The sequence below is a fragment of the Ctenocephalides felis genome, unplaced genomic scaffold (assembly GCF_003426905.1).
Source record: "Ctenocephalides felis isolate EL2017-DRISC unplaced genomic scaffold, ASM342690v1 CF-g0.4_SCAFFOLD_00845, whole genome shotgun sequence".
Lineage (NCBI taxonomy): Eukaryota > Metazoa > Arthropoda > Insecta > Siphonaptera > Pulicidae > Ctenocephalides > Ctenocephalides felis.
This window is the reverse complement of record NW_020536999.1, coordinates 88,517,122-88,589,210: the sequence shown is the minus strand read 5'-3', so window position 1 is coordinate 88,589,210 and position 72,089 is coordinate 88,517,122. Positions and strand designations below refer to the sequence as shown.

The window sequence follows — 72,089 nt, the reverse complement described above, 5'->3', positions numbered from 1 at the left end:
TCAATTTAATTTGTGTTAAAAGCCCTTTCACTTAGATTCTATACACTTTTAAATGAAGAATTAGTTAGTTATTATTTATACTAAACACTTTCTAAAAATGTCTGTTATGCCTACTGACTGTTTGCCGGGTCAGCAAGTATATGTATATATATATATATATATATATATATATGTATATATATATATATGTATATATGTATATATATATATATATATATGTATATATATATATATATATATATATATATATATATATATTATCCCTCAAAAACGGAGTTACCATTTTTGGCACAATTTGCCCCATATCTTCGGAACGGCTAGACCTGCCTTCGCCAAAAACTAATTCACACGTTCCTTATCAATACGAATCGAATGTTTTTTGAATTATTCAAATCGGTTGATCGGTGTTCCCGAAATCGTCGACGAAAATTTGTATCCGCACACACATACACACACGCGCACACACACATACATCCATTTTTTCTAAAGTATGCCAAAATGTTCAGAAACTTCTAAAACGTAAAGATACATAAATATTTTCATTTTCGATTTTTTGCGATTACTATAACTTACCCTACTATCATATTTTGAATAATTAATAATTAAATGATAAATATAAATTATATACAAAACAACATCAAATATTATTTTTTAAATTATTGGCTAATTTAATAAATATTTTTACTTCCCACGCAAAAATAAAAATAATCTACGATAACTTGCAAATTGCAAAAAAATGCAAAAATCTACGCAATAAAAGTCGTTATCATAATTCAAATTGTTTTCAAACTAACTTATAAATTATAAACAATGAATGAATTATTCTAATTTATATAATTTATTTAAACAATTAATAATTATATGTTAATTTCAATTCTCACGACGAGTTGAAGATCGCAAGTGAGGTTATGTAACACGAGTTCAAGTTCAGATAAATGAACGATGTGGAATCTCATGACTTATACCAGATGTAACTAGTTAAGTTTTATTTTAAATTAAAAATTTAAACAAAAAAGCCAAAACTTGTTGCATCTAGTCTACCAGTTTTCTTGTCTTCCAGTCTACATGTCTCTATTTGTCTACCTCTCTACCTATTCACCAGTTTACCTGGCAACCAATTTACCAGTCAACCAACTTACCAGTCCATAAATTTACCAGTCCACCAGTGTACCAATTTAATTATCTAGTTCCCATACAACTTGCCAATAAGCAATAAAAAACAATACTATGGCCCAGATTTTTTTATTATCTTTCATATGCAATTCCAACAAATCATTCCTATCATAACAAGGCCGCCTGTAAGGCTCAACCGATGTCTGGTTTCTGCATATGTTTTCCTCTGTCTCCTATTATTATGGCCCAATTTTATTTTGTTTTATTTCATATGCAATTCCAACAAATCATCCCTGTCATAATATGGCCGCCTGTAAGGCCCAGCAGATGTCTGCCTATGATTCCCTCTGTCCCCGTGCCTCAAATGGGGCACCACAGGCCGATTGTAGTCTTGGCGCTTACAACAAGGCTTCACAATTGACCTGTGGTACGCCACTTTGTTGGTGAGGTTCTTTTTAACAGCAGATTTGTCGTAAGGTCTTTTGAGCTGTGGCGGATTTTTCCAGTAACGCATAGAGCCCCTCAAACTGGCACCAGGAGGCTGCCGGCTAAGGTAGTTGGTTTTGGGATCGGATTTGGGTTTGCAGCAAGGTACCGAAGTTGAAGAGATAGCTTGGCATGAAGCCTCTGACATGTCTGGTGGATCATGTTTTTTGTGGGAGGTTTTGCATGTGTGTTTGCAGCTAGGAGTATCTTGGTCGCAGTTGCTATAAACAAAGTAGCCTGTAGGTTTCCTCAGGACTGTCCCGAAGTTCGTGCAGTATCCATCATAAGGAACGTAAGACGTTTGAGCAAAATTTGTGCCTCTGTTCGTATAAACGCTGCTGAAATTTTGGTTGAGGCCCCCGCCAAAATTATAGGCGTAGTATTGTCTATAAGGCGTATTCCATGAGGGCATCATAGGATAAATGATCGGTTGTTTCAGTTCCCACGATCTATTATAATTATTCTTAAACTCATCACTTTTCAACGGTTCCACAACATTCATTAAGCGTTCCTTGTTAATGCAAGTTTCAAAAGAAGGTTCATACTGGGTTCCAAATTCTCTGATTTGTCCACCTCCACTACATCCAGGATACGAACGCAATCTTGAAGAATCCACGCGCCAAATAGGACTACTTTGAGCCCCTTGCGCGCGATCCGTGTACTTCTTTCTGTGCCCTGAGTATCTCATAGGCTTATTATACCAGCTTGAGTAGTTTTTAGGCTTTCCTTTTAATTTATCTCCACTGATTTTTTTTAAAACAACTATATTGTACTTATTTCCATCATCATGAGGTTTTGGAGACTGTTTCTTAGGCGACCAGTCTGTCCTTTGGGTCAATTTCTTAATTTTATCAGAAACATCCTGCAAAGCTTTCAAAGTAGCTGCATGTCCCTCTTTTAAATCAGTATCAGATACTTGATCAGCCCAATCAGTACCGCCACTTAAATTCCTCCTTAAACTCCTCTTGCACTTTGGCACGGCAGTTTTAGATGGTTCCAAATAATTGGAAATAATCTTACACGTATCACTAACAGGATTGGTGTCTTGATTTTTCTTTTTATCATACCAAGGTTCAATTTTGGCTTGAGATTTTGTTGAGCTGCAAGTTTGGAGATCAGTCATGATTGCAGAATGTGTATTGGTCGTCTCTTGGTTTTCGAATTTTGTTTCTGCACCTTGACGAAAAGGGTTAATATTACTGTTGGGTGTTGAATTATTACAAATATTGACGTCTACGCCGTTATTGTTATACATAAAATGCATTTCACTCTGTAACTGAGTTGCTGTTTTGCTTGGCGGAAAGTGAACATCACACTTTTTTCTCGTTTGATGGAAGTCTGAATGTCTAAAGGTTTTGCTGGTTTGTGGTTGGTCCAAACCAGAATAGTCTATATCGTTGTGCATTTGGTTACATGTTGAAGATCTAGGTTGTGACGTGTTATTGGTCTTCGATGGAAGGTGTTCGCAACCGTACTTATTACGAGGAAGCTCGCTCGAATACTTCTTGTACCTAAGACAAAATAAGTAGTAAAGTGAGCATAATCTATTAGAATACCAGGATACCTACCAATTCTCTTTGATCAAATTCGCACACCCATCACATGCTGAAGTTTTTCTATCAAATTCATCTTGGATGCAATGCACCTTTCTTTGATAAATCCCACCATGCATCTGTTTACCATGAGGACAATACTCCTCATTTCCCTCGTTAATTACACCCAAACGATTAATACTAGCAGGACCATCTAGATCTCTTCTGACCACATCCGAATCAAAATAATTTCCATTACCACGACGACACGTGTCAACATAATTGGCATCATGGATGCAGGTGTCATGGTTCTTAAAAGACACTCGTTTAGAAGACCTTGGTCTCTTGCGGTGATTGCAACATTTATGATTTTTGGCGAAATCTTCTTCAATATTTCGCTGCATGTCGGCGCTTAGTTGGGACACTCTGGAGGAATTAGAAATGGTGTCCTGGTTGGGCTGGAGAGTTGAAAAGTTGTGTCTGTCCATGATTGAGTCTGGGTAAATATCTGGATATTTGCGTAAGGGATCGAGCATTAGATCCACAGGCATGGGCATGGGTTGTGGGATTTGATTAGGGTTGCGGTAATGATGATGATTCTGCATAATTTTCGATACTTTGCGTAATGTTCATAAAAATAGATACGATTTCTCTAGGGGTTCCGTTTTACACTTTTTATAAATTTTTCCCTTTTACTATTTTTATAGTTTTTTATTTAATCATCGTATTTTTTCACATCACGCATAACCTATAAACACGACAAAAAATTATAATGGCTGCCTGTTTGGACAGTTACGTTGCAATGACGAAACATTAACGTTAACGTAACATATAAATAATGTTACAACGGTGAAACATTGTTCTCAACACGATTTTGATTGGTTTATATCGTGTATAGTTACAAATAAGAAACATTTAATTCACATCATTGCGTAACATTGTTTTTAAGGAATTTAGAAAAAGTAAAACATAACTCTGTGCTTCACTTTTAACAATTTAATAAAAACGTTGTTGACGTTTAAAAACGTTAAAAAAATCTAATAATTATTATTACTATATATGCTACTATTAGTAAACAAATTATTCATTCACAAAACTCACTTCTTCTGGACCATAATTTATTATTAATCATTTTTTCATACTTAAATTAATTTTGAATTTTTTAGTACATTTTTAATTTATTCATAAAAACTGTCAGATCGTCATCATTCAACTATTTTTATACCCATTTGGATGAAACAAGTTTTGATTAAAAATAAAATAATAACTAGTGGTGTATGGCATCGTGCCTCAAGGCAAATTGCTGGAACTTCCAGTACCGTAACGAAGTGTTCGAGAAATACTGAATGTTTTCAAATAGATTATTATAAATATTGTAACCATATCTAATATTTATAAGAATTATATAAACTGAATTGCAAAGTTGAAATTATTTGTTTAAAGTATATTAGTCAGAATTAAAAATAAAATTTTATTATATAGTTTAAAGTTATTATAGTCAGAATTAAAAATAAAATCTGAATCATTTTTGATATACAAAAAATTTTTTTCTTGAAAAAAAAAAGTTGAAACAAAATTTTTTTTCCAAAGTCAATAATTTTGTTAAGACAAGCAGAAAGTTCTTTGAATCATTTAAATCAAACGTTTAGTACCCTCAAAAACTGCCATTTTTCACATATTTAGCTCCGTAACTTTGAAATCGCTGAACCTGCCTTTGCCAAAAACTAATAAACACTTCTCCCAATCATTACTAATTGAATGTTTTTTAGATCATTCAAATCGGATACTTCGTTCTCTCAAAAAGACGATTTCTATTTTCTGCACTGTTTGCTCCGTATCTCCGAAACGACCCGACCTGCCTTTGCCAAAAACTAATCAGCCCTTCTCCCTATCAATAGGAATCGAATGTTTTTTGAACCATTCAAATCCGTTGATCCGTGCGCCCGAAAACGTGACTGGAAATTTGTATCCATACATACATACACACACACATCCATTTTTTCTGAGGTATGCTAAATGTTCAGAAACCTTCAAAACGTCGAGAAATGTAAAAATTTTCAATTTCGATTTTCGGCCCATTACAATAGCTTACCCTACGGGAAGTTAATAATAATAAAGATATTTATATTTAAATTTAATATTCTAACGAAGTTGTAGAAGATAGAGATTGAAGAGATATTAACCCTTTTCACTCGCGAGTTGCGAAATTCATATGAATTTTGCCGCAAGAGCGGCAGCATCCGAGTAGAAAAGGTTAAAGATATTTAAATATAAGGCTTATAAATGTAGAATGAAATAGATATAAAATATATATGAAAATTGTTTCATAATTTCTTTTACCTGGCATCCCTGCCTGACTGAGATATGAAAATAATATGACAATAAAAAAAAGTAATCAGGTGAAAATTAAGGGCTGCATGTGCTCTTTAGCTACAAAATATAAAAAAATTAAAGAAAAGCCTTAAAGGCTACTACTTAAGGCTATGAAAAATAATTGTAGTTGGAGTTTATAAAGATCAGTTAAGCTGCAAGGAAGTATTAGTTTCGAAGGAGTATTGTCACAAACATCATGACACGAAATTTTTTATTATATATATATATATATATATATATATATATATATAATAAATGTTAATTTTATAGAACTGACCTTGTGTATGAAGAAGATCAGTTTATATGATTCATAATAAAATGGAATTGGTACAGAACTTAAAGAACCGGTTCTAGTCTGAAAGATCGTGAGAAAATCGTTGAATAGAAAATTATTTGTAATTTATTTAAATAAATCGATATATATATATATATATATTATGTAATTACATTATGATCTTGAAAAGTACATTAATCAAAGCCACCTACACAATAAAGAAATGCTACTGGCAAACAAATTGAATCACAATTTGATGAAAAAATGGACCTGTAGTGATAAACTCATTTTTTTTAAAAAAAAAAAGAACTTCACTGACAAGCAAAATCTATTTAAATTAGAAAAATAAACTCTGCGTACTATATACTACGTACTAATTTGCCTTAAGGCACGATGCCATGTACCACTAGTTTAACTTTTTTGTCTGGATCACCGAAACCTAGGACAGCATTTTCAAAACTTCAAATAAATCTTCATTACATAAATACAAATAAAATATTTTTTGAATCTTTAAATATGACACTCAGAATGTGAATATAAATTTTGCTTCATATCTTTGGAACGGCTAGACCTGCCTTTGCCTAATACTCTAATACTAACCAGCACATCTTCCTATCAGTAGAAATCGCGAAAATTGTAGACAAAAATTTTTATCCGAAAAAAGAAAAATAAATTGTATATACTACAAACACATACATAATTTTTTTGTGAAGAATCCCAAAATATTCAAGAGATTTTAAAACGTAAATGTTCATTTTCAATTTTTTTGCGTAGTTGAAAATAGAACAAATAATAATTACCGATATCTATAAATATGTATGCGTCTTTATTAATCTCTATTCTTCTCTATCTATTTCTATTTATTTCTATCCGTCTCTGCTCTTCTCTATCCGTCTCTATCTTTCTCTATCTATTTCTATTTATTTATATCCGTTTCTGCTCTTCTCTATCCGTCTCTATCCTTCTCTTCCTATTTCTATTTATTTCTATCCGTCTCTGCCCTTTTTGTATCCTTCTCTATTTATTGCTATTTCACTCTACCCGTCTCTGCCCTTCTCTATCTGTCTCTATCCTTTTCTATCTATTTCTATATTCTTCTCTATCCGTCTCTATCCTTGTCTATCCGTCTCTATCCAGTTTCGATAAATCTCAACATGATCTCAACGTCGGTGTGACCCATGTGTGACCTAAAGGCACTCGCTGACCTTTGATACGAGTCAATCTTCATTCTTCGCGATTCAAACGTTCACCGCAGCCGTCGCTGCGGGCGTGGGTGGTCATCGGAAAAGCAGGGACGTACTTAGATTTAAAAAAAGAGCGTAAGGTTCACACGCGATTGAAGTAAAACTTATTTGCTATTGTACAAGATGGCATTTAAATAAAAGTAAATACATCATATAAAAATTTTGAATAATGTTTATCAGTAATATGGTAACACTCGTAATGCACACATTTATTAGTGTCAACCTTTATACACATTTATATAATGATAAATTATAAATTGTATATTTATAATAGCAATAAAAATATGTATAATATTTAAAAACAATAATGTAATTAAAGTCATACTTCATCAAATATGATATGATCGGTTTGTCATTGTAATTAGCATTTAAAAATGAACCTTTATTAGAGAAATGAAGTAATTGCTGATTAATAAATTCTATAATATTCATTCACACAATGGATTATGTTAAACAACACCTAAACAAATATTATTTTCGCAACTTCACTCATAATGTAATTGTGTTTGAAGAACTTCACGTAATTACAATTAGCATACATTCATTGACTGCTTGTATTTTTTTACTTTTTCTCTATATAATAATCTCATTCTTTGACGGCTGTAATATTTAAAGTATTTTCCATTTCAATAACTTCAAAGATTTATAGAAACTACGAATAATATAGAAATAATTTCTAATCAATATACTTACGTTTAATACACGGCCCAAAAGTTTCATTTGTTTTATTATTTTCAGGGAACTACGTAAAATATTCTTCTAATTCAGGCATTTTTCATTAAATCAAGATTTGTACTTGTAACTTCAAAATGTTTATCTATGCCGATTTCCTTGTTGATATCGGTACGCATACAACGTTGACGCCGGTAAGCATACAACGACAAATCTCTATTCACATACACGACGTCTAATCACAATCGACTCGTATGGAGATGATTTAATCGACTCGGCCGTAACGCACTTCCGTTGCATTTGTACGAATTTACACCCTAGTAGCGATTAAAGAAGTTTTACTTCAAAAACTACTAGTGTACTAGTAACAGTAATAACTAGTGTACTAGTTATTATTATTATTGTATAGTTTATTGTGTTGATGTTATAAGAATCAAAAATCTTATAAGAAAAATATAGTAGATAAAACAGAAAATTGATATCACTGCTAAAATATTTGTTTAGTTATGACTTTTGTATAAATAAATGATGGATTTTTTAACAAATTACTGCACCTAGTGCATTGTATTAGATTAAGTCCATATGGTTTGAGTATAAATCGGTTTTGATTCAAATTTTTGTACAATCATAACCTTAAAATTTCAAAAAAACAACTCGTTTTAAACTGAATATAAATACGATTAACTATAAAAATAACAGAATAAAATAAAAGTATTGTACTGAAAAAATTTATTTCTTAATCATCAATTGCCTAAAGCGCTTCAATTGCCTGATGTAGCCTTCAATTCAATTTATAATTTATAAAGATTAAATTGTATTATTTTAATTATCTATAAATTTTGTATTTTTATAATCATCTGTCTGAATTAAGAGTTCACTAAAATATTCCCTTAAAACTGTCATAAAATATTTTTATTTGAGGTTATGCATGAAACCATATCTGAAATTCTTCTCTTGTCCTTCCATTGTCAACACTGCCTTCATCCCAATGCTCCAACAGTATTTCCTTTTGAATAAAAAATTTAAATAAATCTATAAAATTTAGAATTTCTTCATCATCCTCTTTTTTCCCTCTCCAGCTTTGCACTTTTCTCCATTATCATCAATCCAGGATATTCAGAAAATTCCTTTACAGATTTAGGAAAATTCCTCACAAATTTCAGAAATTTCCTGACAGATTCGAGAAATTTTCTCACAGATTCTGTTGGGAGCACAGCTGGAGGACCCTTGGCATCCTGGGGCTCCTTGGGTCGCTTCTGTTGCTGTTTCTGGAGCGGTTGTCGAACAACACTGTGTTTTGTAGAAATTTATGCCCTAGTAGGTAAAATTGAATCAGTTTTAGAAGGAAAATTATAATTATAAACATTTTTTCCTTCAATTTTTTAGCACTAATTGGTTAGATTAGGTTTTCTATATAATATACAATTTGCAACATATAGGGGGAAGTCCCGTAACGCCGGACGGCACCAAAAACCGGACACTCTATTTAAAACGTATTATTTAAGCGAGTATAAATCATTTCAAAATATAAGTGAAAAGGGCATGGGGGTGACACAGGTACAGGATCACGCATCAGCAACCCTTTGCTGCTTTAGGCGCAAAATCACGGCGTCACCTAAATATCAATGGGAGTAATTCTAGCATATTTATGCATTTACATTTGAGTGGTATGCAAAGATAAAAGTTGTACTTGATTGTCATCCGTAAAATGGTAGAATATTATTAGATCTTTTAACCAATTTTAGTAAGTGCCACCAAATGAACGAAAATGTCTGTCCCTTAGCACCGGACACTAAGTCGTCCCTTAGTGCCGGACAGTAAACATATTGATATTGCTTGTGAGAATTTACGTAATTTGTCCCAATTATTTAATTTTGTTCTGTATGAGTGCTAACGGTCACTACATACCTCCATTCTTCGTATTTCCTAGCCAAAAGAATGAAAATCTTATGATGAATGCTCCAGCTGAGAGCATCGGTGTGGCCAGGTCAAAAGGGTAGATAAATAGTGATTTTTTTGCAATATCTAAGAATATTCGTCAAAGACAGGTGCAGACATTCCAGAGTGTGGAGATGGCTACATATGTGATCAATGCAGGTTATTTTGAAATGTCCGGTACTAGGAGCCACTGTTTCAAATCATATTTTTTTATACCAAAGTTGAATTGATAGTATTAATTATTTTTTAGCAAAGATTGCGGTTTTGTTAATTTAGTTTGATTTCTAACTTTGTTATCTAACATAAATCATAATTTAATAAACATTTCGTAAAATATTTTTTGATTTATTTATAAATAACCTTAGGTGTCTGCCACTAAGGGACTTCCCCGTAGTTGTCCTTGGAAAAAAATTCTTTTCATATTTGAACTACAAATGGGCAATGTATGAGAATTATTTATTGTGAGAATACGTGAGAACAGGACCACTTTCGTCAAAATAATTTATTTTTTTGCAAACAAAAACCTTATTCCTACATATTTACACTTTTTTGCTTTGAATCTGTACAACACTCGAATCCGCTCGGACGAGGACAAAATGTTTTATCAGATTTAGACCAGTTGTCGAGGCAGAATTCGTCTGCGCCGTCGTAGTCACAAAGAAAAATGCATGTCACGTGTCTGCTCCATAGGACTTGGTTTCCGGCATTCTGATAGGCGAGCATCACTCTTAATTTTCTTAATTTGCTGGAAACTTGCATTTCTAAAGGCATTGTTAGGTTGTGCTTCTTCCCAAACAGCATAGTTGTCTAAGCCGTTGTGCAACTGGTTGCATGTAAAGCATCTCGGTTGCTCTATGGTATCGGTTTTAGATATACAACAGCGAGGACTCTTGCGTGAAAACTTCTTCTGCCTAAAACAAAATAAGATGGATGTAGCAGGATATGCTTGGTATATATACAACACCAAATTACCTACCAATTCCCTTTACCAAAACCTGCACATCCACCATAATCTGAAGTTGGTCTTGCATACTCATCCTGGTTGCAATTCATCTTTCTTGGACGAACGCCACCATACATCGGTCGGCCATGGGGACAAAAATGATTTTCCTCGTTAATTGCACCCAAATGATTACAACCAGAAGCACCATCTAAATCATGTCGAAAATAATTGGTATTTCGTGCGCATGTGTCATGTTTGTTCTCGAAAGACACATGTCTAGGAGTCGGCATCGGCTTCTGGCAGCAATTCCAGGAGCAATTGTTGTTGGCGAAGTTTTGTTCGAAGTTGTGTTGCATGTCGTCTCTAATTTGGGAAACTCTTGAGCAATCCGAGATTGTATCCTGGTTTTGTCGGAGATTTGAAAAATTGCGTCTTTCTTGAATTGGGTCTGAGCAGATGTCTGGATATTTGCATGGATAATCGGGCATGGGTGGTGGGATTTGATTAAGATTGCAGATACGATGACAATTCTGCATTTTTTTTATTTTTTACGTATTATTCATGCAAGAAATCAGTACATCTAATTTCTTGCAAAATTTTAAATTAATATCTCAAGGTTTCCTTAGATTTTTAATCGTCCTTTAATTTTTTACTATTTTTATAGTTTATTTAATCATCTTATTTTTTCTGTCGTTTCATACATAACCTAAAAACACAACAAAACAATAAAATGGCTGCCTGTTCGTATAGTTACGTTACAATGGCGGAACATTAAGGTCAATGTTACACATAAAAAATGTTACGTTGATGCAACATTAACTCAACATTGTTCTTAACACAATTTTGATTGGTTTAGGTCATGTATAGTCACAAATAAGAAACAATTAAGTCACATCGTTACGTAACATTGTTTTCAAGTGATTTAAAAAAGCAAAACATAACTCTCTCGATGAAGAAATGGAACTCAACTAAATTTATTTAATATTACATCATATCATATTATATTTAATATTACTTCATTAAATTAATGTGTTTATTAAAAACATATTTGGCATTTGGCAAAAAAAATCCGTTTAAAAAAACATCAAATTTTTAACATTTAATTATTATTACTAAATATATTACTATTAATAAATAAATTATTCATCTACAAACCTCAATTTTTCTAATCCGCAAATCATTATAAATCGATGCTTTTAACTATTAATTAATTCAGAATTTTTCAGTACATTTTTTCATTTTTTTATAGAAAATTGACAAATAGTCGTCAGTCAATTATTTTTATAACCCCATTTGGACGGAAAAACTTTTGTTTGAAAAAAAAATAATAAACTAATGGTGTATGACATCGTGCCTTGAGACAACTTTCCGGAACTTTCCGTACCGAATTAAAATCTAGTAGATCTGAATTATTTTCGATATTCAGAAAAAAGTGTTGGAAATTAAAAAAAAATTAATATTTTTCTTTTCTTTTCCCAAAAACAATCGTTTCGTCAACCCAAGCAGAATGTTTTTTGAATCATTCAAATCGAATGCTTAGTTTACTCAAAAACTGCCATTTTTTTGCATAGTTTGCTTCGTATCTCCGAAACGGCTAGACCTGTCTTTGCAAAAAACTAATCACCAATCAAACTTCTCCCAATAATTACAAATTTAAAGTTTTTTAGATCATTCAAATCGGATACTCCGTTCTCTCAAAAATTTGATATTTATTTTCTGCACTCTTTGCTCTGTAACGGCTGGACCTGTCTTCGCCAAAAAACGAATCAGCACATCTCCTTATCAATAGAAATCGAATGTTTTTGAACCATCAAATCGGTTGATCCGCGCGCTTGAAAACGTGGACGAAAAATTTTATCCACACATTCATACACACACACACCCATCCATTTTTTCTGAGGTATGCCAGAATGTTCAGAAACCTCTGAAACGTAAAGATATACAAAAAATTACATTTTCGACTAACTCGTATAGCCAGAATGTGCAAAACATTCTGCAAAAATGCTTTAGAGCTAAGTAATAATCAAAAATGATTATTTTATATCATGTATATAATTTTTTGAAACAATTTTATATTTTTTACGATTATAAAAATTCAAAAAAGTTAAAATTTTGCTTTTACAGTTTGAGCCACTCTAATCAGAATATATGCCGAAGCATCTGTACGTTCCGTGGTGTCTCGTATGTAGCTACTGATTACAGTTGACGTCCACACTTCATAAAATAAATTTTTAGAACCAGAAATAGATTAAATGAAATGTGTTGAAGATATTAATTTAATTTAAATAATTACTGGTATTTTAAGCATGTTTAAAAGACATCAATTGGAAATTGCAGTGATTAATTTTTACTGAAAGCAAATAAACAGTGGAATATTTTATCTAAATAGCTGAATTGCAATTGTTATTAATTATTTATGTATATCTATCGGGAAGTTAATGCAACTACTTACTTACTACTTACAACTAGTTATTTTTTTAAATTGCAAAAATTATTTTGAAACTTTTAATGTTGGTACGCGTCGGCGCCATGTTGAACAGTTCTGACCAAAGATAATAATTTTGCCCGCCAAATTTTGTCCATTGATATCTGTTTTAAAAGCTGTTGATGTTTATTATTAAAAATATTGATTTAATATTAATAAATATATATTGCACAATAAATAAACGCAATACATTCAGCAGTTTTTCAGAACTTTTTTTATCAATTATTAAATAGTTATAAAAAGCGCGCCAAATGGTGTGAATTTTGCTGAAGTGATTATGGTTGCAATGGTGGAAACAAAAAAGTTATGAAAAGAAGAGTAACTACGTAGTGTTTGTAGATTAAATGAATATGTAAAGAATTATAAGATATTATTTGTATTTTTTGTTAAAAGGTTTGTGGAAAGTGCTATTACATTAAAGTGAACTAAAAAAAAGTCAGTGAAGGAAAAATCTAAACAAACAGTTAATTGTTTGTACTGATTCTTGTAGAGGTGGCAAGATTATAATAAATCCTGATTTATAAAACTATCCCTACATCTTACAAGGAGCCTTCTAGAAAAGTATCAAATTGTTTCTATTATATATAAAAGTCAGTATATAAAATAGACTTAAAAAACCAAAGTTGAAAATATATCGATGAGCCATTGGATGTTATAAATCATTCTGTAAAGCAAGAATTTGATATTTTACCTAAAGTTAAACCAGAATCTTGTCAACAGTAGCTGTGTCTTACAAGGAGAATCTTAAAAAGGTATAAACTCGATTTTATTATCTAGAAGTCATCTGAAATACATCTGAAGAACCAAAGTTATTGTCGAATGAGATAGAATATATCGATGAGCCATTAGATGTTATAAATCGTTCTATAAAGCAAAAATTTGGTATCTCAGCTAACATTAAATCATAATCTTATCTAGAGTAGCTGTGTCTTACAAGGAGCACCTTAAAAAGGTATAAAGTCGATTCTATTATATAAAATACATCTGAAGAACCTCCGAAGTTGTTATCGAATGATATAGAATATATTGATTAGCCATTGGATGTTACAAATCATTCTATAAAGCAAGAATTTGATATTTCAGCTGATGTTAAACCAGAATTTTGTCTAGAGTAGCTGTGTCTTACCAGGAGCACCTTAAAAAGGTATAAAGTTGATATTATTATATAGAAGTCTGTATATAAAATACATTTGAAGAACCTCTGAAATAGTTATTGAATGATATAGAATATATCAATGAGCCATTAGATGTTATAAATCATTCTGTAAAGCAAGAATTTATTATTTCAGCTGATGTTAAACCAGAATCTTGTCCAGATTAGCTGTGTCTTACAAGGAGCACTTTAAAAAGGTATAAAATCAATTCTATTATATGAAATAAAATACATCTGAAGAACCAAAGTTGTTATCGAATGATATAGAATATATCGATAAGCCATTAGATGTTATAAATCATTCTATAAAGCAAAAATTTGGTATTTCAGCTAACATTAAACCAGAATCTTGACTGGATTATCTGTGTCTTACAAGAAGCATCTTAAAAAGGTATAAAGTCGATTTTATTTTATAGAAGTCTGTATATAAAATACATCTAAAGTTGCTATTGAATTATGTAGAATATATCGATAAGCCATTAGGTATTATAAATCATTCTATGAATTTGATATTTCAGCTGATTCTAAACTAGAATCTTATCTAGAGTAGCTGTTTCTTACAAGGAGCACCTTAAAAAGGTATAAAGATAATTTTATTATAAAGAAGTCAGTATTTAAAATACATTTGAAGAACCTCTGAAATTGTAATTGAATGATATAGAATATATTGATGAGCCATTAGATGTTCTAAATCATTCTATAAAGCAAGATTTTGGTATTTCAGCTAACTTCAAACCAGAATCTTGTCTAGAGTAGCTGTGTCTTACAAGGAGCACCTTAAAAGGTGTAAAATCAATTCTATTATATGAAATAAAATACATCTGAAGAACCAAAGTTGTTATCTAATGATATAGAATATATCGATAAGCCATTAGATGTTATAAATTATTCTATAAAGCAAAAATTTGGTATTTCAGCTAACAGAAACCAGAATCTTGTCTAGAGTAGCTGTGTCTTACAAGGAGCACCTTAAAAAAGTTTAAATTCAATAAAGTGAATGCATAAAATATGTCTGAGAAAACACAGTTTGAATATTCAATCAATGTTGCAAATCATTCTACAAACCAAGAATCCAATACTTCATCTGACAAGAAACAAGTATCTTCTCCAAAAGATAATACAACATGCTTAAAACTCTTTATGGAGTCTGGTGTAGCATTAAAAAAAGGAACTAAACATGATTATACATGTAAAATATGCAAAAAGTCTTTCGATAGTCTTTTTACATTAGTCCAGCATTTAACAACGCATTCTGAGGAGGCATTAAAAAACAAAAATGCTCATAAGGTACCTATAAGACCTTTAAATAAAATCCAAAATCAAAAAAACAAAACATTCGGTCAACCAGCAAAAACAAACACCGGTATGCCTCTTTTCACATGTGAATTATGCTCTAAATCCTTCTCCTACTTGACCAGTTTAAAAAGACATGTAGCTGGTCACACCAGACCACGTCCTCCCCCTTACAAGACATATCAGAAACTCTTAATAATATCTGCACAATATTCTGAAACAAGATGGTATACATGTGAAACATGTGGTAAACAATTTAGATTTTTGCAAGATTTAGAAAAACATCAGCTTTTCCAAACCACACCCTTTAAATGCTACGTATGCAATAAAACTTTTTCTCATATAAGTGACTTCAAGCAACATATGTTTCTTCATTCCTATACACGTCCTTTTAAATGTGATACTTGCGGTAGGGGCTTCAGAAAGTCAGAAGGACTAAGAAAGCATTCGAAGGTGCATGCTGGGGTCCATATTTTCAAATGTGAGACTTGCGGTAGGGGCTATGGAACATCAAAGGGGCTGAAAGAGCATTTGAAGATGCATGCTGAGAACCTTCCTTTCAAATGTGAGACTTGCGGTAAAGGCTTTGAACAAACAGAAGGTCTAAATAATCATATAAAGAGGCATGCTAAGTACCGTCGTTTTATTTGTGAGACTTGTGGTAAGACTTTTATACAAAAGAAGACTCTCATAAGGCACCAGGAGATACATAAGAAAGAAAATGTTCTTTGAGATATTATGTATCGTTGAAAACATACTGGTTTTGTTTTAATTAATAAAATGTAATCTAATCTTGATGAATTGAAATGATAATTAGTAGTAACTGTAAATATTTTTTAGTAAATAAACATTTTTTTATTATTACATTATATTCAAGAGTTGTTTTTATTATTATATTATTTTTTATTATTACATTATATTCAAGAGTTGTTTTGTTATTATTAAGATCGAGCTGCTAATTTGTTGTTTTCTAGACAACTAAAGTTACAAGTCATTCTAAATCTTCTTGCACATAGACTCTCAGTTATAAAACAAACATTATTTTAATATTAAAATGAAACTAGTAGTGTATGGCATTGTGTTTTAACCATAATAAAATATTCGATAAATAAAAATTAGTAAAAAAAATTTTTTTTGAAAATCAATTGTTTTTTTCCCAAAACAGGTTAGCCCAAGTAGAAAGTTTTTTGAATCATTCAAATCGAATGCTTAATTCTCTCAAAAACTGCCATTTTAGCACAATGTGCTCGGTATCTCCAAAACGGTTGGGCCTGCCTTTGCTAAAATCTAATCACCACTTCTCCCTACCAATACAAATTGAATATTTTTTGAATCAATCAAATTCTATACTCCGTTCTCTCAAAAACACAATTTCTATTTTCTGTACTCTTTGTTCTGTATCTCCGAAACGGCTAGACCCGCCTTTGCCAAAAACTAATCACCGCTTTTCCCCATCAATAGGAATCGAATGTTTTTTGAAGCATCCAAATCGGTTGATCCGTGCGCCCGAAAACGTGGACGAAAAAATGCGGACACACAAAACACACACACACACATAATTTTTTTCTGAGGCATGCCAAAATGTTCAGAAACCTCTGAAACGTGAAGATATGCTTAAATTTTCATTTTACTTCATACCATTACTACAACTTACCCTATGGAAAGTTAAAAAATTCAAAATTTCCAAAATAGTTCAAAGTATAAAAAAATCAAATTTTTCAAAAAGGTCAATTCTGTCAAAAAAAATTAAAATCTCAAAAAACGTTTTTTCTCAGAGCTCTATAAGAGAATGGAATCTTTTTTAAAAATCTTAATTTTTAGTACAGGAAGTTCCAACAATTTGCCTTAAAAGGCACAATGCCATGCACCACTAGTTTATTATTAAAATAGAATAAATAAAAAAAGACTTTCAGAGGTATAGTATAGCATTCAATTAAATTTTTCAAAAAGGTCAATCCTTTCAAAAAATTAAAAAATCTCAAAATTAGTTTTTTTTTTTCAAAAGAAAATTTAATCGATTCAATAATTATTATGGAAAGTTCCTGCAATTTGCCTTAAGGCACGATGCCATGCACCACTAGTTTTAATATTGAAATAGAATAAATAAAAAAAAGACTTTCAGAGGTATAGTATAGTATTCAATCGCCTTAGCATAGATATGAACCATCGTAACTGACCTGAACATTTGATATTATTAGGTTAGATTTGCTAATTTGTTGTTTTTTAGAAGTCGTTCTGAATCTTATTGCACATAGACTCATAGTTATAAAAACAAACATTATTTTAATAATAAAATGAAACTAGTGGTGTATAACATCGTGCCTTAAGGCAAATTGCTGGAACTTCTATAATGAAATATTCGAATTGCTTAAAGCGTTCAATCGCCTTAGCATAGATATGAACCATAAAAGCTGTCATTGTAACCAACCTGAACATAGCCTTCATTTTAATTAATAATTTAAAATTATTATATTATATTATTGTAATTTATAATTTATCAATTTATGGTTTTTGTTATTATTAAGTTTGAGTTTGCTAACTTGTTGTTTTCTATATGTTTCAAGTCATAATGAATCTTATTGCACAAACTCATAGTTATAAAACAAACAGTATTTTAATATTAAAATGAAACTAGTGGTGCATGGAACTTCCATAATGAAATATTTGAATCGTTTAAAGCGCTCAATAGCCTTAGCAAAGATATGAACCATAAAAGCTGTAAACATAACCGACCAGAAAATAGCCTTCAATTTAATTTATGATTTATGATTATTATATTATATTATAATAATTTAAAATATCTCAATTTATAGTTTTTGTTATTATTAAGTTTGATTTGCTAATTTGTTGTTTTCTATACGTTTCAAGTCATAATGAATCTAATTGCACATAGACTCAAAGTTATAAAACAAACATTATTTTAATATTAAAATGGAACTAGTGGTGTATGGAACTTCCATAATAAAATAATCGAATCGTTTAAAGCATTAAATCGCCTTAGCAAAGATATGAACCATAAAAGTTGTCATCGTAACCGATCTGAACATAGCCTTCAATTTAATTCATAATTTATAATTATTATATTATATTATTATAATTTATAATTTCTCAGTTTATAGTTTTTGTTATTATTAAGTTTGATTTGCTAATTTGTAGTTTTCTATACTTTTTAAGTCATAATGAATCTTATTGGACATAGACTCATAGTTATAAAACAAACATTAATTTAATATTAAAATGGAACTAGTGGTGTATCGCATCGTGCCCTTAAAGCAAATTGCTGGAACTTCCAGTATCATAATGAAATATTTGAATTATTTAAAGAGTTCAATCACCTTAGCATAGATATGAACCATAAAAGTTGTCATCATAACCGACCTCAACATAGCCATCAATTTAATTTATAATTTATAATTATTATATATTATTATAATTTATAATTTCTCAATTTAAAAGTTTTTGTTATTATTAAGTTCAATTTGCTAATTTAATGTTTTCTGAATGTTTCAAGTCATAATGAATCTTATTGCACATAGATTCATAGTTATTTAGTAAAACAAACAGTATTTTAATATTAAAATGGACTAGTGGTGTATGGCATCGTGCCTTAAGGCAAATCGCTGGAACTTCCTTGATGAAATATTCGAATTGTTTAAAGCGTTCAATAGCCTTAGCAAAGATATGAACCATAAAAGCTGTAAACATATCCGACCAGAAAATAGCCTTCAATTTAATTTATGATTTATAATTATTATATTATATTATTATAATTTATAATTTCTCAATTTATAGTTTTTGTTATTATTAAGTTTTATTTGCTAATTTGTTGTTTTCTATAAGTTTCAAGTCATAATGAATCTTATTGCACATAGACTCATAGTTATAAAACAAACAGTATTTTAATATTAAAATGGAACTAGTGGTATATGGAACTTCCATAATGAAATATTCAAATCGTTTAGAGCATTCAATAGCCTTAGCAAAGATATGAACCATAAAAGCTGTAAGCATAACCAACCAGAACATAGCCTTCAATTTAATTTATAATTTATAAATATTATATTATATTATTATTATTTACAATTTCTCTCCATCTGTCTGAATTTGATAGTATACTCAAATATAATCCTAAAATTCCTTTCTCGTCCTTCAATTGGCAAAACGGCTTCTATGCAAATGCTCGAACACCATTTTCGCTCTTCAAGAAAAAAAACTTAAATAAATCTTCTATTGTTTTAAATTTATTATATAAATAAATAATATTTACTTCTTCCTCAGCCTGTAACGCCGCATACGTTCCGCAGCACTCTTATCCTTCTTCCTCGGGACCCCATTTAAGGCTGTTCTTTTCTCTCTCAGTGTTGCCTGAGCAGATTTTACTTTTTTTCCCATAATCGCTAACTCGGAAGATTCTGGAATTAACATGACAGATTCAGGAAATTTCCTAACAAATTCAGGCAATTTCCTGAATCTGATTCCTGATTTCTGAATACCTGACTCTGGAACATCGAACTCCTGAATAACAAAGTCCTGAATTACTGACTCCTGAATAACTGATTCCTGGATAACTGATTCTTGGATAACTGATTCCTGGATAACTGATTCCTGTTTTACTGATTCCTGTTCTACTGATTCCTGTTCTAGTGATTTCTGTTCTAGTGATTTCTGTTTTACTGATTTCTGTTTTACTGATTCCTGTTTTACTGATTTCTGTTTTACTGATTTTGCTGGAACCTCTGCTGGATGTCCTTCCCTCTGCTGTTTTTTCTGGAGAGCCCGTCGTGCCCTGAGTTCTCGAGATCGTTCTGTAGAAGTTTTCGCCCTAAATGGTGAAAGTATAGGATCAGTTTTAGGAGAAACTAGTGGTCTATGGAGGAATAGTGTTGTTTAAATAAGTTTTGTTGGAAATCTTTATAAATCAGCTAGTTTGTCAATTTATCGCGTTGCTGTAGCAAGGTTCTTATCATTAAGAAAGACGGTTACCTAAAGTCTGATATAAGAATCCACTAAATTTGGATTTGATGCTAAAGGACAGTCAAGCAATTTGCCGACATATTTTTATATCCATAGCTTCAACCCTGTTCTAATTGATCATGCATCCAACTAGAAAGGAAAGACACCCTCTTGACCATTGACGGACTTATTATACGGGTCATCCTTTTAGCATCTGCTGATGTTGCAGATTTAGCAGTCTTTTTATTTTGCTACCATCTCAATCTCTGATGATTCTAACAGTTGTTGCAGCCTAACCAAAACTATTTGTAATCGCTACAAGCCTTCTCACCATTTTTAAAACGTTGCAGGATATCGAATATTGTCTCAAGGGTGATGGATTTGTTAAAATTTGTAGTAAATCTACTAGCGGCAGTGGTCTTTCCATTTAATTGGGTAAAAATTAAATTTCTCTTCAAAAGAAGAAACAATGCACTGATAAGCAATTCATGAATCACTAATTGGAACAGAAAAGAAACCGCTTAGAAAGACGAAATCAATTCAAAAAACGAGCCAAGAATTGAACTCAAAACATCATAACATCTAACAACGCACGGTAAAAATTAATACAAATAGGTAATATCCTTCTAGTTTCTTTCAAAAAATACCAAAAGATCAAACCTAGTCTATAAGCAAATCCAAAAACTAATAATAAAATATTTACATTCATTTTTATTTTTTGTGGTTGGTTGTTGACCTTTCGTTGATTGTATTTGAACCGTCAGAATTGGTTCAGCATTTCTTCGCTCTAGTACAAGGAGAAATTATCTAGTATTCCAAAATGATTAGGAGGTCCGGAACCTTAACGAAAATTCTCTCTATCAATACAAATCAAATGGTTTTAGTGATGACTTACCTTCGGCGTCCATTACTCATCTGCAATAAACTTTTTAGCAGCACACTATCGCTATATCCAAGTCCGGCGGCATGTTTATCATACTCCGAGGTATCATAGACACTACCTGTAGAAGTTTTATGAAGTTAGCTAAAATGAAATGACATTATAAAATAACCAAGGAAAAATATTCTCACACTTCTAACTTTGTTGGTTTCTTTCTCTTAAGTTGGACAATAAACCTATTTATTATATATAACTATTGGTTACAAGAAAATGATTTAAACTCAATAAATACCAAATCTACCTAGATAACTTAATACACACCTAGTTCATATATTTACCTTTATCTATTACTCCTTTAGAATGCAGTAAATAAGACTAGTGAATAATATAATTCAATTTTAACGTTCAATGTCAGGTGTGTCATTAAGAAGCTGTCACTTCGTCGATTGTTGTTCGAGATGATTAATTGTTTAAATAATTTATAGACTTTGGTGATTGTTATAAATAATTGAGATGTTTATTTATAAATGAACAAATGGGTCTCACTTAGTTTAATAAAGTTACAATCCACTTTCGAAATAAAATCTTATAAAATTTCAAAAATAATCTTCGACTAATTTTATTAGACCAAAGTTATGGAAAATATGTGTTATGGTTAAAATTATTTATATGGTCTGTAATCATAGTTTTAAATTGATTATTTTTTTTAATTGTTTATGTGATCAGATTTTGGCTTATTTCGCCTATGTAAATAAGTTCGCAGTCTGAACAATTTATTTGATAAACTAAGTTTCTGAAGCGGTCTAAATAGATATATAATTATAATATTTCCAGTTCCAGTTTTCATACAAAATACTACTAAATACTGTCAAAATGCCATGTATTTGCTGTGCAATCAGGCGTTTACACCTAAAATGCAACTTCACTCATATGTTGTTAAATCACATCACAATGATTAAGTTATGATAACATAAATTTTTAGCACGATGTCGTCGAAGGCAAAATAGAAGGACTGCAATAATCGGGGGAAGAAGAATGCAGATGGTTGATGACTTACGCAAGAAGAGAAAATACAGGGAACTGAAGTCGAAGCACAAGAGCAGGGAGCATGGAAGCAGAAGTTTGGAGAGGAAAATTCATAAAAAAGAATATGAAGTGATTGATGGTGTATAAGTTTTCATACAAAATACTACTAATTACTGTCAAAATGCCATGTATTTGCTGTGCAATCAGGCGTTTACACCTAAAATGCAACTTCACTCATATGTTATTAAATCACATCACAATGATCAAGTTATGATAACATAAAATTTTAGCACGATGTCGTCGAAGGCAAAATAGAAGGACCGCAAGGATTGGGGGAAGAAGAATGCAGATGGTTGATGAAAGCCGAAGCACAAGACCAGGGAGCATGGAAGCAGAAGTTTGGAGAGGAAAATTCATAAAAACTAATATAAAGTGATTAATGGTAATAAAATGTTAATGGGAATTAGAAGCAAGGGAGGGGAAGAAAATCATTTACTTCCATGGACCTGCCTTCGGCCAGACTACTATTTATTATTATTATTATTTGCCAATAGACGTCATCGATTCAATTTGAATTGAATTCAAAAGAAGGAATGTCGTAACGCAATTCGATGAATGTGAATGGTGCGTTGGTGTTGGTGGTGTCATGTCGGACGACGGATGCCGTTGATCCAGCAAAGGTCAATTGTGTAACAGCATGTTGCTGTTGTTGTTGGTAATTTAATGTATTCCTTATTGTTTTGTTTTTATGAATAATAAAAGACCGGCATACGTAAAATTGATGTGCAGTATAACAATTTAAAACAATCATGGTTAATACAATTTCTCGCATAATACGCCACTTAACACCGGTTGTTATGGCTACGATATGTTACAGTCTGATCTTCATATAAACTAGTGGTGTATGGCATCGTGGCTTGAGTCAGGAACTTCACGTACCGAATTAAAATTAAAAAAAAACCTAATTGTTTTCCATATTAAAAAAAAAATTTTTTAAAAATTGAGAAAAAAACTTTTTTTTCGCTAAAAACAATCGTTTCGTCAACACAAGCTGCATAGTTTTTAAATCATTCAAATCGGATACTTAGTTTCCTCAAAAACTGCCCTTTCTATATTTAGCTCCGTATCTCCGAAACGACAAGTCCTGCCTTTGCCTAAAACTAATCACCACTTCTCCCCATAATTTCGAATTGAATGTTTTTTGGATCATTCAAATCGGTTGCTCCGTTCTCTCAAAAACTTGATTTCTATTTTCTGCACTCTTTGCTCCGTAACTCCGAAACGGCTGGACCTGCCTTTGCCAAAAACTAATCAACACATCTCCCTATCAAAAGGAATCGAATGTTTTATGAACCATTCAAATCGGTTGCTTCGTTCTCTCAAAAACTCGATTTCTATTTTCTGCACTCTTTGCTTCGTGTCACCGTAACGCCTGGACCTGCCTTTGCCAAAAACTAATCAACACATCTCCCTATCAATAGAAATCGAATGTTTTATGAATCTTTCAAATAGGTTGGTTCGTGCGAAAATAGAACACATAATAAAATAATAAAAATAATTCTAAAATTCTTGTTATACTCGACAAGACCTTTTAAATGAGACCCCACATGCCTACAACGAGACAAAACATAAAATTGAAGTGAAACTTTTTGAGACGTTCTAGTCAACAATAAAAATACTCAAACTTAATCACATTTATTAGGAAATCCAACAAGATTCTGATCAACGAGGGTAAATAAAGTAATATTCTTACGACATTTACCATATTCGTTTACAAAAAAGCAAAAAATGCACTTTTTCCTGTGTGAAAATAGAACACATGATCGTGTTATACACCAAATCGTGTTATACTCGACGAGACCTTTTAAACGAGACCCCACATGCCTACAACAAGGCAAAACAAAAAATTGAAGTACAACTTCTTGAGACGTTTTAGTCAACAATAAAAATGCTCAAACCTAATAAGGTTTATTACAATATCCAACAAGATTCGGATCACCAAGAGTAGCAAAAGTAAAATCTACATAATATTTTTACAAGATTTACCTTATTCGTTTACAAAAAAGCAAAAAAATCAACACTTTTTTCCTGTGTGAAAATATAACAAAAAATATTCTAAAAATCGTTTTGTACTCAACAAAACCTTTTAAACGAGACTCCACATGCCTGCAACGAGACGAAACACAAAATTGAAGTAAAACTTCTTTAGACGCCTGCAACAATAAAATCCACATTTTTTTCAAACCAAAATAAAATAATAAATATTGTACTATAATCGTATTATAATCGACAAGACCTTTTAAAGGAGACCCCACATGCATGTGACGAGACAAAACAAAAAATTGAAGTAAAACTTCTTTAGACGCTTCAGTTAACAAAACCTAATACAATAAAATAATTAAACCTGACCGGATTCAATTCGAAATCCAACATGATTCTGATCAACAAGAGTAGCCAAAATAAAATCTACATAAGTTTTTACAAGATTTACCACATTCGTTTACAAAAAAGCAAAAAAATACACATTTTTTCAAAACCATAATAAAATGATAAATATTATACTATAATCGTGTTATACTCGACAAGACCTTCTAAACGAGACCCCACATGCCTACAACGAAACACAACAAAAAATTGAAGTAAAACTTTTTGAGACGTTTTAGTCAAAAATAAAAATACTCAAACCTAATCAAGTTTTTTACAAAATCCTATAAGTTTCTAAACTTCTAGGGCCAAAATGAATTGATCACAAGAATCTTACAACATTTACCAACCACTCTTATCAAAAAAATCTGAAAAGTCCCAGATTTTTCATCCAAACCCGTTTCATTTCGCAAAACCCTCATTCCGGAGTCAACTGACCCGCCAACTTAGAATTTTCTTGTAACCTTTTAAATCTTACCACCTCCTTTCAAAAGTGTCTTCATCAAAAGTCTCCAATCACTTCTAGAGGAGCGCCTCTGCCATTTTTCGTGTCGTATAAAACGATTAACTCTTCCATTCAAACGACCATAATAAAATATTACTTTAATAGATCGTTAGATCGATATATAGATAATTAGATAAAATTGATTAGTTAAACTAGTGCCATGTACCGGTTTAGGATCATTGTGAGTTGTAATTCTATTAAATTTTTATTTTTTATCAATTTTGAAAATTTTATTATAAAATTTGTATTGTATTCAAAAAAACCTTTCAAATGATACCCCACATGCCATAAAACAAAAAAGTTTAATATTTGAAGTAAAACTTCTTGAGACACTTTTACTAAAAATGCAATTAAAGTTTGTGTTTTTGACAAAACTAAATTTTATTATAAAGTTTGTATTCTATTCAAAAAGACCTTCCAAATGATACCCCACAGGCCATGAAACAAAAATGTTTATTTTTGAAGTAATACTTCTTTGGATTTTTTTACTAAAAATGCAATTTAAGTGTATTATGGTTTTTGACATATCTAGATTTTATTGTAAAGTTTGTATTCTATTCAAAAAGATCTTTCAAATGATACCTCACATGCCATAAAAAAATATTTTTAATTTTTGAAGTAAAACTTCTTTAGATTCTTTTACTAAAAATGCAATAAAATCGTATATTTTTGACAAAACTAGATTTGAAAATTTTATAATGAAGTTTGTATTTTATTTAAAAAGGCCTTTCAAATGATACCCCACATGCCAAGAAACAAAAATGTTTAAGTTTTGAAGTAAAACTTCTTTGGATTCTATTGCTAAAAATGCAATTTTAGTGTGAAAACTTTGGCATAAATAGATTTTATTATAAAGTTTGTATTCCATTCTAAAAAACCTTTCAAATGATACCCCACATGCCATGAAACAAAAATGTTTAATTTTTGAAGTGAAACTTCTTTGGATTATTTTACTAAAATGCAATAAAAGTGTATATTTTTGACAAAACAATACTTAAATTTGTATTCTAGTCAAAAGGATCTTTCAAACGAAACCCCACATGCCATGAAACAAAAATGTTTAATTTTTGAAGTGAAACTTCTTTGGATTCTTTTACTAAAAATGCTATTATAGTGTATATTTTTGACAAAACTAGATTTTATTATAAAGTTTGTATTCTTTTCAAAAAGACCTTTGAAATGATACCCCACATGCTATGAAACAAAAATGTTCAATTTTTGAAGTAAAACTTTTTTGGATTCTTTTATTAAAAATGCAATAAAAGTGTACATAGTTGACAAAACTAGATCAGAAAGTTGGTATTCTATTTAAAAAGACCTTTTAAATGATACCCCGCATGCCATAAAACAAAAATGTTTAATTTTTCAAGTAAAACTTCTTAAGACTTTTTTACAAAAAACGCAATTAAAGTGTATATTTTTGAAAAAACTTAGATTTGAATATTTTATTATGAAGATTGCATTCTATTCAAAAAGACCTTTCAAATGATACCCCAAATGTCATAAAACAAAAATTTGAAATTTTTGAAGTAAAACTTCTTCAGATTTTTTTACTAAAAATGCAATTATAGTGAATATTTTTCACAAAACTAGATTTCATTATAAAGTTTGTATTCTATTCAAAAAACCTTTCAAATGATACCCCACATGCCTTAAAACAAAAATGTTTAATTTTTGAAGTAAAACTTCTTTGGATTCTTTGACTAAAAATGCAATTTTAGTGTATATTTTTGACAAAACTAGATTTTATTAAGGTTTGTATTCTATATAAAAAGACCTTTCAAATGATACCCCACACGCCATAAAACATAAATGTTCGATTTTTGAAGTAAAACTTCTTTGGATTCTTTTACTACAAATGCAGTAAAAGTGTATATTTTGATAGAACGTTTATTATAACGTCTGTATTATATTGAAAAAGATCTTTCAAATGATACCCCACATGCCATAAAACAAAAAAGTTTAATATTTGAAGTAAAACTTCTTGAGACACTTTTACTAAATATGCAATTAAAATTTATGTTTTTGACAAAACTAGATTTTATTATAAAGTTTGTATTCTATACAAAAAGACCTTTCAAATGATACCCCACATGCCATAACACAAAAATGTTTATTTTTGAAGTGAAACTTCTTTGGGTTCTTTTACTAAAATGCAATAAAATGTGTATTTTTGACAAAATCTACATTTGAATTTGTATTCTACTCAAAAAGACCTTTCAAATGACACCTCACATGCCACGAAACAAAAATGTTTAATTTTTGAAGTAAAACTTCTTTGGATTCGTTTACTAAAAATATAATTAAAGTATATATTTTTCACATATATAGATTTTATTATAAAGTTTGTATTCTATTCAAAAAGACGTTTCAAATGATACCCCACATGCCATGAAACAAAAATGTTCAATTTTTGAAGTAAAACTTCTTTGAATTCTTTACTAAAAATACTATTAAAGTGTATATTTTTGAAATACTAGATTTTATTATAAAGCTTGTATTCTATTCAAAAAAACCTTTCAAATGATACCCCACATGCCATGAAACAAAAATGTTTAATTTTTGAAGTAAAACTTCTTTAGACTCCTTTACTACAAATGCAATAAATTTGTATATTTTTGACAATCTACCTTAACTTTTTTGTTAATTGCGGTGTTTGATATAAAACTTTCACGTCTCACACGCTCTAATATCTTTTAAAATAAAATTTAACATTTTCATTGTTTTTTATTTTTCTGGATAAAAATATGGAAATATTCATCATGTTGTTACTTATATGTTCGTTTGTCTATAAAAATCATATTCTACTCATCGAGACCTTTCAAATGATATCCCACAATCAATAATAGATGCAACATAATTTTTTGAAGTAAAACTTCATTAGACTAGACAATTTTGGCAATTGTTACAATTTTAAATGATATTCAAATTCTAGTCATCAAAGCCTTTCAAACGAGACCCCACATTCCACATAAAATCTAAACATTTTTTTTTGAAGTGAAACTTTTTTTGATCTCGATAATAATTATTTTTATAGATTACAGAATGAAAATAAAAAAAAAATCTTAATCAGCGACATCTAACCACTTAATTTTTTTATTCCTTTTTCCAGATAGCTCTGGTGGTTTCGATAACATCACTGGCCTACTCTTTACCTCAAAGAGGAAAATTTCAACCCTTGGGAGCCCCTGCACCACAGCAGGCACTTAATCCAGGGAAACAAATTCCGATTTTGAAATATGCCTTTGAACCTAAACCTGACGGTTCTTATAATTACAAGTAAGTAAAAAGGTGAAGTGAAACTTCGTAAGGTCGCAATAGAAATAGGAAAGGGTAGAAATTGATTTAGCAGTTGTTCGTCGATTAATAGAATAATCAGAAGTTGCTGGTCGAATAGAAGGCTCAGCAGTGGTGGATTCATGGAAGGCTTAACATTTTCACAATCTTCGCTGATATTGCTGGTATGGTCATCAGCAATTTCCATAAAATTGTCGATATTTTAAGCTCACCTTCTGGATTTTCTTTGATCTTCTCACCTTATATTCTTGGTGGTACTCTGTAAGTGTCCTCCTAGAAGATCCAGCAGTCATTGGTCAATTAATAGAAGACTCAGCAGTTGTAATTTGGTCTACTAAATTAAATTGATGAGTACCTTGTCATGTTCACGTGCTGGGTACACTTTCTGGTATTCTGCTGCAGATTTTCTTATTTCCCTAGAATTCTTGTTAGTACTCTGCAGGTGTCCTTCAAAAAAATCCAGCAGTTATTAGTCAAAATAGAAGACTCAGCAGTTGTTACTTTGCTCCTAGTTCTATATTCTCGGTTATATTCTGCATGTGTCCTCATAGAAGATCCAACAGTCATTGGTCAATTAATAGAAGACTCAGCAATTGTAATTTGGTCTACTAAATTGGATTGACGAGTACCTTGTCATGTTTGGTTTTTTTACGTGCTAGGTACACTTTCTGGTATTCTGCTACAGATTTTCTTATTTTCCTAGAATTCTTGGTGGTACTCTGCAGATGTCCTTCTAAAAATCCAGCAGTTATTATTAGTCGATTAATAGAAGACTCAGAAGCTGTTACTTTGCTCCTATCTCCATATTCTCGGTTATATTCTAGCTAGGTATCCTTCTAGAAGATCCAGAAGTCATTGGCCAATTAATAGAAGACTCAGCAGTTGCTACTTGGTCCACTACCCTCTATCGATGTTGATGGAATTGTGGTTAGCAGATCAATAAATACCTTGTCATGTTTGGCTTTTTCACGTGCTGGGTAGACTTTCTGGTATTAGGTTGCTGATTTCCTTGTTTGCCTACAAAGACAACCCACCACTAGTTCCTTCCAACGACTCTTTTTCCTTTTCTTGTTTTGCTTCCTTCTCTGTGATCATGGTAATGTTCTGCTGATTTGCATTTTGGATGTCTTGAACGTTTGGAACAATTTACTAATAACCACTAATAACCACTCAAGATCCTAAAGCAACAGGGTGTACACACAAAATGCAATAGAAAATTACTAATATTCTAGAAATCAATTATAACCTCAAAATTTACTTCACGACATAACCTCAAAATGTATTTTCAGTTATGAGACCGGTAACAGCATTCAAGTAGAAGAGCAGGGATTCCTGAAAAATGCTGGAAACAAAGACAACGAGGCTCAAGTGAGTAAAATTTAATAACTCATTAATAGTAAAACCCCGTTAAGACGATTGTATGCAAAAAAGTGTATTAGGCGAAATAAGGCATTGTTAAAATTGCAGACACCGGTGTAAAGTAGCGTATTATGCGAGAAATCGAATAAAGCACAATTGGCTTAACAGGGTTCTACTGCATATTCTTAAATGTGAAAGATTACATCAACTCCAATTTTGCACTGTTTTTGCTAATTGTAAAGAAAAGGCTCTGCCGATCGTCTTGCAAAACTAATCAACGCGAGTCCTTATCAGTTTACACCGAATGTCTTCTAAATTTATAAAATCGGTTTAGACGTTTTTGAGAAAACATCGACGAAAGATCACATTTAGCTCACACAACTATACTTTTTTTAACTCTGGTGTCAACCTATTCAGAATGACTTGATACATCAAGTTTGTAAGTCGGATTTTCTGGTCAAGACATCATTTTTTTTTTCCTTTTTGAGGTTATGCAAGGCTCCTACTCCTTCACCGGCCCTGACAACATAGTTTACACAATCCACTACATAGCCGACGAGAACGGATTTCAGGCTCAGGGGGCCCACATTCCTACCGAAGCACCCGCCAAGGCAGCACCGGGAGGACCCGCCAAAAAATTCTTTTAATAAATAATAGATGAAATATATAATATACTATTATATATATAAATAGAAATATTAATCGAGCATTAATTTTGTGATTTAAATAAATAAAAAAAATATAATATATTGTAATTATTCATTCATTGTTTATGTAAATTGTCATTTTGCTATGAGAATTGTATTCTAGTCCTCGAGACCTTTCAAATGATACCCCACAAGCCATATAAACTACTACCAAGTTTTTTTGAAGTAAAACTTCTTTAGGCTCAACTTAGTAAAAATATGCAAATTGACTATTTGTTAAACTGATCAAATGAAATTTACACTTCAGATTTGTATTGTGCTCCCCGAGATTTTTTAAATGATATGACACATGCTAAAAATTAAATAAAAAACAATTATTAAAAATAGTAAAAAATGTAAAGTTTTATTAAAAAGATATGTGAAATTCAAAGAAACAATTGAATAATCATATTCTATACAAAAAAACCTTTCATACGATACCCCAAATGCCGTAAAAACACAATCTAAATTTTTTGAAGTAAAACTTCTTTAGACTCGTTTACTATAAAAGCAATAAAAGTGTATATTTTAGACAAATTTCTTGAATTATCCTTATTGCAATACACTTCTTTTTAAAAAATCATTAATTTCTGATAAAAATTTATGTTGGAGTTAATGAAAATATATTAATGAAAATCTTTAAAAATATTTTAGAATTCAAAAAATTATTTAAATATTCATATTCTGTTCAAAAAAACCTTTCATACGATACCCCACAAGCCGTATAAACTTATTCGAATTTTTTTGAAGTAAATCTTCTTTAGGCTCGTTTGGAGTAATTGAAGATATATTAACGAAGCACTTTAAAAAAATGTAGAATTTAAAAACAAAATTTAAATATTCATATTCTACTCAAAAAAACCTTTCATACGATACCCCACATGCCGCAAAAACCTAATCAAAATTTTTTGAAGTAAAACTTCTTTAGACTCGTTTAATTAATGAAGCTCTATAAAAATACTGTGGAATTCAAAAAAGTATTTAAATATTCATATTCCATTCAAAAAAAACCTTTCATACGACACCCCACATGCCGTAAAAACATAATCTAAATTTTTTTAAGTAAAACTTCTTTAGACTCGTTTAATTAATGGAGCTCTATAAAAATATTGTAGAATTCTAAATATTATTATATGCACATGCCGCAAAAACATTATCTAAATTTTTGAAGTAAAACTTCTTTAGGCTCGTTTAATATAGAAGCAATAAAAGTGTATATTTTAGACTAATTTCTATTTTTTTCCTTATTCAAACACAATTTTTTTAAAAGATAAAAATTTTGATGCAATTAATAAAAATATATTAATTTTTTGTGAAATTGATGAAAAAACATTAACTTTGAAAATATTTTATAATTAATTTTTTTAACTAAATTTTCATATTCCAATCAAAAAAACCTTTCATACGACACCCCGCATGCCGTAAAAACACAATCTAAATTTTTGAAGTAAAACTTCTTTAGCCTTGTAATCTATAAATGCAACAAAAGTATAGAAAATAATCTTCAAAAATATTTCAGAATCCAAAAAAAATATTAAATATTTATATATACGTATATATATATATACATATATATATATATATATATATATATATATATATATATATATATATATAAATATAAATTAAATAATTATATGTATAACTTCTTTTTACTCGTTTACTATAAATGCAATAAAAGTGTATGTATTAGACAAATTTCTTTAATTTTCCTTATTCGATTACACTTCAAAACCTCTCATACGACACCCCACACGCAGCAAAAACATATTCTAAAATTTTGAAGTAAAACTTCTTTAGACACGTTTACTGTAAATGCGAAAAAGTCTATGTTTTAGACATTTCTTTTTAAATTTCCTTATTAAATATCATTACTCGTTAATTAAAATTCTCGATGAGATTATTGAAAACATATTAATAAAACTCATTAAAAATAATATTGGATTTATAAATATTTATTTAATATTTTGTAAAAATAAATAAAATCAAAAAAGTATTTAAATATTCATATTCTACCCAAAAAAACCTTTCATACGATACCCCACATGCGGCTAAAACACAATCTAAATTTTTTGAAGTAAAACTTCTTTAGACTCGTTTTCTGCAAATACAAAAAAGAGTATATTTTAGATTTTTTTTTAAATTTCCTTATTAAATACCATTAGTTGAAAATATAATTATAAAGCTCTTTAAAAATAATGTCAAGAAAGTCCTTTATTTAATTTAAAAAAAAAAGCTTGACTCTTTTTTTTATTAATAACGTATCAAAAATTTGTTAAGTTAATAACAAAATAATGTTCCTATAACAAATTGTATTTGTATATTTTATTTGTTCTATTTTAACAAATAAATTATACAAACATTTTTAAATTTTTGAAAAAAAACGCCAAAATTTTCATCAACTACGGCAACCCTAGCAGTTGACAACCAAATCGGCGCTAGAACTTATTTTTAATTTAACAAATTAAAAATAAGTTGTAACGCAAATGGTTAAGTATAAATATACAAAATTGAAATAAAATGTAAGATTTTAAGTTGATAATATTTAAATTATTAAATATAAAATTGTTTAAGTCAAATCATCAATGGACGATTGTCAAATTCCAGAAGGACATGAAGGTAAGATACACAAAAACAAATGTCAAATTTTATAATAAAAGTGTATGATTTCTATTCTAGACGAAGTCTCTGACCATAATAACAATGCTGAAAATGATAAAGATGGCCCAGAAAGTCCAGGGGTGTATTTAATTGAAGTAGAGCTAGAAACAATTGTAATATCTGATGATGAAGAACCCTTATCCGAGCAAGCTTCTGCACCTAAAAACAATCTTGCAGGGAAAATATCTGATGATGTTGTCCCTTTATCCTTGCGAAGAGCTCCTGCACTCAAAAACAGACACCTGGTGGAAATGTCTGATGACAAAGTTCCTTTATCCCTGGCATCCAAAAACAATCCCATATCCCAAATGTCTGATGACCATAATAACAATGCTGAAAATGATAAAGATGGTCCAGAAAGTCCAGGGGTGTATTCAATTGAAGTAAAACGAGAAACAATTGAAATATCTGGTGATGAAGTCCACTTATCCGAGCAAGCTTCTGCACCCAAAAACAATCTTGCAGGAGAAATATCTGATGATGGTGTCCCTTTATCCTCGCAAAGAACTCCTGCTCCAACAAAAAAAAACACCTGGTGAAATGTCTGATGACAAAGTTCCTTTATCCCTGGCATCCAAAAACAATCCCATCTCTTCCCAATGCTGATGACCATAATAACAATGCTGAAAATGATAAAGATGGTCCAGAAAGTCCAGGGGTGTATTCAATTGAAGTAAAACGAGAAACAATTGAAATATCTTGTGATGAAGTCCACTTATCGAGCCCTTCTGCACCAAACAATCTGCAGGAGAATATCTGATGATGGTGTTCCTTTATCCTCGCAAAGAACTCCTGCATACAAAAAAAACACTGGTGGAAATGTCTGATGACAAAGTTCCTTTATCCCTGGCATCCAAAAACAATCCCATATCCCAAATGTCTGATAACCATAATACAAGCTGAAAATGATAAAGATGGTCCAGAAAGTCCAGGGGTGTTTTAATTGAAGTAGAGCTAGAACAATTGTAATATCTGATGATGAAGACCCTTATCCGAGCAAGCTTCTGCACCTAAAACAATCTTGCAAGGAAAATATCTGATGATGTTGTCCCTTTATCCTTGCGAAGAGCTCCTGCACCCAAAAAAAGACACCTGGTGGAAATGTCTGATGATGGTGTTCCTTATCCTTGCGAAGAGCTCCTGCACCCAAAAAAACGCTGGTGGAAATATCTTATACAAAATTCCTTTATCCCTGGCACCCAGAAACAATCCCATACCCAAAAAACCTGATTACAAAATTCCTTTATCCCTGGCACCCAAAAACAATCCCATATCCAAAATATCTGATAACAAAGTTCCTTTATCCCTGGCGCCCAGAAAGAATCCCATATCCCAAATGTCTGGAAACAAAGTTCCTTTATCCCTGGCACCCAGAGCCAATCCCATATCCAAAATATCTTATATCGAAGCCCCCTTATCTATTACTCCTGCATCCAAAAAGAATCGCATATCCAGAATACCTAATGACAAAGTTCCTTTACCTCTTGCTCCTGCACCTAAGTACAATTTTGTATGTGACATCTGTCAAAGAGAATTCTCTTCCAGATATTTTACGTAAACACAGATCAGGACACCGAGAGAAACTCGTATTTGAATGTGAATTCTGTCCCAAGATTTATATTACAACTCAGCACTCAAGATGCACATTGAGCACACCATAACAACACAGACAAGTTCAAATGTGATATTTGTCCTAAAGAATTTAACACAAAACTGGCTCTAATCTGGCACAACCAGCCCATTTGAACAACAATGCTATTGTGATGTTTGTGAGAAAATGTTTGCTGATAAGGAGTCTTTAGAGGTGCACATGAAACTGCACAACGAGATCAATGTTACTATTTGCTACAAAGTGTTGGACACCGAGGAGAACTATCCAATCATGCCAGGATACATGAGTTTTATTCCCCAATGCCTGAAGACCGTTAGCAGACCTCAATGCTTTTTAGTTGTGGTAAAGTCTATCTCCGGCCTTCGAGTTTGAAGGCTCACATGTCCAAACACAATGGGCCTTTCGAATGCAAAATCTGTCATGTTTGTGTATGACGTGGAATGAGACTGCAATGGCACATGAAACGAAATCATAAAGGTTATTATCAGTGCAAGGATTTGTGAGAGGTTATTTACTTTTACTGGGCTCGAGAATCATATGAGGTGGCATAGAGGGACTTTGGTTTATAAGTGCTCCGATATGCATTTGAAGTTTATGAAAAAGGTTCCTGATAGAACATCGTAGAAAGCATTACAGTCAATAAAAATGGTTATGCAGGTGTTAAGCATGAAAAATTATAAAATTGACGATAATTTCATAGAAATTATACTAATATTAATAAAATAATGCAAAGATGTTTAAAGAGAAATTTAATTGATATCAAAAAGGTAAATAAACCAACAAATGTGACTCGAGCACAAATCAATCATCTTCAAGCTCATTAGTCTCTCAAAAATCAATTGATAATTGATGAACTTAAATCTAAATTATATTATTTGTTATCAATTTAAATTAAATTAAGAAACCAAATTAATTTTTATACCTGGAGTATAATTAAAAATTATGATACGTTCTTTTATTTATTAAAGAACAAGAAACAAGATTCAAGAAAAAAATTATAGTTAGAAGTATAATTTAAAAATCAGATTTTTTGTATATTTAAATTTATTATGTGTAATATATTCATGACCAAGTTGAAATTAATAAATATTTTCACCCATCGTCTTTGTAATTCAGATCAAAAAATTAATAATATAAAGTTTTGTTTATAAAAAATAAGAAAAATCAAAATTTTATTACAAGATTTGTATTCTACACCTCAAGAGCTTTCAAATGATACCCCACATGCCATAAAGCCCATATTGAATTATTTGAAGTAAAACTTCTAAAGACACTAGTCAATTTTTTGCTTTTATACATTCGCCTACTTGTATTTCAAATTTATTATATTATATTTATGACAAAAAATTAAAAATATAAAGTTTTGTTCTACACCTCAAGATCTTTCAAATGATATACCCACCCACACCCACGTGTCTACTTAAATTCTTAAAAAAAATACCATAAATGTAAATATTTCTGACAAATTACACAGCCAGTTTTAGTATCTCTTTAGTATGTCTTTGTATTTCAGGTCAAAAAATTAATAATATAAAGTTTTGTTCAAAAAAGTATAGAAAATAAAAACTTTATCTCAATATTTGTATTCTACTCCTCAAGACCTTTCAAATGATACCCCACATGCCCAAAAGCCCATATTAAAATATTTGAAGTAAAACTTCTATACACTCGCCTACTAAAATTTTTACTTCTATAAATTCACCTACTTATATTCTTAAAAAATGCAATAAATGTAAATATTTCTGACAAATTGCATAGTAAGTTTTAGTATTAGATACGGAAATTAGTAAGACTTGAAAGGTAGGACCATATATTAGCAAATAGAGAAATATGCTAATATTCATAATTTTAATTTATTTATTTTTTTCTTTATAAAATTCATATTCTAGCCCTTGAGACCTTTAAAACGATACCCCACAAGCCATATAACTACTACCAAGTTTTTTTGAAGTAAAACTTCTTTAGACTCGACTTAAAAAATTTAAAATCCGTGAAACTTCTTACATATTTACAATAATTAAAATACAGTGTAGGATACAAAATAAGTAATTTTATACAAAGTTTGACTCAGAAATCAGATATTTTATTATACTTTAAAATATTATTGAAAATATTTTTTCCAATAAAAATATGATGATATGCATTACTTTTATATGTTTAATATTGTGTTCTGCTTTTCGAGAGCTTTCAAATGATACCCAACATGCCCTAAAAACACACTCCAAACATTTTGAAATGAAACTTCTTTAGACTCGTTTACTAAAACTCATAAATGTATACATAATAATATTTACAATCATGTTTTTATTCATAAAATCGTATTATACTGTTCAAGACCTTTCAAATGATACCAGACATGCCTTAAAAACACAATCAAAATTTTTTGAAGTAAAACTTCTTTAGGTTCTTTTACTACACATTAATACTAATCATGTAAATGAGTATACTTATCACGTTTTTATTTATGAAATCATATTGTACTCTTCAAGACCTTTGAAATGATACCCGACATGCCTTAAAAACACAATCAAAATTTTTTGAAGTAAAACTTCTTTAAGTTCTTTTACTACAAATGAATACTATCTCGTAAATAAGTATACTTATCACGTTTTCATTCATAAAATCGTAGTCTATTCCTCAAGACCTCTCAAACAATACCCCACAAATAAGACACATTTAAAATTTTTGAAGTAAAACTTCTTTAGATTCATTTACTTTAAACGCAATAAAAGTAAGAGGACATTTACTATCAGAGCGTTAATTGATAATAAATAAAGTAAAATTCAGATTTTAGTATGAATGAGGTTTACAGAAGCATTGGAAGACAAATTTTTGGATCAATTTACCACCATTTTATCCAGAGGCTCTTTTTTGGTTGAGCAAAGCGACAACACTTACTGCAATAGATTATATAAATCATCGTCAAGTCTCTGGAAGTATAGTTCATATATAATTTAATAGTGTCTCAGGGTAATCGAAACACTAAAACTACATCGATATGGAGAGTCTTCAATGTGGGTGCTCCAAAAGACTTCCTTATTTATAAAGACTTTATATTGAATAGATTTGTTCCTGTTAAAGAAGAATACTTGTTATAAGTTTTACCAATATGAAGATTTATCGCAGAGGGAATTTGGAGTCTTATGGCAGAAGGAGATTGGAGTCCTATCGCACAAAAAGATTTGTGGACCGCTCGCAGAAGGAGATTTGGAGTCTTAACATTTGGTGATAAAAATAGTTACTTCATTTTGACGTTTGTAAAGTCTATTTATATCATTATTTTACTGCAAGAAATTAAAGACTTACCACATTCCAGTTCATAAGGGGGCTCGTGCTTAATTTCTTCTTCTATCGTTACTTCTGATTTTAAAAATCTATTCAAAGAAGTCTCTGGACATAATTCTTCCTCAATTTTATCTTTTATATTATCAATATCATTATTTATATCAATTTCTTCTATTGTATACTCAATAAGTTCTTCTTTGATTTTTGAAACACTCGGAAACAACTTTATGTCCTCACACATGTTTAAATAATAAATTAACTTATTAACACTTAATTTAAACTAAATTCAACATGCTTTAATACCTATTTAGAGTTATTTTAATGTTTATTTTGCCCAAAATATGACACTGAATTGTTTAGACATCTTGATTGAACTGTCAAAGACGCCATGTTGGATAAATTTTAAAAACTTTTAAATAAATCTTTTGAAATAATATTAACTTTTAAATAAATAATAAAAAAAGTATTTGAATTGAAAATGTATGTTAATTGTATGTTATAATAATTAACCTAATAAAAGTGTTGTTGCACTTTACAAATTCCATTTTATTTTTTGTATGAAATGGCGCCGTATTTGAAATTAAAATATATGTTTAAGTTCAATATAATTAAGTAAAATAATAAATTAATTAATATTAAAGTTGAATATATTTGTTTAATAACATATTGGCATAACAAAGTATTGTTGCATTTTACAAATTGAAGTTAATTTGAAATTAGAATGGCGCCATATTTGAAATTTGAATATATACATAAGTTCAATATATTTAAGTATAAAATATTAAATTGTAAATCTAATATATTATATTAACTTCTATCTAAATGCCAATAAAAATAAATATTAAGTTGAATATGTTAGTTTAATAAAATATTGACATAACAAAGTGTTGTTGCATTTTACAAATTCCAATTAATTTGATATTAGAATGGCGCCATATTTGAAATTTGAATTAAAGTTTAATATAATTAAATATAAGATCAATATAATTAAATACAAAACTAGTGGGGTTTGTGGCATCGTGCCTTAAGGCAAATTGCTGGAACTTCCCGTACCGTAACGAAATGTTCGAGGAATATTGAATGTTTTCAAATAGATTATTATAAATATTGTAACATTTTCTAATATTTATAAGAATTATATAAACTGAATTGCAAAGTTGAAATTATTTGTTTGAAGTAAATTAGAACTATAGTCAGAGTTAAAGATAAAATCTGAATTATTTTCGATATACAAAAAATAAAAAAAAAAGTTGAAACAAAAATTTTTTTTCCAGAATCAATTATTTTGTTAAGACAAGCAGAAAGTTCTTTGAATCAATTAAATCGGACGATTAGTTCTCTCAAAAACTGGAATTTTTTGTACATTTAGCTTGAAATGGTTGGGCCTGCCATTGCCAAAAACTTATAACAACTTCTCCCAATCATTACTAATTGAATGTTTTTCAGATCATTCAAATCGGATGCTCCGTTCTCTCAAAAACTCGATTTCTATTTTCTGCACTCTTTGCTCTTTATCTCCGTAACTGCTGGACCTGCCTTTGCCAAAAACTAATCAGCATATCTCCTTAACAATGGGAATCGAATGTTTTTTGAACCATTGAAATCGGTTGATCCGTGCGCCTGAAAACGTGACTGGAAATTTGTATCCATACATATATATATATACACACACACACATCCATTATTATAAATTTAGATTCAATTGAGCCTGAAAAAAAGTTTTCATCCTCACAATTAAACTCTAATTTTTTTATTTTATTTGGAAAAGCGATTTATATTTGATTTAATATAGTTATATATTTGTATTTATATATGTACCTAGATAAATTATATATATATATATATATATATATATATATATATATATAATTCCATAAATAGTTGAATAAAATTATAGCTAATTATATCATTAAAGCTGTATTGTATTTTTGTCAGTGTATGATTTTTTTTATAGCAATGTGTTTATTATAATTTTAATATTTCTATTTATATATAATATAGTGTTTATATATTAATTATATGTATATATTTATATTTATTTTACAATTTTTGGTTATAAGTTCGAAGAATCTTTTCAATATCATCGAAAATAATAATAGAATTGTTATAATAGATTGATGTATAATATATATATATACATATATATATATATATATATATATATATATATATATATATATATATGTATGTGTGTGTGTCTGTTAGTATATTCATCACTCTATTTTGTAATATTTCATTGAAAATTACGAACGTTTCGAGACTATGGTTTGTGCCATCACCTATATAAAAAAACCACAATGAAGTTTAAATCTTTTTATTTGTTTCTAATTTTACACTGATGATAGCATAAATTTTGGCCACGAAACGTTCGTAACTTCATTTAATAAATAACAGTTCCAAAATATAGAGTGTTGTATACACAAATTAATAATTAACAATCCATTATTGCATTTCTATTTCAATTTATATTAAATAAATCGTTTTATCTTATAAAATAATATTTTACACTATTTTGTTTCATACAGTTCTAACATACGCCACTAGACTGCGCATCTGTCGTAACAATGGAAATAATTTTTTTATAATAAATAACAAATAATTGAATTAATCATCTAGAAGGAAAGTCAAACAATACTTTAAATTTATAAAATACATAAAATACATCAACATACAAAGAAATTGTATCTGAAAAATATATATTAAAATTTGTTTTAAAATATTATAAAAGCTGGATTTAAAATAGAAAATTCATAAATTTGCATATTCTTAAAGAATTTAAATTAATTTAATTTAATTTTTAAGCTCAAAAAAAAATTGTTCAAAAAAGTAAAAAACAACTTCATATTCGTTGCCATCTTGAATTCGTTTTGCGACTTACTTCACTACGTTGTTTCTACAGTGAGTACCAACAGTAGCACGAACACATTTTAAAACAACAAAAGAGCCAAATAAACCAATTAACAGTTATCAACGTACATTTATACCAATATTATTTAAATTTTATAAACCATAATCTTCCTTAAATTATTATATTACGCAGTCTAGTTGGCTTATGTCTTTCGAGCAAAGATTCGAACCTCGTCCCATGTGATTACTACTACTACTTGGGTGTCAGAACACAATTTTTGTTTCGTGGAAGATAACGAATTATATTTATATTTATATTTAATTATAATTTAAGATAGTGGAAGAAAGGCGCAAGTGATTGATGCTGAGGAAAGGACGAGTACTTTGTCGATATAGAGAATGGTAATAATATATGTATATATATATATATATATATATATATATATATATATATATATATATATATATATATTAACGCATATATATATAGCAGATGTGTATTACGATATTTTAAAAACCTAACTAACTTATTATATTATCATGCATTTCTTTATTTATAGAGACGTTGTCTAATTTTAGAGTTGTGAGAAAGTTTGCAAAAAGTTTTTACCAAAAATATCAAAAAACAATATTAATAGATGATGACAATAGTAATAATTAAGCTCAGTTTATTCATTGCACCTTTTATTTAGCAAAGATCTGAACCAAATACAAGGTTTTTAGCAAAGTTACAACCCTAACAATAGTTATAGAGATTAACTTGAAAAGTAAGATGGTTAGATTATTGTAATATTTGTATTACTTAATAACAATTTGTTGTTGTTTTATTTAATAACAAATAAAAAGTTTGTGCAAGCCATCAAAATATAAATATTTTAGCAAAGTTGCATATCTTCAAAACTACTATACAACATATTTTTATTTTGAATGAAATTACACGTATTTTTTAATTAATCTTCCAGTTCACTATTTAAAAATAGATCATCAATAAAGTGTCCAATCTTGTTTGCATTTAGGTCATATCAATTTAGTTTGGTTTTATTTAGTACTCTTCATTTTTAAGTATAATGGTTTGAAAATAAGATAGATATTGGTTCAAAGCTTGGATGTTGGTTCAAACCCTTGCTAAAAGGTAAAATTTGTATCTAATCATATAATCAAACAAGAAATTATATTCACTTATCACTTATCAACCTTCACGTTTACCTTCTCACAACTCACGTCCCATGTCCTCCAAAGCGTATCATCATTCCTGTTGCATCATTTCACTTCTGGCAACATGTTGCCTCCTACCAGTGTCTCTTTCCCAAGATGAGACTCCACCAGTGGCGCCAGTTTGGACGCCAGTAGGTGGTGTCGATAAAGAGGCTCCAGTAGCCGCCCCGGAATCGTCTTCCGAGAAATGACTCCTAGCATCCAATTGTTGGGCTAGCTGCAATACTATTTGACCCAGCGCTGGGTGCTCCAGCAGATCTGGGATTGGCAGAGGGGGACTACACCTGGTAAAAAAATAAATGATAAAGGTAACTAAAATTTTGTAGTTATGGTCAGGAAGAATAGATGGTCGCAGAGACAATCCTTATTGATAGTAATGACTCATCCAAGACATCAACTTATCCAAGTTATGCACCGACTCTATTTGCTGTTGCACTGCCCCCTTTTGAGATATGTTTACTACATTAAATTACATTTAATTTTTACTCACTTTGGCCGAAATCTTCGACTCCTGAATCCTCGATGGAGCCTCAAGACGTTGTCGCAGAAAACAAATCTTAAAATCAGAGTCCTTAGATATTCATCTCCGAAGAAGTGCAGATAAGCTTCTGAAAAAAATAAATTATAATATAAATTTTTAGTTATGTTATTGGCCACCACTGTTTTAATGAGATGTAGTAAATAAATTAAATTAAAAAATTTGTGCCACATAATTAGATGATTACACAATTTTTCTAATAAGATTAATTTCAATAGCTTTGTTTATCTTATCACTTATAAGATAATACTGTTTTCTTCAATAGTATGAGGGCTGGTCATAAATTAGTGTGCAAGGAAATTATTATTTTTAAAATATTTACGGTTTATTTTATAAATTTGCTCTCTTGTTAATTAATAAGATTCATTTAGAATTTGAAGTAGAAGTTTATGATTTTGCCAGAAAATCCGACTTACTTATTTTATATTTTCACGACGTTTATAGTCATTCTGAATCATCTCACACCAAAATTGTGAAAAATATGTTTGTGTATATATACTTACTTTTTGTCGATGTTTTTTCCTAACCTAATTGGAAAAATAAAAAGCCATTCGATGTAACCCGTACATTTGTTTTTCACCACAATCGGTCTAGTCATTTTTTTACATCTAAAAGTAAGGGATACAATTTTTTGTCCACGATTTCAGGTGCAAGAATCAACCGATTTGAATGGTTGAAAAAACATTCGATTCTTATTGATAGGGAGATGCGCTGATCAGTTTTTGGCAATGGCAGGTCCAGCAGTTTTGGAGATACGGAACAAGAGTGCAGAAAATAGAAATCGTGTTTTTGAGAGAACGGAGCATCCGATTTGAATGATCCAAAAAACATTCAAATTGTAATGGTAGGGAGAAGTGGTCAATTGTTTTTGGTGGAGGCAGGTCCAGCCGTTTTGGAGATATGCAGCTAAATGTGCAAAAAATAGCAGTTTTTGAGAGAATTAAGCATCTGATTTGAATGATCCAAAAAAACATTCAAGATGGGGAGAAGTGATGATTAGTTTTTGGCAAAGACAGGTCTAGCCGTTTCGGAGATACGGAACTGAATTAAAAAAAGGCAATTTTTGAGAGAACTAAGCATTTTAATTAAACAATTCAAAAAACTTTTTGCTTGTATTGATAAAACAAATGCTATTGGGATAAGATTTTTTTTTTGTATCAAAAAAATAAGTTGAAATTTCTTTAATATATATAATTTTTTATTTTAAATAACCGGTCATTTACCAACACTGTTCCATTTTAAATAAAAATCTAATCGCACTATCGATAACTGATAAAGACAACAAGGGAATACAAAACGCTTGCAGATAAAAAACTAGCTATTCATTTTTTACATAATGTATTGATTGATTGGTTCCATTATTATTTTTTGTTTATTTTTATTTTAATATTTTTTCAAAAATGGTAATTTTTAATTTATTTTTATTATTTCTTTTAACATTTTTTAATGTTGTGGAAAATACTGAAAGTAAAAATGATGTAAAAGGAAATATTTTGTGCCTGATGCCAATGGCATCGAAGAGTCATCACATCTGGTAATACTGATAAATTATAAATTTTTGTTACCATGGCAACTTCTTGGTATTCACTTAACAAAACATGAGTGTAATAATATAAATAAAATAAACAAACATAATAATAAAAAAATTGCGTTAATAAGAGAGCAATCTTATCCGAAAACGGAACTTAAGATAGTCTTGCCAAATGAAATAGTTAAAATATATTCTTACAAAAAAGAGAAGTGTACTGACTAGCAAACTGGTTCTCCAGATAATAAAACTCGACTGACAAAAAAAATTTGACCATAATTCTGACCTATGCAAAGATTTAATTCATTGGCATTACTTTACTAAATAAGATTGCCCGTCATTAGAGTTTTATTTATCAGTTTCGAATACAATCTCAGATTGGTCGTCAGTAGAGACTTTTTTCCCAGAATTTATGCTTCTGATCAAAGCCTTAATTCGCCGACTTGGTAAATTTCAATTGGCCAGATTGCACGCCAGTAAACTTTTGTTTGCTTTAATGTGAAAAGCTCGCTTATCCAAGAATTGACCAAAACGTCCTACAAGTATAATCAAACATGTCCCATAGTTATTTTATTTTCTTTTCCAGGAATCGTTCTATAATGGTCACCCTGGCCAAGAAAGGCTACAACATAACAGCTTTAAGCGTCGACATCGACCCAGAACCAACCCCTAACCTGCACTACCTCCACGCTGAAGGCGTTTACGATGCCGTCCAGAAAATCTTCAACGCCTCAGGCAACCCTGAAGAATTCCCCGAAATGAGCATACCTGATGGAATAAAAATATTCTACCAATACATAACAGTATTATCAGATGCTGTGATGAAGACTTCAGGATTTAAGAAACTTCTAGCGTACCCTGATGACTTCAAGTTCGACTTGGTCATCGTTGACTACACAGGCTTGCCTGACACATTCGGCTTTGTCCATAAATTCAACAATCCACCAATAGTCGGCATCTCGGCATTCATGACGCCACCGAATACCTACGAACTGACAGGTAACCCCGTGGTCCCTAGCTTGTTACCATTCTACAGCAGTTTCTTTCCTGGTGATATGAACTTTTGGCAGAGGTCTCTGAATGTTTATTATTACGCTCTGGATTCGTATTATAGACGTTTGGCAGTTGACAATGTAGACCAAATGGCTAGGGTCTATTTTGGGAATAATTTGCCTTACTTGGGAGATTTGGAGAAGAGGCTGGAGTTGGCGCTGGTTAATAGTCATCCTGGAATGGATTTGCCTGAACTGCTGTTGCCTAATACGATACAGGTCGGCGGGTTGCAGGTCAAAGATCCTAAACCATTGCCAGAAGTAAGATAATAAACTTTTGAATTAAGTTTTTGCACTAGACACTGGTTCCATTCTTCTACATCTACTTTTCAGGCCTTTTGCATCCTGTAATTTTTCAACTTCCGTGGTAATCTTGCCAACAGCCAACTCAGTTTCCTTCAGGCAGTAGAAACTGCCAGTTTTGTTTATTTACCATCACAATGATGGCGGTTCCTTTTCGTCGCCATCACTTTAGAACTACTGCTTCCATTATCAGTTTTTCTAAATTTTCTCCAGCATAGTCTCATTGTCTTTTTTACTACAAAAGAAATTTCTTTACCCAGTAGAGTCTTTTCCTTTCCCAGCACATCAACGACTTCTTCAACTCCGCAAAAGAAGGCGTAGTCTACTTCAGTTTAGGAACCAACGTCAAATACAACATGATGAGCGAAGAAAAACTTCAAATGTTCGTTCGAGCTTTGGCAAAGTTTCCCGACCACCATTTCTTGTGGAAAACAGAAAGAACCGAATTGAAAGTTTCCAAAAATGTTATGCTGACACCATGGGCTTCTCAAAATGACGTCTTGGGTAAGATAAATGGATGAATGGTGATAAGATGAGATGATAAGATTGATGTTGTTTTCAGGACATCCAAAAACCAAGTTGTTTATGTCTCATGGTGGATTGTTGAGTTCTCAAGAGACAACTTGGCATGGTGTTCCGACGTTGATTATTCCTTTCTTTGCTGACCAGTTCACGGTAAGTAATGATAGTGGAAGGTGGCGCATCTTCAATACTAATTGAGTGACTTGGTACTTGTATATTATCAAAAGCAATTTAAAAGTATATCAAGCTGCTTTAGAGTTTTATTTTAGTACAGACTTATAAAAAACTCTATTCATATTAATCGAATGCTTTGAAAATTATGGAAAAAATACAAATGTGATGCTATTTTCACATATGGCAATACTTTAAGATTTTTTATGATACTTCACTGGAACATAAATTGCACTGATTGATGTGAAAGTCATCATTTTTCAATATGTTTACATTTATTATTATTATTGTTATTATCATCAATTAATAAAGATGCATTTCAAATGTAGAATGCAAAAAAAGCTGTAGACGCTGGAGTAGCCGAACAAATACTAATTCCAACGGTGACGGAAGAAGAAATCGTCGAAAAGTTGAGACGGATGCTAACGAGTACGAGGTTGGTAACACTGTGTAGTAAATATATCTGTTCTGGCGATGAGAGCAATTAGTTACCGAAACGTCTTTCGTTTCCAGCTATCGTGAAAAGATGTCGCTGCGTTCGTCTCGTTTCCGAGATCGCCCGAGGCATCCGCTAGAAGAGGCGACGTGGTGGTGCGAATACGTGCTAAGGCACAAAGGAGCCCCTCATCTGAGGTCCAGGGCTGCCGTTATGGGGGCTCCCACACTTTTCATGTGGGACCTCGTGCTTGTGTGGCTCGGATTGTTCCTGGGAGGAGCATTTTTAGTCGTTTTGGGACTCAAGAAGATATTTTATCCAAAGGAAAATGAGAGCGCAAAGTATAAGAAGTTGCACTAAGTGTAATTTATAGATTTTGAATAAAACTGATTTAAAACAAATAGAATATTTTATTTAGTAATTAGTTATTATTTTTATAAGTGTGCTCGTATTTAAATTCTATGGTATGATTTAATCCCACTCCGGTTTCCAATTCACTCTCATACTTCTGCTTTAATGTTTCCTTGTCATGTGCTTCTGTTTTCAGTTTGTTGCATTTTCTGTAGCCTAGCCAAGCCAAAGTAGCCATGCTTCCTTATCACTTAACATGAATTTTTTCACTTTTATGTGCAACTCAGTTTTCTGCAGTTTTTTTACTTCCATTGTACTTTCCCATTTGAACATGTGTCTCTGTTTGAAAATGCCTGTAGTTCCTGTTGTCACCCAAACAGTTCACTATGACATTCTGTAGTATTTACAGTTTACCTTCACATTTCTATTTGTTCTTTGATGGAAACGTATAACATTTATTTTACAACCCAGTTTCCCAGTAGAGTGATTTTCCTTGTTCACAGTGAATTTCATAAATAAATTAAGAATATAACTAACCTTTCTCCGCCTCTCCGATTCCTGCTCCCGTTCCGTCCTGCTGCATATCAGAAGCGACACCAGCGCCGCTAGAAGAAGCAGTGTGCGACAGCATCAGTCTCGTCACCTCAGACGCAAACCTGTCGTACTGAGAGCGACATCTGTCCCATGTGTGAGCACTCAAGTCTACTATGTGACAGCAGCGACACAGTGCGAGCAGCGGCGAATGGAGAAACAGGGTGAAGAGGGATCCGTCACGTTGTAAATCTGGGTAAAGAAATATAAATAAATAAATATATATATATATATATATATATATATATATATATATATATATATATATAGTTATTTTAATTTACCTTGAAATGCAGGAGGAATGTCTTGAGGTGATAATAATGCTACTAGTGGTTGGCCGAAGTATCTGAAAAATAAATTAATATTTATATAAATAAGTTAAATATTTTAGTATTGTGTTTTAAATTTATATTTTGTAAAAAGAAATATTAAAAAAATTAATACTATCGTTAACTCCGTTCGTCTCTATTAATATACCTCATTTCTAATTATTCGAATATTGTCTCTAATTACACTTTCTACAATATTCATATCTATGTGTTACTATTTGTCTCGCATGCTATTAGTACTATAGAGTTGTCAGCTAACATTTAAAAATTGAAATTTATTTTAAATAGTTATTAAATGTAATTAATTTGGCAATAAGTTAATTTATTATTTTAAATTAATTTTGCTTAATATATATTTACATCAATTGTGTTTTAAATTAACAAATAAATAATGAAAAAATTATAAAAAATGTAACACTATGGTAGTTGTCAACTAAACATTCAAAACTTGAATTTGTTTTTAAATAATTAGTAATTATTTTTGTTTATTATATATTTACACTAATTGTGTATTAAATTACAAAAATAATAATCAAAAAGTATTAAAAAATGTAACATAATGAAGTTGTCAACTAACTTTAAAAAGTTGAAACTGATTTTAAATGCATTTAATTTAGTAATTTATTAAATGATTATTTATTTTTTATGTGTTTATAATAATTGTGTTCAAAATTTAGAAGAAAATAATTGGAAATTATAAAAAAAATTAACACTATGTAGTTGTTAACTAGATCAAAAATTGAAATTGATTTAATTGATTATTGAATGCATTTAATTTTGTAATAAATGAATTTATTATTTTAAATTAATTTTGTTTGTTATATAGTTTTTGGGTGATTATTTATCAAAATTAAAATATAATAATTAAAAAATAATTATTAAATGTATTTAATTTAATAATAAGTTAAGTTATTAATCTAAATTAATGTCGTTTATTATATATTTACATTAATTGTGTTTTAAATTAGAAAACAATAATTAAGAAATGTAAAAAACTATGAAGTTAAGTGACATTCAAAAATTAAAATTAATTTTAAATAATTATTAAATGTATTCAATTTGGCAATAAATTAATTCATTATTTTAAATTGATTTAGCTTATTATATATTTACTTTAATTCTGTTTTAAATTAAAAAAAATAATCAAAAAGTATTATTAAATTTAACACTATGAAGTTGTCGACTGAGGTTCAAATATTAAAATTATCTTTAAATAATTATTAAATGAATTTAAGTTGGCAATAAGTTAATTCTTTACTTTAAATAAATTTTATTTATTATATATTTACTTTAACTGTGTTTTAAATTTAAATTAAAATAAAATATTAAAAAATTTAACACTATGAAGTCAACTGACATTCAAAAATTAAAATTAATTTTAAATAATTATTAAATAATTAAGAATTATTTATTAATGAATTTATTTTGAATTGATTTTGATTTATATATATGCACTTTAACTGTGTTTTAAATTTAAATTAAAATAAAATATTAAAAAATTTAACACTGTGAAGTTGTCAACATATAAAAATTAAAATTGATTTTAAATAATTATTAATTGTATTTAATTTGGTTATAAATAAATTTATTACTTTAAATTAATGTCGTTTATTATATATTAATATGATATATATACTTTAATTTTGTTTTGAATTTAAAAAATAACGATATCTCACCTTAAATGTGACCACTGACACCTGTCAATAGCCCTTTATATTCATTTGATTAAGAATAAAATCCTTTGCCAATTTTTATAAACTTATCAACTCAACAGTCATATATTATATTTAAATAACACACATATAAATTTAATTAAATAATTATAAAAGCCGAAAATTAAAATTAAACATCCAATAATTCAAATTCATAAAGCCTGTAATGCCGCCATTTTAGATTTGTTGAACACATTTGGTCCTCATTTGGTTTTGTGCACAATTTGTTTGTGAATATTTTATATAAAAGTGATTTAAACAAATTAATAAATATTTATTATATATTTAAACTATATAATACGTGATAAGATTAATTTTAAGATGTTTATGGAGTGACAAGTGTGTTTATTTAATTTCTAGTTGTGTAAATAAATAAATGGTCTGTTAGGTTAGGTTAGTAACGCCTGTCAAATAATCTTTGATTTTTTATATTTATTTAATTAATAATAAAATTCTTAAATACTTTATAAACTAAACCTAGTGATTATATAATATATATAAATCAAACACTTATCAATCTACTCATATTAATTAATTATTTTTGAAAAATTAAAATTTATATCACAACTGTCAAAAATCCTCTTCTGCAAAGTTTGTGTGGAAGTTTTTTTTAATTTTTAATAATTTAAGTGTAATTTAAACAAATTATAATAGTTGTTTGATATATATTATAATAGGAAAAATTTATTAAGTGGTAAGTATGTTTATTTAATTTATATTTGTTGACAAAATATATAGTAATATTTTGAGGTTAGTTTGAAAATACATTTTTAATTTTATACAAAAATAAAAAACAGTTAAATATTTGTTTAATATTTAACTTATATACTTATCCCGTTCTATATTTATATAAATTTATGTTTTTGTCTTTTCTATTATTATTAAATTACATTTTTATACATATATTTGTTTATTGCAAAAGCCATCGCTTAATAATTTATTTTATATTTATTTTCTTTCATTATTAAATTGCTTAACCTTACATACAATCGATTAAACAAATGCTTTTGCTTAATAATTTAATCCAATAATTTATATTCACTAATACATTCTTGTATTGCAGTTTGATGTTTATCGAGGGGATCAACGAGAGGATTAAAAGTCTGGAGAGTCTTGTATTATTAATTAGTAAGACTACGAGTATCATTATTAGTATAATTGAAACCAAAACTGTCTTTTAATGTTGAAAATACATCCATGATGATTGAAGCAAGTTATGGTCTAACGTCAGACTTAAATTTGAGGATAGTTTTGGAAAAAGACATACATGGTAAGCCCCATTACTTTGTCAATGTAAATACAACTCCTCTACTTTTTTGATGACATGATATGGATACAACATTTTGTCCAGTTTGTTTAGCAATTTTGTCCAGTCATTAAAAATAATAAAATGAATTAACTGGTCTAATAAAATTAATTAACTGGTCATTAATAAGTCCATTGACTATCGTATGAGAGCATTAAAAGTCCTTAGAGACTTGTATTATTGAATTGTAAGTCTTTCGTGTAGTCTTTTCATATATTTCAAGTCCCTTAATATTGTGAGTAAAGTTTAAACACAAATTGTTGATTTGTGATGAAAATACATCCTTGGTGCTCATTCAGCTTTGTAACTCTAGTTTTCTGGTTGAATAACATGATATGAAAAAAAGTAAGGAAAAAAAGAGAAAAATGTTTATAGCGGTTTTATTAATAAAATCATATTCTACTCTTCAAGACCTTTCAAACGATGCCCCACATGCCATATTACACAAAAATTAAATTTTTTGAAGTAAAACTTCTTTAGATTCGTTTACTTCAAATTCATAAAAAAGCATAAAAGTGTATATTCTCAACAATTTCAATGAATTGTTATTAGTTTTAGAATTCCATACAAAGATTAAATCATACACTTTAATTTTTGCAATAAAATTTAAGGTTTTAATATTTTTGTCATAAAAATATGTCAATATTTAAATTCATTTTTATTTATATAATAATTTATTCATAAAAATCGAATTCTACTCTTCGAAACCTTTCAAACGACACCCCACAAGTAGTATAAAGTACAATTTAAAAATGTTGAAGTAAAACTTCATTAGACTCAAATTTTTAATTAACTAATTTTAGGTGCCATTTTCATTTAAAGAAAGATGTGTGAACTACCTGAAACGTGCAAATAATAGACTTAATATATAGATTATATTATATAAAAAGTGATGTAAGGGAGGTCATTTAAAATCTAAGTGTAATGAAGTTTTACTTCAAATGTTTTAAGTTGTAGCTTTTATTGCATGTGGGGTATCATTTGAAAGGTCTCAAAGAGTATAATACGATTTCCATAGAAAAAAATATATAAATCAAAATTTGAGCAATATTAAAATAATTTTATGGAAAAAATTGTTAAATTTATTGCAAAACTAATTAAATTGTGTGATATGTAAAACCTTTGTACTAGACATTGAAAGAGCAAAATCAAATCAAAGATATTTGTTCGAAAATATTCACTTTTATTACATTAATAGTATATGAATCTAAAAAAGTTTTACTTCAAAAAATTTAGATGGTGTTTTATATGGCATAAGAGGTGTCATTCGAAAGGTCTCGAAGAGTAGAATATGATTTTATAATAAAATTGCGATAAACATTCTCCCCTTGCAAAAAATTTTAAATCTTTAAATTTTATTAAGAAGAAAATTAAAAAAATTGACAATATATTTCGAATTATACTTTAAATTTTGCCATCAAATAGGAAAACTACAAATACTTAAGCAAATTAACTAACTGATTTGTCAAAAATATACTCTCTTATGGCATTTATAGTAATCGAACCCAAAAAAGTTTTACTTCAAGAAACTAAATTTTTATTTTATATGGCATGTGGAGTATCATTTGAAAGATCTTGATGAGTAAAATATGATTTGATAAGAAATTTGTCAAAAATATCCTTCTTATGGCGTTTTATAGTAATCGAGTGTAAAGAAGTTTTACTTCAAAAAACTAATTTTTTGTTTTATATGGCATGTGGGGTATCATTTAAAAGGTCTTGAGAAGTAGAATACGAATACTGAAATTAAATATAGAATTAAAAAAAAAATTACACAAAATTGAATAATCTACTGTGAAGCCCCCCGACATCAACCCAATATACTTATAAAGTACTCATAAATTAATACATTGCATTCTTATTGACCATGTCAAGTTTTATTTTTATAAATATGTACATATCAGGTATTTTATATATTTTATTTTCATAAGTCATACATTTTACAATAAAATTATATATTAATCAATGGTTATTCTTCATATGTGACACCATAGCATCAGACCTCGTAAAAGCCTTCCCACACTTTTCGCACTCATGTGGTTTATCTCTATTATGAATCCTCATATGTCTAGTTAAGCTCCCCGACTGACTAAAAGCCTTTTTGCAAACTTTGCAATCAAAAGGCTTCTCTTTCGTGTGCACTCTTCGATGCTTTGACAAAATGGCTTGTTGTGCAAAAGCTTTATTACAGATATCACAACGATAGGGCTTTTCGCCTGTGTGAATCCTTAAATGCTTTTTCAAAGAGTGTCTCGAGCTTACGAACATGTTGCATATGTGGCATTTCCATAATTGTGATCTCTCCCAGCATTTATAGGTGTGGTTTTTGTAAGAATTGAGAGTCGGGTAGACGTTGAGACAACTTGTACATGAGTAGGAGGTCGTGGAGTTTGTTTTTGATATAACGGGGATGCTAGGCTTTTTCTTGTCGTTGACAAGTATGTTTTCATTTTCTTTGTCCCTGTTGTGTCCACGGACATGTGTAAGGAGTTCAGTTACATCCGTGTATTGTTTTTCACAAATGTCACATACAAAATAGCATTGGGCATGTTCTTCCAAAGACTCTGCATCTTTTTTTGTGTGGTTTTCTAAATGTTTGAAGAAAGTTGAGGCTTTAGCAAAGCTTTTGTCACAAACTCCACATTTGTGAAGACTTTTATCTTGATTATGTTTTTCATTATCTTGAATAGTAGTCCCTTTTACTTTGGCATGTTTTGGTATGCTTTCAGCACTCATTTTAACTTATCAAAACTTTGTCAGTACATAAAACTGCGTAAATATTCGTCATAGAACTTCTATTATATGTTTATAATAGCTCAATATATGTTTATATTCGTAAATAAACAGAATTTCATCACTTTTATAAGGTTTTGCTGAGCACTGCATTTTTTCAGCACTTTGACAGTTCTTCAAAATGGCGTCCAAGATAAATATCGATTGGAAAAAATTATTTAAATTTAATTTAATTAATTTAATTCATAGTATATAGATTAATTAATAAATATAGCACGTATATAAATGTATTTTATTAATAATTAACATTATTAATTATTATTATTGTTAATTAAATTGTTACCGTTGTCACAGTTTTCAATATGGCGTCACGTAAAAATATCGATATTTTTCTGCTTAATAATTACTAGACGCAAATTATTCATGAAATTAATATAATTATTATAAATATAATTTGCATTAAAATGTATATTATAATAATTTGCATCACTTATTATTATTATAGTCAATTAAATTGTTATAGTTGACACTTGACAGTTGGCAAAATGGCGTCAAGCATATATATCGATTGTAATAGTTCATTTTATTTTAAATCAATTAATTTACTTATTATAATATATTCATTATAGTAGATATTGCTAATATAACATTATTAAATTATAATTTGAACACTTTCTTCTTAATATAATTAAATTGATATAGTTGTCACTTGACAGTTTTAAAAATGGCGTCAAAGATAAATATCGATCGCAAAAAATTATTTAATTTTAATTTAATTAATTTAACTCATAGTATATAGATTAATTAATAAATATAGCATGCATATAAATGTATATTATAATAATTTATTTTATTAATTATTATTATAGTTAATTAAATTGTTATAGTTGTCACTTGACAGTTTTTCAAAATGGCGTGACGAAAAAATATCGATAATTTTCAGCTTTATATTTCAATAATTATATTATGTTTGATATTAATTAGGTGTCGTATTTATTTCACGTTTATTGTGTTTTATGTATAAATATTTTATTAATTAATAATTTAATATTGAAAATAATTTATTATATTTTTTCAATAATTTTATAAATTTTTGACAAAAATTCCATTAAAATTATAACATTAGTCACTTTGTGCACTATTTAATTTATAAATGAATATACCACGATGGTCCTACATTTCTAATAGAAAATTAAATTCACTCTCCGAATCACCGTAAAATTAATAAAGTTTTCCATATTACATTTCCAAACTTTTCTTTTACACTTTTTTCTTGAGATTGTCTACAAACAAATTTTCCGAAACTTAGCCATTATCACTTACCTCGGTATGTTCTGAAACGCGAACGAATTGTCCGAATCGACGACCAGGAACATGGGTCTCCTCGTGAAAGGGTAGAGGTCCCCTGGATAAAGGCAGTGCGGGTCTTTACCGTGCCCCATGGCGTCATCGGTATGGCAGTGTGGGGGCGCTCGATGATGGTGCGACGGCGGGGACGTATCACGTTTTGTAGAAGTCACCACGCCACCAGATTCATAACCAACTGCAGAAAATAGACACAAGAGTTTCTGGTTGTAGTTTTTTATTTCTACTTCTACTTACTCTCGTCCGTGTTGGACTGAACCTTTCTTCCATTGGTTCCACTAGATGCTCCAAAGCAGGCGTCTGCGGAGAGGTATAGCAAAAGCGCGCCCCCTTGGGGCAATTCTCTGCTGCCTGCTGCTAAGAATAGAAGTAGTTGTGCCAAAGTCGGAGCGTAGAGTAAGTACTTATGTGGGTTTTCGCCTATGAGGGACGTCGAACGGTACGACGGGGGACCTCCTGAATGATGGTGCCTCCGGGAACGCGAGGAATAATGGTGACCATTTTCTGCATAACCTGGAATCCAGCATAAATAGTTGTATTGTTGTTTTGGCAATCAGTTTCTTTGGTTACCTTTAGGTCCATAAGACATGCTGTTAGAACCTGGTAAAGCCCTGGTTCCTGCAGGACTACCTTGGTCGTAACCAGGACCTCCAATCAAGTCCTGGTGGTGGTGGTGTTGTACAGATACCAAGGAACCTCCAGGCTCGCGCTCTAAGGTTTGCAGCATTCTGTACATGTCGGCAGTTATTTCAGAAAATTTAACCTAAAAGCAAAAAGATAATTATTGAGTATTTAAATTTACTATATATTTTATTAAATTGTAGTAGTGTTACCTGGTCACATCTATTTCCGACTAGAAGCGCCTCTTGTAACGTCAGGTTCATTAAAGGGCGCTCTGTATGTGGTAAAGGCGGAGGCGCCGTTAAGGGACCCAATCTGAAAACAAAATATAAATTGTGATAGACTCATTTGATTTGTACAGAACCTTGCAGAGATAGTATGCTTACTCAATTTTTTTTGGTTAAATAAAAAAATTGCTAGTTTTTGATACAATGGTAATCAATACCTTAAGTTGGTTCTGCTAAAATACTAAAACCTTTCAAGTTTTTGTATGGAACTCTCAGTGTATAGGTTACTATTTACCTGTGGGATAGGATCACGGGCCCCGTATCAGGATGAACAACCTGAAGTAAGCCTTCGGCCTTCAGGAAACATTTTGCTTCGTCCAGTACTAACATCCACTCGTGCCTATCTTCAGCTGCGTAGGCTGCACTGTAGTCACCTAGTAAAATACATCATACTTCAGTAATAAAATAGTGCCATTTGTTATTATTATTTGCCTATGGAGAAATCTTCAGTTTAATGGAATCTTAATGTTTCTTAGGGAAATTTGAATTGAGGTAGATTTGATTGATTTAAGAGTATTTCTGGTGATTGTGTTGACTTAGATGAAAAACTCCGGTGTAACTGATGGAAATAGAAAGGTTCTATGATGCTTTGCTAAAATTGAAATTAGCAAGTGTGCAATTTGGTGAAAGATACAAGGACGACAGTCTAGAAGAAATTTTGTTTTATCACTTACCTATATGTCTGTCTAATTCCTGAACGAGTTCCCTCGCCAGTTTCATTTTCTTTAGCAACAGACAGACCATGATGAATCTTGCATAATATCTTAATTTCTTCACCATTAAATCAGACCTGTAAAAAAACCAATGTCAAAAACCATTCAATTGCTATTGGCATTATAGTGGTTTTTGTAAAGACTCACCTATCTTCTTTGAGAGCCCTTGAATAATAGGCGCGCCCCCTTATTGCTGCATAGAACGAATAGGCTTCGTTTAGGTAACTTGTTTCACTAGTTCTTAAACTGCAGATGAAAAAAATCGTTAAAGCCAAGAACGAAATAATTTTTATCATAAAAGTGGTCAAATTGTTCAATCAAATAGTTGTCAATCTTCACTCACTAGTAGTGATAATATAGTTGTCCAATCTTGCTGGCTATCTCTCCAATTTGCCACCTCTTGAGTCCGTACTTCCGATCCAGAATCGGTCGATGTTGCTGTTGAAATTTCCATAATCTTGTGTAGACATCGAATGTTCGTCCGAAGTAGGCCTGCCATTGTCTGTGACCATACTGAGGAAGATCTCTGCAGCCGATTAAGTGACAAATTAGAAGTGAGGTTAAGTTAACTATAGTAGGTGACAGCTTTGATTAAGAAAGAAAACTATTTTATAGATATTGGATTTAGTATTTTTAAGTAGATTTTACTGGAAAATTAATATGACAAAGCAGATTGGTAGGTATAAATTCTTACCTGAGTCCATTAAACAGTTGCTTAGACTTCTCCAGCAGGTGACAAAACTCCAAGACCACTTTGCGGTCCGGATCTTCCGGTCCGGACATCGTAACCATCACGCGACCACTTCCACTCCCACTCCGATATCGTCTAGAACGTCCACTCTGATAATGTCTCGGTCCACTTTTTCTAAAATCCCTTTCAACTGGTACATATGCATCTAAACTGGAACCACGCACCAGATATTTATCAGGAAACTGCCCGTGTCGGCTCGGGTAACAGAACTCGTCCGTTCCTAAATAGTCAGTCGGCAAACTCTGGGTATAATAATCGTGAATTCGATCATGCGATGTGGCAGTGCCATAAAATTTTGAGTCACAGTAATCGTTGATGCTGGGGGCATAAGGATCTACAGTATCAGGATCAAGGTAGGAGGATGAGGCACGTCTTTCTACTAAATCTAGTGAATCGTCACGTCCTAACCATCTATCATCGAAATCACTAGAATCTCCGCGTGGTAAATGCTGTCCTCTGATAATTGTACTACGTAAAGGTCTACTTGGCTGATCGCTTGTGATCCAATTATCAACTTTTACCAATGACTGTTGGTAATCGGGGTAATAGTCACAAAGGTTTTGTTGGAAACTTAAATAATCACCAGAGAAGTCTTGATTGTCATCTAAATAAACATCATCACTCTCTTCCTCGAAATAGTAACTATGATCTTGTTGACGAATGTATCCTCTAGGATCACTAGATCGTCTATGATCTCTATCCTGCTGGTGGATTACTTGCTCACTGCGCCACTTGCTTCTCTCTGAATCACTTGGTTCAACTTGGTCGTAGAACTCTTGGCTTCTTGGTTTTCTTTCACAATGATCACAAGTTTTAATCCGATCATAAGATTTATCCTTGCATCTATTCTGTTCGTATAACTGATTTTCTAAAATCTCACATATAACTTGATCACTGTGCCATCTTGCTTGATCACTTTTTCGTCTTGCAAACTCCTGGTTGCTGGGATCACTAAATTGTCTTTTATAATATCTAGGATCACTGGATCTTCTGTGATCGTTTGGGATTCCCTGGTCGCTCTTTCTGCGGTTGATGTAATTTAGTTCCTTCTCGTTATTTTTGTGATCGCTATTCTTCCTGAATTTTGATGGACGATCGCGATCACTATCAGATTTTTGGTGGTCGCTCTGATCACTGTTTTGGCGGTGGTTGTTCTTGGAAGTTCGATCTTGGGATGATCTTCTTCGTTCACATTCAGTTCTGACGCAAGGGTCACTTGATTTGCGGTTGCAACAGGAGGCGGAGCACCTGGAATAAGATCAAGATCAGGGTCAAATGTCAGGATTTTTTTACTGGTTTCTAGTAAGGATTTCTTACCTGCGTTCTGTGTCAACTAAATCGCTGGTGGAGTAATATCTAAAATTATTGGACCGCGAAAATAACTTCCTCTTATCAGCTGGTGTTGTGAAGTCTACTTTTTTATTATTCTGATTATTTTCGACGTTTTCAGAATAACGTCGTTTCGTATCAGCATTGGATTCTAAGGAACTGCTTTTGGCACCTTCACTGCACCTCCTGAGAAAACAATAAAACCATAATTAATTCTTGTTTTGGCCTGCTTTCTTTTTTCCTATTTTGACCCTTATTTACCTTGGTTGACAAAGTATTCCTTTTGTAGTTCCTTGTTTTGACGTGTGATCTGTGGATGATCTGCTGTCTTTTCTTGGTGAGTTTTGGTTTGATCTGTTGGTACTTGTTGTTGTTGTGTTGGTGTTTCTGTTAGAGTGAGATGGCGAGGACTTTTTATCGAGGCTCTCTTTTCTTTGTTTTGATACTGCGGACCTGGACAAAATATTTTTGAAATGTAATGTAGTTGATGCTGACACTGATGATGGTAATGAAAGACTTCTAAAATCTTTTTTTAGTGTAATTGATGGTGGAATTCGGAGAAATTTGAGGTTCATGTTATTGTTTTGACAGATAGTGTTTAAAATAGATTTTTGCTACTAGTGGTTGATTTTTATCCTTCATTAGACATGATACTTGTAAACGAAACGTTTGTTAATTTGTTAAAAAGTAAGGAAAGCTTTGTTGCACCAATAAAAATCTGTGTCAACTGCTATAATTTCATAGTAAATTAAAATTTTCTTGAAGATTTGCATTCTACTCCTCGAGACCTTTCAAACGATACCTCACAAGCAATATAAAGGATACCACTTATATTTTTGAAGTAAAACTTCTTTAGAAGTAAAATTAAAATCATGTGACAATTGTTTCAGTTTTATATAAATTTAAAATGTTTGTGTAGATTATAAATGTAGATTCACATTCTACTCCTCGAGACCTTTCAAATGATACCGCACAAGCAATAAAGAATACAACGCATATTTTTGAAGTAAAACTTCCTTAGATTTGTACATTTAAAATTATGTGGCAATTGTTACAGTTTCATAAAAATTTTAAATTTTCTAATGGATCCAAATTCTACTTCATGAGAGCTTTCAAACGATATCCCACAAGCAATAAAGGATACTACTTATATTTTTGAAGTAAAACTGTCTTAGACTTGAAATTTAATTTTTGTGATTATTGTTACAATTTTATAAGAAATTAAAATATTTCTGTAGATTCACATTCTAATCTATGAGACCTTTCAAATGATACCCGACAAGCAATAAAGGATACAACAGATATTTTTGAAGTAAAACTTCTATATACTTGAAATTAAAATTATGTGGCAAATGTTTCAGTTTTGTAAACATTTAAAATTGTTGTGTAGAATCACAATCTACTTTCCGAGATCTTTCAAACGATACCCCACAAGTAATAAAAGAAACAACTTAAAATTTTTGAAGTAAAACTTCTACAGCCTCAATCATAAAAACGTGTGAAAATTGTTTTAATTTTTTAGGAAATGAAAGTTTTTGTGGAGAATCACATTCTACTTTTCGAGACCTTTCAAATGATACCCCTTAAGCAATAACGGATGCCACTTATATGTTTGAAGTAAAACTTCTTTAGACTTGAAATTAAAATTATGCGACAATTGTTACAGTTATATAAAAATTTAATTTTTTCGTGCAGATTCATGTTCTATTTCTCGACACCTTCCAAACAATACCCCACAAGCAATAAATGATTTAACTTATATTTTTGAAGTAAAACTTCTTTAGACTTGAAGTTAAAATTATGTGACAATCGTTTCAGTTTAATAATACCTTTAAATTTTTTGTGGAACCAAATTCTACTCCTCAGGATCTATCAAACATTACCCCAACAATACCCTATAAGCAAAAAAAACAACTTAAAAGTTTTGAAGTGAAACTTCAATAGATTGGGCCGAAAAATGTGTGAAAACTGTTATAATTTTATAGGAAATTAAAATATTTCTGAAGATTCACATTTTTATTCTCGAGACCTTTCAAACGACACCCCACAAGGATACAACATATATTTTTGAAGTAAAACTTTTTTACACTTGAAATTAAAATTATGTGGCAATTGTTTCAGTTTTATAAAAATTATCAATTTTTTTGTGGATTTATATTCTACTTCTAAAGATCTAAACTTATATTTTTTTGAAGTAAAACTTCTTTACACTTGAAATTAAAATTATGTGACAATCGTTTCAGTTTTAAGAAAAAATACAATTTTCATGTAGAATTACAATCTACTTATTGAGACCTTTTAAAATGACACCATACAAGCAATAAAGTCAAAATTCTTTAAAACTTTTTTAAGTAAAACTTATTTACACTTGAGATTAAAATTATGTGCCAATTGCTTCAGTTTTATAAAAACTTAAAATTTTTGTGCAGAATCACATTCTGCTATTCGAGACCTTTCAAACGATACCCCAGAAGCAAAAAAAAAAACAACTTGAATTTTGAAATAAAACTTCTATAGCCTCAATCATAAAAACGGGTGAAAATTGTTTTGAGTCAAAATTTCATAGAAATACAAAATTTTACTGGAGATTTTCGTTTTACTTTTCGAGATCCACAAGCAATAAAGTGTACAACTTATATTTCTGAAGTAAAACTTCATAGTATTGTAATTAAAATTATGTGACAATTGCTTCAGTTTTATAAAAATTTAAATTTTTTCTCAAGGTTCACATTCTACTTTTCGAGACCTGTTAAACGATACCCTACAAGCAAAAAAAGAAACAACTTAAAATTTTTGAAGTAAAACTTTTATAGTCTCAATCATAAAAACGAGTGAAGTGTTATAATTTTACAAGAAATCAAAGTTTATATTAAAAACCACATTTTACTTTTGGAGACCTTTCAAACGACACCCCACAAGCTATAAAGGATACCACCTATATTTTTGAAGTAAAACTTTTTTAGACTTGAAGTTAGAATTATGTAACAATTGTTTCAGTTTTATAAAACGTTAATATTTTCTTGTGGATTTATATTTTACTTCTCGAAATCTTTCAAACGATACCCCACAAGCAATAAAAAAACAACTTAAAAATTTTGAAGCAAAACTTCTATAGCTTTAATCATAAAAACGGGTGAAAACTGTTATAATTTTATAGGAAATTAAAATATTTCTGAAGATTCACATTCTTATTATCGAGACCTTTCAAATGATACCCCACAAGCAATAAAAAAAGATACATCATATATTTCTGAAGTAAAACTTCTTTAGACTTGAAATTAAAATTATGTGACAATCGTTACAGTTTTATAAAAAAATAATTTTTTTGTGTAGATTCACTGTGTTATGGATACTTCTACATGTCGAGAGCTTTCAAACGGTACCTCACAAGCAATAGAGGATACAACATATATTTTTGAAGTAAAACTTTTTTACACTTGAACTTAAAATTATGTGGCAATTGTTTCAGTTTTATAAAAATTTTCAATTTTCTTATGGATTCATATTCTACTTCTCGAGACCTTTCAAATGACACCCTACAAGCAATAAAGTATACCACTTATTTTTTTTGAAGTAAAACTTCTTTAGACTTGAAATTAAAATTATGTGACAATTGTAGCTGTTTTATAAAAATTGATTTTTTTATCTATGTTCACAATCTGCTCCTCGAGATTATTTATACGATTATTATTACTTACAAGCGATAATAGATACAACTTATATTTTTGAAGTAAAACTTCTTCAGGATGAAATGAAATATATGTGACAATTATTACACTTTTATAAAAATTTAAAATTTTCTCGTGGATTCACATTCTTCTTCTCGAGATCTTTCAAATTATACCACACTAGTAATAAAAAAAAAACAATTAAAAAATTTTAAAGTAAAACTTATATAGCTTCAATCATAAAAGCGGGAGAAAATTGTTATAATTTTTTAAGAAATTAAAGGAGAATCACATTCTGCTTTTCGAGACCTTTCAAACGACACCCCACAAGCAATAAAGGATACAACATATATTTTTGAAGTAAAACTTCTTTACACTTGAAATTAAAATTATTTTATGTATTATATATTTAAAATTTGTTTCAGTTTTATAAAAATTTAAAATTTTTGTGTAGATTTACATTCTTCAGCAATTAAAGAAACACCTTAAGAAATTTGAAGTAAAACTTCTATAGTCTCAATCATGAAAACGGGTTAAAATTGTTATAATTTTATTATTATAAGAAATTATACTATTTTTATCTACTTTTCGAGGTCTTTCAAATGATATCCATCAAGCCACAAAGGATACAACTTATATTTTTGAAGTGAAACTTCATTAGACTCGAATACAAAACAATGTAGGGACTAAAGTGAAGTTGCCAATATGTAAATAACTCACATAGTGAATTCCTTAGAACAAGCTCTCAACAGTTGACTCATGTACATAGTACATTTGGAAAAACAGTTTTTGTCACATAAATTCAAAACTAGATAGAGGATCTAATAGATTCTGCTCTTTGCCTTCACTGACGCAGATCACATAGGGAGAAACTGACACTTTTAACTAATTTATTTATTATTTGTTATTGTATTATTATTATTAATTTAATAATTATTAATAAAGTTGTGCTAAAATGTTAACCGGTCAGTTTTTCCGAACGAACTAAATCTTTCACCCGAGTAAAAGCCTTTGTGGAAAAGCAAAGCATGTGTGTCTAATTTAATAAACTTATGGTACATTAGACTTTTCACCTGATACTATTTATATATATGTATATACATAAGCATACATATCTAGTATAACCCCGTTAAAACGATCTTGCTTGACATAATTTCCCGTATAACACGCCACTTTACGCAGAAGCCTGCATTTTGAAACATTTCTCGCATAAGACGCGTTTATAGTCCGGTGTCTTGCAATACGTCTTAACCCAGTTCTACTGTATTTATATATAGTGTAAATTTCATTTGTCTCATCCATACTAATCGAATGGTTTGAAAGTTACAAACGATCAAGTAGATGCACTTAGCAGGTTAATCGAATTAGGATTTTATTCCAATGTTTGATTTCAATTTTAGAATATACCGAGTTGTTGTACGGCTTCATAATGTTAGACAATATTTTAAAGTATTTAATTTTGTGCAAATTTTCGTAATACCTCATCTATATTAATCGAACGATTCGTGAGATATGCTAAAGAAATGCATTTATTTGCATATGGCAATACTTCGAGACTATTTGCCAAGTTCAATTCAGTGTTTCGAGTATACCGAGTTGTTGCAGAGTGTTTTATTGTTAGGCTAACTTGTAGATAATTCTAAACAAACTTGTCTAACGCGTCATTCATACTAAACAAATGTTTCAAAAGTTATAAATGATTCACTAAACTGGAGCGCAACATCACGCACGAAGTTCACATTTTAATTTTCAACAACGATTTTAGAGTATACAGAGTTGCGTTAGGACTTTGTCATAATAGTAAATTTTGTAGCGTTTAAAAGTTACAACGGATTCAATAAACAAATGCACACGTCATTGCCTATCACATCCGAGTACACAATTTAAATATTTTTGTATTTTATTAATATATGTATATTGGTACTTACTTTTAAATATATATCATGTCCTGCAGGCAAGTCTCTTTTTCATTTTGGACATCTTGTATTGAAATTACACTATACACATTGCCTCACACTATCCCGTAATAGTTTTGTTTATTAAATGACATTTTGAAATAAATATAAGTGGATATAGTATTTGTCTCACATGTTTGCACTTTAATTTAAATTATCTGTATGTACACAATTTAAAAAATAACATCAGGCCTGTAATATTTAACACACTTTTTTAAAATTACTACATTACTTATATTTTTGTCATTTTTGTATTCATTATAATAATTTAATTTTGAATCTATATAACGAATTTGAAATTAATTTTAACGAGGCCGTTGTACTAAACTTCAATATATTTTAGAAACATAGATTTATATATGTTTTAGAACTGTGTGCCACAACCACACAATTTTATAATTTAATAAAAAAAAAAAACAGAAAATAGAACCAGGCACACAAGGTTTGAGGCATGGACTATTTTTTCTAAGAAAGAAACAAAGTTTGTTAAATTTTAACAATTAATATCATACTTGAAAAATCTTTCCGCCACACATAGAAAATCTTGTGATCATACAAAAAGATCTTATACCCACTTAAGGAAGAATCTTATGAGGTCACAAAAATAATCTCATTGCCACACACAATTTTATAGCCCCACACAAAAAATATCATAGTCACACACAAAGAGTCTTAGGACTACACAAAAAATTGTTTCATAGTCTTACGACCACGAAAAACAACCCTAAGTTTAACAAGAGATTTTTCCACCACACAAACCACACACGCCACACATAGAGATTTTTATGATAGTTTTATGATTTCACAAATATGGATATATCCAAACAAAATAATGACAAATAACACTCTAAGCTAAAAATTGCCTTCTATATATAGTTTGTTTTATCTTATGACCACACAAAATAATTTTATGGCCACACACAAAGAATCTTAGGACTACTCGAAAAGAATCTCGTGAAAAATTAAAAACACAATCTTAAGTTCAAGAAGTGACATTTCCGCCACACAAGCCACACACGCCACACATAAAGAGTTTTGCGTTTTCACAAATATCCAAACAACATTATGACCAATAACACTTTACATAATAAGTTTTTTCTAAATACAATTTGTTATCTTACGACCACACAGAAAGAATTTATGACCGATAATCTTACGACCACACACTTATTACAAAGGACAAGAAATATGTTACAAAGAACAATATTTTTAATAGATTAACCAATTATTAACTTCCCGTAGGGTAAGTTATAGTAATCGCAAAAAAATCGAAAATGAAAATTTTTATATATCTTTACGTTTCAGAGGTTTCTGAACATTTTGGCATACCTTAGAAAAAATGGATGTGTGTGTGTGTGTGTGTGTGTGTGTGTGTGTGTGTGTGTATGTACGTGTGTGTATGTATGTGCGGATACAAATTTTCGTCGACGATTTCGGGAACACGGATCAACCGATTTGAATAATTTAAAAAACATTCGATTCGTATTGATAAGGAGACGTGCTGATTAGTTTTTGGCGAAGGCAGGTCTAGCCGTTCCGAAGATACGGGGCAAAAAGTGCCGAAAACGGTAACTCAGTTTTTAAGAGAACGGAGCGTCCGATTTGAATAATTCAAAAAACGTTTCACTTGTATTGACAAGATGAAAAATCGATAAAATTTTCATGAAGGTAGGTCTAGCGGTTTTGGAGATATGGAGGAAAAAGTAAAAAAATGAGCCATTTGGCGGTCAAAAATGATCATTAGACATATGCACATCAAATTGTCAGATATTTTATAGAGATTTTAACAATAAGTATACATTTTGTTAACATTCCTATGGGTTCCGTACCAATGCTTATGCGTTAGACAGCGACGCGGCGCTTACGCGCTTTATATTTTGTCCATATGCAGTTAAAGCAGTACGATTGCTTTGAAAAAAAAGTTCAAATCTTCCACAATATGTCAAAATAAAGAAAAAAAAAATTTTTTTCAAAAAAAAAAAAATTAAATTTTTTTTTTTTTTTAAAAAAAAAATTTTTCAAAAAAAAGTAATTTTTTGTCCAATTTATAGTTTCTCAAAAATCTTATTTTTTCAAAGTAAATTTTTTTCAAAAATGTTAATCGTTTTTAAAAAAATAATAATTTTTGGTACGGGAAGTTCCAGCAATTTGCCTTAAGGCACGATGCCTTAATTGCCTTAAGACAGAATTCCACTTACAGCTAGTTTAATTTCAAATAATACTAAGTAAAGAAAATGATTTCTGAATGCAGATTGTTATCTTACGAGCACACAAAAAGAATCTTATGAACAAGAAGAAGAGATATCTCGTTAAGAACAATATTGTTCATAAACTAACTATTTAATTATTTAACTCATAGAATTGACATATCGTTTTACGAGGACCACAACGGAAAATATTATGACCACACAGGCCACACAAAGAATATGCTGACCACGCAAATATTTAGACAACAATATGGCAAATATGTATTTTTATAAATATAGTATGTTGATCTTCGACAAGGAGTGAATCTAACGGCCACACAGAAATAAACTCACGACCACACAAATATATAAACAACAATCTAACAAATGAGTTTTGGTAACAAGTAGTATGAGCTTATGAAGTATGTTGTTGTCATATGACACATAATTTTATGATAACACTGACTAGGAAATAATCTAACGCCCACACAGAAAGAAAAAATCTTTACGACCACACAAATACCTAATACGCCTTTTGGTAACAAGTAGTATGAAACTATAAATTATGTAGTCGTCATATGACACATGATTTTATGACCACACAGATGGAACCTTATCACCCCACATTTATCTAAGAGGTACGTTTATTAACAATATTTTTTTGTAAAACATCAAGAAACAGATATGTTAAATACCATATTGGGACTACACAGATAGAGTGTTATGACCACACATAGATAATTATTCAAACAAGGACATGACAGATGAGACTTGTAAAGGAGAAAGTGGTTTCCAAATATAGTTTGTTGCTTTATGACCACACATGAAAAACTTTCTGGCCACACGGATAGACAATTAGGGACACACGTTGATCCAAGAGACTTATAATTCAGAACAAATTTTTTTGCAATTTGTTGTGAAATTAATTCAGAGGTACAATTTAAAAATTGTCAAATTAGCGTTGACACCACACAGAAAAATTCTTATGACGACCACACGGATAGTTAATTGCAGCCACACACTAATCCAAGAGACATTTTATCCAGAACAATATTTTTTGCAACAGATTTTGAACAAATTAATTTAGAGGTACAAAATTGGCGTTGACACCACACAGAAAAATTCTTATGACCACACGGATAGTTAATTGCAGCCACACACTAATCCAAGAGACATTTTAACTAGAACAATATTTTTTGCAATTGGTTTTGAATAAATTAATTTACAGGTACAAAATTGGCGTTAACACCACACAGATTTTTTTTTTTATGGTGACGCAGCCACACGAGGAGAATCTTAAGACTATATTTAAACAACATTATTTAGAGGTACAAAATTGGCTTTGACACCACACAGAAAAAATCTTATGGTCACACTCCCACACGGGAAGAATCTTAAGACCACACACATTTTCAAACAATATGTCAAGTAGTATTTTGGTAAGGAAATTCAATTTTTGTCCATTTATAAAGTAGTGTGTACTCGCATGCAGACCACATACTTAACGACACATATTACTTAATGGCTAATGAAAATTTGCTTAATTTAATAAAGAATATATGTCACTTTAGTAAAAAAAAACTTTAGTAAAAAAAAATCATAAGTAACACTTCGTTTTTAGGAATATTTATACCTAAATTTCATATTTAATCAAAGGACCACACTTTAAATTAAACTCACACTTAAGCCACATAAAAATCCTCAGAAATCATATCAATATGTCAAAAAAAAACTTGAAACACCACTAGTTCTTTTTTAACCCTTCACCCGCGCGAAATTAGTTTAGCAGAATATTTCTCGAGACTCAAAATTTTTTTTGGTATTTTTTTGTTTTTGTATTTTTTTCCGAAAAGTTTCTTAATAAACTCGATCTGTCAAAATTTCACTGCTGCAGTCTCGTCACCCAAAATGGCGGACGGGCGGTCTCCTACAGGGGTTGGGGAGCTGCGTGGGCGCGCGCGGAATGGGGCGCGAAGGGGTTCCCGATGTATGAAAGAGAATGAAGTGACTTTCGCAATGCGTAAGGGGCGGCGGTGTAAAATGTATGAAAATGTGTCAAATTGGGTAAGAATGTGTCACAATGTGAAAGAATGTGTCACAATGTGAAAGAATGTGTCACAATGTGAAAGAATGTGTCAAAATGTGGAAGAATGTGTCAAAATGTGGATGAATCAATGCGGTATAAAATAAATTTGTTATAATGTAAAAAATGTCTCTATATGCAAGAATGTGTCAAAACATGGTTGAATGTGTCAAAATTTGTAAGAATGTGTCACAATGTGTAAGAATGTTTCAAAATGTGTAAGAATATGTCCAAATTTGTAAAAATCAATGCGGTGTAAAATAAATTTATTAAAATGTAGACCATGTCTCAATGTGCAAGAATGTGTCACAATGCGGAAGAATGTGTCAAAATGTGGAAGAATGTGTCAAAATGTGTAAAAATGAGTGCAAATGTGTAAGAATCAATGCGGTGTGAAAGAAATTTATTAAAATGTAGAAAATGATTCAAAATGTGCAAGAATGTATCACAGTGTTGAAAAAATGCCAAATTTTGGATGAATGTGTCAAAATGTGTGAACACGTGTTCAAATATGTAAGAATCAATGCGGTGTAATATAAGTTTGTTATAATGTACAAAATGTCTCAAAATGTGAAAGAAAGTGTCAAAATGTGGAAGAATTTGTTAAAATGTGGTTGAATGTGTCAAAATTTGTTAGAATTTGTCCAAATATGTAAAAATCAATGCGGTGTAAAATAAATTTTGCTAAAATGTAGAAAATATTTCAAAATGTGCAAGAATGCATTACAATGTGGAAGAATGTGTCAAAATGTGGTTGAATATGTCAAAAAGTATAATAATGTGTCCAAATATGTAAGAATCAATGTGGTGTAAAATAAATTTGTTATAATGTAGAAAATGTCTCAATGTGCAAGAATGTGCCAAAACATGGTTAAATGTGTCAAAATTTGTAAGAATATGTGTCACAATGTGGAAGACTGTCAAAATGTGGATGAAGTGTCAAAATGTGTAAGAATATGTATGAAATAAATTTGTTAAAATGTAGAAAATGTTTCAAAATGTGTTACAATGTAGAAGAATGAGTCACAATGTGGAAGAATGTGTCACAATGTGTAAGAATGTATCTAATTATGTAAGAATCAATGCCGCGTAAAATAAATTTGTTTAAATGTAGAAAATTTCTCAAAATGTGGAAGAATGAGTCACAATGTGGAAGAATTTATAAAATGTGGACGAATGTGTCAAAATGTGTAACAATGTGTCCAAATATGTAAGAATTGGGCCAAAATATTGATAACTTTTTGTGAATATGTATGAATGAATCAAAATGAGTAACAATGTGCCAAAATGTGTGAGAATGTGTCATAATGTGTAAGTATGTGTCAAGTTGTCAATAAATGTGTATTAAAAGAGGTATAGAGCCTCTGTTGAGTGCGGAAAACACTAAAACAAGGTAAAGCACATCAGTTCTGTGTTTACTCCCATTACGTTACCATATTTTAAATTGTGACAAAATATGGCTTGACCCCCGTTTAAGTTCTGTTCATTTGCACCCTTGCGTAAAACGTAGTAATCGATCGATACTACGTGAATGAACATGGGACATCTATATCGGGGTTGAAGTACTAATGAACGTCAAATTACTGGGGTTGTTTTCTCAGCTAACGTGTTATTTGTTAAAACTTAAACTAATAGATGGCGACTTGGGATATGGAGGAGAAACTGTAGATGGCAGTGGAGTAGTGACACTTTTTTATTTTATTTTACTACTTTAATTGATAAGATAAGATTATTTTGATGAAAGCATCTGAACAAAAAAAGAGTGAATTATATACCCAATAAATTTTATCTGAGTACGTTATCAGACAAAGTTTCTATTAAATCATTTAATTATTCAAATTATCTAATTATCTATTATGTATCTTTAGTTTATTATGAATAAACTGTTGTATGAATTTTTGATCAACAGGGCTGTATTATATAGCTATCTTAATAAGTTGGCCAATTTATACTTGTTTATCTGTAAAGTTGGCGATATGGGGGTCAATTCTCCACTAAAATATACCGTAATATAGCGTTGTCATGGTACGCTGCTTTCTTAGTACTAAAATAGCTCGCAAATAGCTATCTTAAGAAGTTGGCTAATTTACACTTGTTCATCTATGGAGTTGGCGTATTCTCCGGTTAAATAGACCGTTGCCATGACAACGCTATGTTACGCTGCTTTCTTGGTACTAAAAACTATCAAAATGCTACGTATAGATATAAAACTTGACCTAGAAACGCACAAACCTAAAAAAAGAATGTTATCATAACTGCCTTTTTCTGATGTGCCATGATAACAGATGCGTGAAGTTGCCATAACAATGTTAAGTTACTGTCTATTTTAACGGAGAATTGGCACCATAATTGTCTTATCTTATAACTCTTTCACTTTTTTCTCGCTCTTTAATGTTGCTGTAAGATAACAGATCAAGCTTATCCGAGAATTTTATTAATTTACCAAAATAAATATTTCACATACACAAGTATTAACTAAAATATTTTATTGTGTAAATTTAACAATAGAATTAGTATTGCCATATGCGAAATGTATTACCAATATAATACTTTAAAATACCCCTTTGAAAAAAAAAAATTTTAAAAACTAGTAACATGTCTACTTGAAAAATTCGTAACATGTCCTCTTGACTGCAGTCGAGGGGTCTTGAAGAGCTCTTCATTGTTATAAAATAGCTTTTGTATTTTTATATTTATACGTTTTGACCGTTGGAACACTTCAACGTTGGCAATAAATCCAGTTTTATTTAGTTTTGATAAAAGACATCTTTGCTCTGAGGTAAGAGAAATGTAGTAATCATTTTATTTTCACAATTTTTAACTACCAAGAAACAAGCATAACAATAGCGTTGCCATAACAACTCACAATTAGTTACAATTAGGTTAGTTCTAATTCTTAGTGCAGTTCTAATATTTTTTTATGAAGATTCATTTTCGTCTGTAAAACGGTTTTTTTTGCTCGTAGCCCATGCCCCTGATCCGTATAGAGTTACACTTGACATAGTGAAAAATTTTACTTTGTCAACTTTTACAAATCAGGATTTTGTTTTCTTGTCAGTCAAGATTCATTTTCGTCTGTAAAACAGTTTTATTTGCTCATAGTCCATGCCTCTGATCCGTAGAGAGTTACACTTGACATAGTGAAAAATTTTACTTTGTCAATTTTTACAAATCAGGATTTTGTTTTCTTGTCAGTCAAGATTTATTTTCGTCTATAAAACAGTTTTATTTGCTCGTAGCCCATGCCTCTGATCCGTATAGAGTTACATTTGACATAGTGAAAAATTTTACTTTGGCAACTTT

The 72,089-nt window shown here is 30.4% G+C and overlaps 3 protein-coding genes across 3 annotated transcripts; 2 read left to right on the top strand and 1 right to left on the bottom strand.

The window, feature by feature from the left end:
* The first annotated feature begins 15,221 nt into the window (after positions 1-15,221).
* LOC113362876 (zinc finger protein 623-like) lies at positions 15,222-16,238 on the top strand. The gene has a single exon (XM_026605372.1). It carries the CDS (start codon positions 15,222-15,224, stop codon positions 16,236-16,238), a length of 1,017 nt encoding a protein of 338 aa, XP_026461157.1.
* Positions 16,239-23,062: 6,824 nt separating this feature from the next.
* LOC113362875 (endocuticle structural glycoprotein SgAbd-2-like) lies at positions 23,063-30,597 on the top strand. The gene is made up of 4 exons (XM_026605371.1): positions 23,063-23,080; positions 28,407-28,573; positions 29,881-29,959; positions 30,439-30,597. The coding sequence occupies exons 1-4, from the start codon at positions 23,063-23,065 to the stop codon at positions 30,595-30,597; spliced, it is 423 nt and encodes a 140-aa protein (XP_026461156.1).
* An 11,690-nt stretch (positions 30,598-42,287) lies between these two features.
* On the bottom strand, positions 42,288-57,606 carry LOC113362874 (protein SCAI-like). The gene is made up of 14 exons (XM_026605370.1): positions 57,509-57,606; positions 57,158-57,340; positions 56,962-57,060; positions 56,776-56,891; positions 56,337-56,475; positions 56,027-56,129; positions 55,890-55,956; positions 55,431-55,706; positions 55,152-55,371; positions 48,033-48,094; positions 47,787-47,940; positions 47,036-47,055; positions 42,747-42,864; positions 42,288-42,540 (listed from the first exon to the last, which is right to left on the bottom strand). The coding sequence occupies exons 1-14, from the start codon at positions 57,604-57,606 to the stop codon at positions 42,288-42,290; spliced, it is 1,908 nt and encodes a 635-aa protein (XP_026461155.1).
* Between the last annotated feature and the right edge of the window lie 14,483 nt (positions 57,607-72,089).

Excerpts from the sequence above, each read along its gene's own strand:
- LOC113362874 (XM_026605370.1), bottom strand. The coding sequence starts at position 57,606 with ATGGTTACGATGTCCGGACCGGAAGATCCGGACCGCAAAGTGGTCTTG. Across the intron at positions 56,476-56,775 it reads GGAATTAGACAGACATATAG|GTGACTACAGTGCAGCCTAC; the intron begins GTAAGTGATAAA and ends GTATTTTACTAG. Across the intron at positions 47,056-47,786 it reads TCTGAGGTGACGAGACTGAT|CACGAGGTCCCACATGAAAA; the intron begins GCTGTCGCACAC and ends GAGCCACACAAG.
- LOC113362876 (XM_026605372.1), top strand. The coding sequence starts at position 15,222 with ATGTCTGAGAAAACACAGTTTGAATATTCAATCAATGTTGCAAATCAT.
- LOC113362875 (XM_026605371.1), top strand. Across the intron at positions 28,574-29,880 it reads GACGGTTCTTATAATTACAA|TTATGAGACCGGTAACAGCA; the intron begins GTAAGTAAAAAG and ends ATGTATTTTCAG. Across the intron at positions 29,960-30,438 it reads ACAAAGACAACGAGGCTCAA|GTTATGCAAGGCTCCTACTC; the intron begins GTGAGTAAAATT and ends TTCCTTTTTGAG.